At 42.2% G+C, this 71,112-nt stretch overlaps 2 protein-coding genes and 1 pseudogene across 6 annotated transcripts in view; all 3 read left to right on the top strand.

Annotated features, from left to right (window-relative positions):
* CNEP1R1 (CTD nuclear envelope phosphatase 1 regulatory subunit 1) overlaps window positions 1-6,355 on the top strand; it is a 16,867-nt gene extending 10,512 nt beyond the window's left edge. For all 3 annotated transcript variants that reach the window (XR_004921627.2, XM_036106339.2, XM_036106337.2), the window contains one exon: window positions 5,001-6,355. Coding sequence is in view for 1 of the 3 variants with exons in the window: in XM_036106337.2 (XP_035962230.1) it covers window positions 5,001-5,042 (42 nt within the window). In the remaining 2 variants the exon portion in view is untranslated. The remainder of the gene's footprint in view (window positions 1-5,000) is intronic.
* A 17,005-nt stretch (window positions 6,356-23,360) lies between these two features.
* Window positions 23,361-24,596, top strand: LOC144380308 (protein PBDC1 pseudogene; annotated as a pseudogene).
* A 4,401-nt stretch (window positions 24,597-28,997) lies between these two features.
* Window positions 28,998-68,898, top strand: HEATR3 (HEAT repeat containing 3). 3 transcript variants are annotated; one of them, XM_078063230.1, is made up of 15 exons: window positions 29,003-29,422; window positions 29,554-29,726; window positions 31,643-31,730; window positions 33,636-33,748; window positions 35,974-36,083; window positions 39,077-39,217; window positions 41,063-41,340; window positions 45,677-45,767; window positions 45,877-46,112; window positions 46,311-46,393; window positions 47,282-47,418; window positions 54,024-54,112; window positions 60,238-60,381; window positions 64,801-64,977; window positions 68,073-68,898. In XM_078063230.1, exons 1-15 carry the CDS (start codon window positions 29,285-29,287, stop codon window positions 68,193-68,195), a joined length of 2,121 nt encoding a protein of 706 aa, XP_077919356.1. In that variant the 5' UTR covers window positions 29,003-29,284; the 3' UTR covers window positions 68,196-68,898. The 3 variants fall into 3 exon arrangements, with proteins under 3 accessions (XP_077919358.1, XP_077919356.1, XP_077919357.1); XM_078063231.1 differs by having other exon boundaries at window positions 29,007-29,422; window positions 45,877-46,034; XM_078063232.1 differs by lacking the exon at window positions 60,238-60,381 and having other exon boundaries at window positions 28,998-29,422.
* Window positions 68,899-71,112: the final 2,214 nt, after the last annotated feature.

Raw genomic sequence — 71,112 nt, 5'->3', positions numbered from 1 at the left:
CTCAGTTTGTTAAGCATCATCTGCCTTCGGCTCAGGTCATGATCCCAGCATCCTGGGATCAAGCCCCGCATAGGGCTCCCTGCTCACCGGGAAGTCTGCTTTTCCCTCTCCCTCTGTCTGCCTGTCTGCCTACTTGTGATCTCTCGCTCTGTGTCAAATAAATAAATAAAATATTTTTTTTTTTTTTTTTTTTTTTTAAAGATTTTTATTTATTTATTTGAGACAGAGAGAATGAGAGAGAGAGAGCACATGAGAGGGGGGGAGGGTCAGAGGGAGAAGCAGGCTCCCTGCCGAGCAGGGAGCCCGATGCGGGACTCGATCCAGGGACTCCAGGATCATGACCTGAGCCGAAGGCAGTTGCTTAACCAACTGAGCCACCCAGGCGCCCTAAATAAAATATTTTTTAAAAAATCAATAAAAAAAGAAATAGTACATTTGAAATGTGGGAAAAGCTAAGTCGTATCACAGAAGTGGGAATATAAATAGCCTCATTTGTAATTGTGGAAATGCACAGTAAACCTGAGTTTTCTTTTCTTTTTTTTTTTTTTTTTTTAAGATTTTATTTATTTGAGAGAGAGAGAGTGAGAATAAGCATGAGTGGGCGGTCCGGTGTGGGGGAATCAGAGGGAGAGGGAGAAGCAGACTTCCCACTGAACAGGGAGCCCGTCACAGGGCTCGATCCCATGACCCTGAGATCATGACCTGAGCCCAAGGCAGATGCTTAACTGACTGACCCACCCAGGCACCCCTAAAACTGAGTTTTCATTTGTCTTACCTACCTTCACATTGGCAGAAATTAAAAGTCCAGTACTGTGGTGAAGTAGATGAACCCATGCACTGCTTGTTGAGAATATACACTGGGATAGTCATGGTGGAGGGCAGTTTTCATCATTCTTATAAAATGTAAAATTGGCATGTCTCATGACCTAACCGTTCTACTTCTCTCCATCTACCCTCAGTGGGGACCATCACATGCACACAAGGGAGGCAGGTATGAGGTCGTTCATTGCAACATCCTTTGCAGTAGGGAAAAAATGGAAACCAGTTTTATGTTTCCCAACAAGGGGAATGTTTTTTTTTTTTTTTTTATTATTTATTTATTTGACAGAGAGAGACAGCGAGAGCAGGAACACAAGCAGGGGAGTGGGAGAGGGAGAAGCAGACTTCCCGCCGAGCAGAGAGCCCGATGCGGGGCTCGATCCCAGGACCCTGGGATCATGACCTGAGCCGAAGGCAGACGCTTAACGACTGAGCCACCCAGGCGCCCCAAGGGGAATGGTATTTAAAATAGGCTGTGGGGGCGCCTGGGTGGCTCAGTTGGTTAAGCGACTGCCTTCGGCTCAGGTCATGATCCCGGGGTCCTGGGATCGAGTCCCGCATCGGGCTCCCTGCTCAGCGGGGAGCCTGCTTCTCCCTCTGACCCTATCCCCTCTCATGCTGTTTCTCTCTCTCTCTCTCTCTCAAAAAAAAAAAATAAAATAAAATAAAATAGGCTGTGGTATAGCCACATTATGGGAAACCATAGGTAAATCTGTAAATACGGGCATGCAAGGATCTCTAAGACATGTTAGGTGCAGGAAGTAAATTACCAAACGATACACTCAGTTTGCTGTCTTTTTTTTTTTTTAAGTTTTTTTTCCCCCCTGGTACCATTTTCTTTTTAATTCTAGTATAGTTAGTATACAATGTTAAATTAGTTTCAGGTGTACCATGTAGTGATTCAGCACTTCCATACATCACCCTGTGCTCATCATGACAAGTGCACCCCTTAGTCCCCATCACCTGTTTCCCTCATCCCCCCATCCCCTCACCCATCTCCCCTCCTGTAACCATCAGTTCTCTGCAGTTGAGAGTCTGTTTCTTGATTTGTCTTTTTTTCTTTGCTCGTTTTTGTTTGTTTTTTCTTAAATTGCACATATGAGTGAAATTATACAGTATTTGTCTTTCTCTATTTCACTTAGCATTACGTTCTCTAGCTTCATCCATGTAGTTGCAGATAGCAAGATTTCATTTTTTCTATGGCTAAATAATATTCCAGCGTGTGTGTGTGTGTGTCACATTTTCTTTATCCATAAAAAAGTTTTTTTTTTTTAAGATTTTATTTGTTTATTTGACAGAGAGAGACTCAGCGAGAGAGGGAACACAAGCAGGGGGAGTGGGAGAAGGAGAAGCAGGCCTCCCGCCGAGCAGGGAGCCCAATACGGGGCTCGATCCCAGGACTCCGGGATCATGACCTGAGCCGAAGGCAGACGCCTAATGACTGAGCCACCCAGACACCCCAAAAAAGTTTTAATTATGAAAATTTCCAGACCAAAAAAATGAAAAGTATAATGAACTGTGTACCCATTGGTTAGTGTCAACAATAACGAGCTCATGGCCATTCTAATTTCATGTGTACCCCTGCCCACCTTCCTCCCATCAGATTATTTTGAAACAAATCCCAAGTGGTATGTTTTACCTTCAGATATTTTAGCACATTAGAAACACCAGATTTGTTTTTAAGATTTATTTATTTATTTTAGGGAGAGAGTGGGGAGGAGGGGCAGAGAGAGAGGAGAATCTCAAGCAGACTCCCCGCTGAGCACAGAGCTTGACACAGGGCTTGATCTCACGACCCCAAGATCATGACCCGAGCTGAAACTAAGATTTGGATGCTCAACCGACTGAGTCAGGCAGCTCAGAAACATCAGATTTTTATTTTTTATATATGTGAATGTAAACACGTAGAACACAATCTGGAAGAATTCATGCTAAAACTGGCTTCTGTAAGAGGGCTAGAATTTCAGATAGATGGAAGGAAGGATTTTAGCTTACCTATATTTGAAAAATTTTTAAATTGTTTGCTTATTTTTAAGTAATCCTATACCCAACATGGGGCTTAAAGTCACAACCCCAGGATCAAGAGTCATGCTTCACTGACTGAGCCAGCCAGGTGCCCCTGTATTTGATTTTTTAATAATGAGATTACATTAATGTCTTACTCATGTAATTTAAAAGTGTAAAATAGATTTAAACCATGGATAAAACAAATACCGGTCTATTCACACAGTGGAATACTGTATTATATTTTTTATTGTAATAACAATATAAAATGGTACAAACTACTGGAACATAGTAACATGGATGAATCTCAGAAACACATTGAGTGAAAGAAGTAGATGCAAAAGAACACATAGTCTATGATTCCGTTTGTTTAAAGGCCAGAGACAGGTAAAATTTATGGGAAGAGGTTATGTCTATGTAAGGAGTGGGGCTGCCATTGGCCAGAAAGGGGAGTGGAGGAACTTTCTGGGTGGGGGTGATGTTCTGTAGCCTGATCTGGGTGGTGGCTATGTGATGCACGTGTGTGTGTGTGTGTGTGTGTGTGTGTGTGAAGATTTTTATTTAGTTAGCACACGAGCAGGGGGAGGGGCAAAGGGAGAGAGAATCTCAAGCAGACTCTGCACGGAGCCTGATGTGGGGCTTGATCTCGTGACCCTGAGATCATGACCTGAGCCAAAATCAAGAGTTGGACACTTGAGGGATGCCTGGGTGGCTCAGTCGGTTAAGCGTCTGCCTTTGGCTCAGGTCATGATCCCAGGACCCTGGGATTGAGTCCTGCATCGGGCTCCTTGCTCAGCAGGGAGCCTGCTTCTCCCTCTGCCTGCCGTTCCCCCTGCTTGTGTGTTCGCTCTGACAAATAAATAAATAAAATCTTTATTTTTTTAATTTTTTTTTAAGATTTTATTTATTTGACAGAGAGAGACACAGCGAGAGAGGGAACACAAGCGGGGAGTGGGAGAGGGGAAGCAGGCTTCCCGCTGAGCAGGGAGCCCGATGTGGGGCTCGATCCCAGGACCCTGGGATCATGACCTGAGCCAAAGGCAGAACTTTTTTTTTTTTTAAAGATTTTATTTATTCATCTGACAGAGACACAGCGAGAGAGGGAACACAAGCAGGGGGAGTGGGAGAGGGAGAAGCAGGCCTCCCGCCAAGCAGGGAGCCCGACACGGGGCTCGATCCCAGGACCTGGAATCATGACCTGAGCCGAAGGCAGACGCCTAACAACTGAGCCACCCAGGCACCCGCCCCCAAAGGCAGACACTTAACTGACTGAGCCACCCAGGTGCCCCTAGAGCTTAATTTGTTTATTTGTTTATTCATTTTTTTAAAAGATTTTATTTGTCAGAGCACAAGTAGAGGGAGTAACAGGCAGAGGGAGAAGCAGGCTCCCTGCTATGCAAGGAGCCCGATGTGGGGCTCGATCCCAGGGTTCTGGGATCATGACCTGAGCTGAAGGCAGACGCTTAACTGACTGAGCCACCCAGGCATCCCTAGAGCTTACTTTGAAAAAACAAAATAGTTGGCCTTACAAGAGTTGTATCCACTTAACACTGAATATCAGCAGTGTATAAGTATCTAATGCTCAATCATTGATTTACATTTTCACCTGGAAATAAAAATTTAATGTTGGTAAAGGAAAAATGTTTTTGCTCAAATACATTTATTTATGTTTTATAAACTTCCTTTGACAAGGAGCATGAATTTATACATGTTGGGATTTTATTCATAGGATTGATTGGCAGATTTTTAGGTAGCCAGTGGACAGGGAGTTCATCAAATAGACTGTTTTAAAGTAATGAAGATTTTAGGGGCGCCTGGGTGGCTCAGTCGGTTAAGCATCTGCCTTCGGCTCAGGTCATGATCCCAGGGGCCTGGGATCAAGCCCCACATCAGGCTCCTTGCTCAGCGGGGAGCCTGCTTCTCCCTCTGCCTGTCGCTCCCCCTGCTCGCTCCCTCTAATACATAAATAAAATCTTTAAAAAAAAAGTAACAAAGATTTTAGGAAGAAAGCTCCACACAAAACTTTGAAAACATAACTATTAATTGCTTAACCTTTACTTCATATAGAGGGGTGTTCTGGTACCCTTCAGATGCACTTCAAGGTTTATGGATAGGTGGTGATGTTTTTAATGGAACTGTGTATTGAAAAAACTTTTTTTTCCCCCCCATTTTTACAGACAGGAAAACTCATTTTGAAACCTAGGCCTCATGTTCAGTGACAATCTGCACTCATTGTTATGGGACCTAAAACAGCCTTTCTTCAAATAAGTGATACAGCAAAAAGCCATAAAGGATTCCTTTTACAGTCGGATATGTGAAGGTCATAGCAACAGCTGACAAGAAGTGTGCAATATTTACCCAGATGGTCTCGATGATGGTGACTGGCCTCGCCTGTGCTGGTACCTTGATTATCTGTGTTAACAGTATTACTGTCACTTTAGTACTTCAGACCCTGCAGTGACTTTTGCAGATGAAGTATGTCTGTACGTTACTAAGTTAAACTTAGAAACAGAACCTCATCCAGTTTTTATAATGTATTTTTGCAAACTACTGTAAATAGCAAATCAATGCCAATGTCAAAGAGGGAAGCGTCCTGCGGACTTTGTTCTCCTGCACAGTATCGTAGGGGCATGCTTGCCGTCCCCACGGCTCTTTGAACCCGGCTGTCTCACGTAGCTGTGCCTTTCATTCTTCCACCGCTCTGTTTTAATCATAATGCAAGAAAAACATCGGATTGAGTGTGAACTGAGGAAGACTCATCTCCATTATGTTGTGAGAAATCAATAGATGTTCTGAGAAACCATTTTTGTTAAACCAGGTAGTGAACTTCAGCCACTCTCGTGGTAACCATTTCCAGTTTGTTCTTTTCCTTCAATGCTAAATATACTTTATATTTTTTTAATAATTTTAAGAACACTCCAAAAGCTTCTGAATATCCATGTTTAGTTATAAATTATGTACCGTCTGGGAATTTGATAGTCCTCGTTTTAGACCATTGCATCTTAGCCGTGGTGGGCGTGCTGTTAGAGTGGTGTTGCTCGGGTGTGATCGGCCGCGCCATCCCGGGGCTGGCGTGGGAGCGGCGCCCCCAACTCGAGTCTCCGATTCTCATTGTTCCGAGAGCGCTGATGACATACTGTGTATGCATTTTAGCCACCTGTACTCTAATTGCCCTTAATCTTAAACTATTGGGATTGCTGTAAATATTTTAAAGAACTGGAGGTGCCTTTTACCTGTTTATTAGAAGATTTTGAAAAGGTTTAAATTATTTCACGAGCAGTCTTTTAAATTCCACTTAACATAAAGCTGAAAATTCACTCACAGGACAAAAACTTTTTAACAAGGCTACCATTTAACTTAACTGTGTTCATCTTGGTTTTCACCTGTGTAAGATTTTATTCTTGAAACTGCAGCAATAAGACCCTCTGCTCCTACAAAGTCATCAGAGGGTATTCTATATATTCGGCACTGTTTGATTTTCTGTAAATTTTGTAGGTAAATATGTGCATAAAAATAAATACTTTATATATAATTAGTGATCGGGCTTTTTTCCTTGATCCATGTTAAAAACATACCACGTGTCAGATACACGCTAGTTCCAAATGAGATATCTCACTTTAACTCTGCCTATAAGAGCAAGTTTCAAGTAGCAATTGTAGACCTCCAGTTTATTAAGCTGTGATTACCTTTAATATGTCTTACTCATCATTGTGTAATGACATTTGGCTCCTAATCAGGAAATGCAGGTTTCCTCCATTGTGCTTTACAAATTTGGATTGACTGTTTTCTCTAAGAATGTAAAGCAGAAGAAGGATTTTATAGATCCTTAATCCTTTTTGGAATAATCAAGTACTTTGAATATTTAATGAAAGCCTTGAATCTTTTCCCCTAGAAAAATAGACCTGTGTGTGTACATATACTTTGCATGCTTTCAAGGATTTCCTTCTTTTTTTCTTAAGATTTTATTTATTCAGGGCACCTGGGTGGCTCAGTCGTTAAGCGTCTGCCTTCAGCTCAGGTCATGGTCCCAGGGTCCTGGGATCGAGCCCCGCATCAGGCTCCCTGCTCAGTGGGAAGCCTGCTTCTCCCTCTCCCATTCCCCCTGCTTGTGTTCCCACTCTCTTGCTGTCTGTCTCTCTCTGCCAAATAAATAAAAATCTTTAAAAAAAAAAAAAAAGGCTTTATTCATTTTGAGAGAGAGAGCACAAGCCGGGGGTGGGGAGAGCAGAGGGAGAGGGAGAAGCAGACCCCCCACCAAATAGGGAGCCTGATGTGAGACCCAATCCCAGGACCCTGAGATTATGACTTGAGCCGAAGGCAGATGCTTAACCAACTAAGCCACCCAGGCACCCTGCTTTCAAGGATTTCTTGATGTTAGACTGCTTGGAATCTCACTCCAAGAAAGAAACTTTTGTTCCAAAGATTTTTCATCCCTTTACTTCTAGCAGAACATTTTCCAAAAAAGTCCGGTCTAGTTGAAATGGACAAAGTATCACCCTCTCATGCCCCCTTCTGCACTATCTGGAAATTACTGGTTGAGTCCAGCCCCATATTACAGGTGGGGAAGACAGTCTCAGATTTTCAGAGTGCCTTTATTATGGCTCTCCACAACTTATTAAAGACAGAGCTAGCACCAGGATCCAAGTCTCTTGACTCAGATTGAAAAGATGTTTGTGTGTGTGTGTTGAACTTAATTCAGGAGCCATTAGAATGTGATGATTAAGAATGTAGATTCTTGGGGCGCTTGGGTTGCTCAGTCGGTTAAGTGTCAGTCTTTGGCTCAGGTCATGATCTCAGGTTCCTGGGATCAAGCCCCGAGTTGGGCTCCCTGCTCAGCGGGGAGTCTGCTGCTCTCTTCTCCATCTGACCCTCCCCCCACTCGTGCCCTCTCTCAAATTAATAAATAAAATCTTTTTTTAAAAAAGATTTTATTTATTTATTTGACAGAGACACAGCGAGAGAGGGAACACAAGCAGGGGGGTGGGAGAGGGAGAAGCAGGCTTCCCACTGAACAGGGAGCCCGATGCGGGGCTCGATCCCAGGACGCCGGGATCATGACCTGAGCCGAAGGCAGACGCCCAACGACTGAGCCACCCAGGCGCTCCTAATAAATAAAATCTTTTTTTTTTTAAAGATTTTATTCATTGGACAGACAGCAGGAACACAAGCAGGGGGAGTGGGAGAAGCAGGCTTCCTGCTGAGCAGGGAGCCCGATATGGGACTCGATCCCAGGACCCCGGGATCATGACCCGAGCCGAAGGCAGATGCCCAACGACTGAGCCACCCAGGCGCCCTAATAAATAAAATCTTAAAAAAAGACTGTTACTCCAGAATTTCTGGATTTGAATCTCAGATGTACTACTTGCTTGTTTTGTGACTTCAGGCAAATTATGTAACCTTAGTTTCCTCATTTATAAAATGGACATAATGCCAACCACCCAGGTTTATATCAAGTACGCTACAGAGTCCGTACTCTGTAAATCTAGTTGAAATCCTAAAAGAAAACAACTCATTGTTGGAACTTTACCCAGTGTCAACATCTCAGTTGAGATAACCATGCGGAAATTCTGCTTATCTTTTGAATTAAGCAAACTCTTGAATAGTGAACTAAATGCAAAGAGAAAGGATTTTTGGCCCCTAATGATTAAGAAACCTAAAACGGTTCTAGGTGTTTTCCATTTAAGCAGCTTCACTGAAAACATCAAGGCTTGTGACTCCCCGATAGTGCTGTTTTTTGAGGAGCTCTTTTCTCCTTTAGAACTGGACTCTTGATTGATGTTTTCTTTAAGTTGTATGGTTTTTTTTTTAAGATTTTATTTATTTGAGAGAGTGAGTGAGCGAGAACACGAGCAGAGGCAGAGGGAGAGGGAGAAGCAGACCCCCCTCCTGAGCAGGGAGCCCGATGTGGAACTTGATCCCAGGACCCTGAGATCATGACCTGAGCCGAAGGCAGATGCTTAACCGACTGAGCCACCCAGGTGCCCCTAAGTTGTTTTTTTGTTTTGTTTTTTTAAGTAATCTCTATACTCCACGTGGAGCTTGAACTAAAGCCCCCAAGATCAAGAGTCATGTGTTCTGGGGCACCTGGGTGGCTCAGTCAAGTGTCTGCTTTTTGGCTTGGGTCATGATCTCAGGGTCCTGGGGTCAAGCCCACATTGGACTCCCTGCTCAGTGGGGAGTCTCCTTCTCCCTCCGCCCTTCCCCCCCGCCGATGCGTACTCGCACTCTCAAACATTAAAAAATAAAGAGTCACGTGTTCTTCCAACTGAGCCAGCCGGGCGACCCTTGATTGACATTTTATGGAGACCGGGCTAAGAATTGTTCTAGCTGAAGATGCTCTGCCCTCATTATCGACAGCTCGCCTGTCATTTCCTCCTGCCAAGACCATAGAAACTCAAGTTTTATTCTTCCTTCAGACTACACTTTCTATATGCTTTTGCACTGAGTAAGTAGAATTTCTTTTATCCTCTAAAAATTGGGAGCGCATCTTGTCTGTATCATGAAACACATTTTAAAAACATGTTTTTAATGTATGATTAATTGCTATGCAAGTCTGATTGTGTGAGAGACAAAAATGAAAGTAAAAGGATGTCTTACCGGAAAGTATCATCTTTGCAGACTGCTCTTTATGTGCGTGGCAAGTGCTTTGCTGGGTATGAAGGTATGAAAAATGTGTGAGGTAGACTCTTTGCCCTCTCAGAACCAGTGGGGAATGCAGACCAATGATCCAGCAGTTACCATGTTTTTTAAATGCTATGACAGGTAAGTGTAGATGCCCAGGGGAAGGGGGTCCAGCCTGCAGTGGGCTCTCTAAAGAAGTTCTTTCCAAATGGATCTGAAGGGTCACTGGGGGCGCACACAGGCAGTTTTTGAATGTGGCTGGCAGCATGGAGTTGGAGAGGGGTTGTGGCGAGAGATGAGACTGGAAGGAAGTAGGAACCAGGGGTCGGGACTGCTGCAAGGGCAGTGGGAAGCCACCGAGAGTTTTGAGTAGGGCGGTGAAAACTGGGTTTGCATTTGATGACGATGACTACTGTGGACTGAAGGGACATGACCTGGGAGCTGCTGCTACAGTCCAGGGGACACATGTGGGCTCTTGAGCTAGAGTTCGGCGAGGGGGACCAGAGGAGTGAGAGCTTCTGGAAGTCACACGAGTGAGGCCCAGTGGGAGCCAGAGAGGGGTAGCACTTGAGCATGAAGCCCACCACCCTTTCTCGTCCCATGTATCCTGTTACAGAAATAAAGGTTCTGTGATCATCCATTTTGGGAACATCCTCCTCTTGGAATTCCCCATGCTCCAAAGTTTATTAGAAGCTCCAAGAAGCCCTGCAGTAGAGAAACGGCTTCTGCCTGTTTCCCTGCCATTTTATGACATAACTTAGCACTCACTGTGGATGCTTGGTTTCTATTTACCAAGCTCCTGTTGAGTACTCTTGCTGGGTTCAGGGAATAGCAGCCAAATCAGTCCAGCTTCTCCCACACAACCTAGAACACACCCTTGACTCCTTTGCATCTGGGAAGTGGCCATGCGGGGAGGCTGGAAAGCTGCGTTTCTTTTTCAGGGTGCTCAGTGGTGCTTGCTGGTGGTGGCCCCAGTTTCATCAGGCCAGTTGGATGGCATGAGTTTGGGCATTTTTTTTTTTCTAAGTTTAGTCTTAGACTGGTCTCTGTAGACCTCCCCAGAATTCTCTGAGTTACCCAATGTCCTTTCAGTGATACGTTTTCTGTTTAACCAAAGTTGGCTTCTCCTACTTGCGACTAAGCCCCTGACCCACACAGAAGCAGTGTTCCAAGGAGCACACTTTGAGGAGAGTTGATCTGTATAGAGGACTCAGGCGCTGCTTCAAACCAAGCATGATGTCGTCTGCCAGGTTAGGGGACTTCAGGCCATGTGTAGTGGAAGAGCCCCAGCGGCGGGTTGAGTGGTTTATAGTCCTGGTTCATCCACTAGCCACTTAGGGGCCAGTGACTCATTCTCTCTGAACCTTACTGTCCTCATTTGGGCCTATTCGTAGCTGTCTTGCAGAACTGTTGTAAGGACTAAATGAAATAATGTATGTAAGATGTATAACTTCCTGGGTGTTTTTATTACAAACAGATTTTTATTTTAAGTCCCTATTCTGTCATATGTAGATCTTCAGTACCCAAGAGCCCCTGGCAAGATGCTCAGTGACTATCCATTGAATGAATGAATCTTGACTTTGGTATTGAAATTGGGTTTGTGCATAATTACACTAAAAAATCACTTTTCTTACATAATTTGCTTATCTAGTTTTGGGAGAGGTTACTTTTTTTTAAAATGCTCTTTCTTTATTTTAATTTTTCTTAAAGATTTTATTTATTTGTCAGAGAGAGAGAGAGAGCACAAGCAGGGGGTGTGGCAGAGGGAGAAGCAGGCTCCTTGCTGAGCGGGGAGCCGGATGTGGGGCTCGATCCCAAGACCCTGGGATCATGACCTGAGCTGAAAGCAGCTGCTTAACCAACTGAGCCACCCAGGCGCTCTGGAGGTTACTTTTTTAAAAAATATTTTTAACTATTTTAACAACATGGGGCTTAAACTCAACCCCAAGATCAGGAGTTGCACACTCCACTGACTGAGCCAGCCAGGGACCCCTGGTTTTGGGAAAGGTTCTTAAGATAGAAGAGTAAAGGGACGCCTGGGTGGCTCACTTGGTTAAGCATCTGCCTTCTGCTCAGGGCATGATCCTGGGTTCCTGGGATCGAGTCTCACATTGGGCTCCCTGCTCAGTGGAGTCTGCTTCTCCCTTTCTCCCTCTGCTTTTCCCCCTGCTCGCGCTTGCACGAGCTCTCTCTCTCTCTCTTTCTCTCTCAAGTGGGTAAATAAAATCTTTTTTTTAAGTTTTTTTTTTTTTTAATTTTTATTTATTTGACAGAGAGTGAGAGCAGGAACACAAGCAGGGGGAGCGGGAGAGGGAGAAGCAGGCTTCCCGCAGAGCAGGGAGCCTGATGTGGGGCTCGATACCAGGACCGTGGGATCATGACCTGAGCCAAAGGCAGACGCTTAACGACTGAGCCACCCAGGCGTCCCGTAAATAAAATCTAAAAAAAAAAGACTGGGGCGCCTGGGTGGCTCAGATGGTTAGGTGTCGGGTCATGATCTCCAGGTCCTGGGATCGAGCCCCGTGTCGGGCTCCCAGCTTGGTGGGGAGTCTGCTTCTCCCTCTCTCTGCCTCTCCCCCTGCTTGTGCTCTCTCTGTCTCTCTCTCTCAAAAGAATAAATAAAAAAATCTTAAAGAAAAATAAAAAAAAAGACTAAATGCTGAGATTTTCCTTTTTATTTTTTTTCCTAGAGAGGGAGTTGGAGAGGGGGAGAGAATCTTAAGCAAGATCTCACAACCCTGAGATCATGACCTGAGCCAAAATTAAGAGTGGAACACTTAACCGATGAGCCACCCAGTTGCCCCACCTTTTTTTTTTTAAAGTAATCTCTACACCCAACATGGATTCGAACTCATGATCCCAATATCAAGACTTGCATGTTCCACTGACTGAACCAACCAGAAGCCCCTAAGATTTGTCATTTAAATAACAGTAGGAGAACTAAAATAACTTAGTTTACTATAACTTCACTAACTCAAATGAGAAATATATCCTTGTTAGAAGTTGCTTTTTAAATTTTAAGTTATCAGGGCGCCTGGGTGGCTCAGTTGGTTAAGCTTCTGCCTTCGGCTCAGGTCATGATCTCAGGGTTCTGGGATCGAGTCCTGCATAGGGCTCCCTGCTCAGTGGGGAGTCTGCTGCTCTCTCTACCCTTCTCCCCTGCTCGTGATCTCTCACTCTCTCTCTCCCTCTCTCAAATAAATAAAATCTTTTTAAAAAATAAAGAAATTTTAAGTTATCTAAAATTATGTATCAGTATCATTAGACTTATTTTTTTCCCCTGCTCTACCCTGAAAACCATCTTTTAAAAAACCAACAAATTGTTATTACGGAAAATTTTAAACACATGTAAGAGTAAAGAGAGCAGTATAATGAACACCCAGGTACCCATCACCTCACTTCAACAATTAGCATATACGTACCCAATCTCATCTACGCCCTATTTCTACTTCCTTTCTCACCCCCCACAAAAGATTATTTTAAAGTTAATCCCATGTATTTTATTTTCCACCTGTGAATCCAGTAAATTTCTCCAGAAGAGAAGGACATAACCACAATGCTGTATCATACCTAAAAACTTAACAGTATTTCCATACCATAAAATATTCAGCTCATACCTCCTCGATTGTCTCATAAATACCTCTTTTACAGTTGGTTTGTTTGAATCAAGATTCAGATAAAGTGAACTTGAATAGCAACAGTTTGGAAAAACACAACGCAGGAGCTGGGGCTGGGTTTCTGAAATCACTATTTTTAAAATTTTTTTGTTTTTTAATTCCAGTATGGTTAAGATATAATGTTATATTAGTTTCAGGTGTACAATATTAGTGATTCAACAATCCCATACATTACTCAGTGCTCATCACAATAAGTGTACTCTTAATCCCCTTTATTTCACCCATCCCCCCACTCATCCCCCCCACCCATCTCTCCTCTGGCAACCACCAGTTTGTTCTCCATAGTTAAGTCTGTTCCCTGTTTTTTTTTTTTCTTTGTTTCGTTTCTTAAATTACACATGTGAGTGGAGTCATATGGTATTTGTCTTTCTCTGACTGACTTATTTTGCTCAGCATTATATTCTCTAGCTGCATCTATGTTGTTGCAAATAGCAAGATTTCATTCTTTTTATGGCTGAGTAATATTCCATTGTATATATATACTATTATCTTCTTTATCCGTTCATCAATTGATGGATACTTGGGCTGGCTGCTTCTGTAATTTGGCTATTGTGTTTATTATGCTACAGTAAACATAAGGGTGCATGTATTTCTTTGAATTAGTGTTTTTGTATTCTTTGGGTAAATACCCAGTAGGGTGATTGCTGTATTATAGGGTAGTTCTATTTTTAACTTTTTGAGTAACCTCCATACTGTTTTCCAGAGTGGCTGCACCAGTTTGCATTCCCAACAACCGTGCATGAGTGTTCCTTTTTCTCCACATCCTCACCAACACCTGTTGTTTCTTCTGTTTTTGATTTTAGCCATTCTGAGAGGTGTGAGGTGATGTCTCAATTGTAGGTTTGATTTGTATTTTCCTGGTGATGAGTGATGTTGAGCATCTTTTCATGTGTCTGTTGGCCACCTGAATGTCTTGTTTGGAAAATGCCTGTTCATGTTTCCTGCCAATTTTTTAATTGGATTATTTGTTTTTTGGGTGTTTGTTTTTGTTTTTAAATATTTATTTATTTGAGAGAGAGAGCGCCAACCTGAGGTGGGGGCAGAGGGAGAGAGAATCCTCAAACATACTCCCCACTGAGCACAGAGCCTGACGTGGAGCTCAGTCCTAGGACCAGAAAATCATGACCTGAGCCGAAATCAAGAGTTGACTGCTTAACAAACTGAGCTACCCAGGTTTTTTGTTTTTTGTTTTTAATTTTTATTTAAATTCTAGTTAACATACTGTGCAATATTGGTTTCAGGAGTAGAATTCAGTGATTCATCACTTACTTACAACACCCAGTACTCATCATAACAAGTGCCCTCCTTTTTTTTTTTTTTTTAAAGATTTTATTCATTTATTTGACAGAGAGAGAGACAGCGAGAGAGGGAACACAAGCAGGGGGAGTGGGAGAGGGAGAAGCAGGCCTCCCGCCGAGCAGAGAGCCCGATGTGGGGCTCGATCCCTGGACCCTGGGATCATGACCTGAGCCGAAGGCAGACGCCCAACGACTGAGCCACGCAGGCGCACCAACAAGTGCCCTCCTTAATGCCCATCACCCATCTCCCATGCCCCTCCCACCTCCCTCCATCAACCCTGTTTGTTCTCTGTCATGAAGAGTCTCTTATGGTTTGTTTCCTTCTCTCTCTCTCTCTTTTTTCCTCCTCCCATATGTTCATCTATTTTGTTTCTTAAATTCCATATATGAGTGAAATCATATGGTTTTTGTCTTTCTCTGACTGACTTATTTTGCTGAGCATAATACTGTCTAGCTCCATCCATGTCACTGCAAATGGTAAGATTTCATTCTTTTTGATGGCTGAATAATATTCCAATATATATATATATATATGCCACATCTTTATCCATTCATCATTCTATGAATATGTGGTCTCTTTCCATGGTTTGGCTATTTTTGATACTGCTGCTATAAACATTAGGGTGCACTTACCCCTTGAATCTATATTTTTGTGTCCTTTGGGTAAATAAAAGTACATTTGCTGGATCATAAGGTAGTTCTATTTTTAACTTTTTGAGGAACCTCCATACTGTTTTCCAGAGTAGCTGCACCAGCTTGCATTCCCACCAGAGTGTAAGAGGGTTCCCCTTTCTCCACATCCTCGCCAACATCTGTTGTTTCTTGTGTTGTTAATTTTAGCCATTCTGACTGGTGTGAGGTGCTATCTCATCCTGGTTTTGATTTGTATTTCCCTGATGATGAGAGATGTTGAGCATCTTTTCATGTGTCTGTTAGCCATCTGGATGTCTTCTTTGGAAAAGTGTCTGTTCATGTCTTCTGCCCATTTCTTAACTGGATTATTTGTTTTTGGGGTGAGTTTGGTAAGTTATTTATAGATTTTGGATACTAACTCTTTATGAGATATGTCATTTGCAAATATCTTCTCCCATTCCATAGTCTGCCTTTTAGTTTTATTGTTTGTTTCCTTCACTGTGCCGAAGCTTTTTGTCTTGATGAAGACCCAATAGTTCATTTCTGCTTTTGTTTCCCTTGCCTCTGGTGATGTGTCTAGCAAGAAGTTGCTACAGCCCAGGTCAAAGAGGTTGCCGTCTGTGTTCTCCTCTAGGATTTTGATGGTTTCTTGTCTCACATTTAGGTCTTTCATCCCTTTTGAATTTATTTTTGTATATGGGGTAAGAAAGTGGTCCAGTTTCATTTTTACTGTGTGTTCCTGTCCAGTTTTCCCAGCACCATTTATTGAACAGACTGTCCTTTTTTTTCCATTGGATATTCTTTCCTGATTTGTCAAAGATTAGTTGGCCATAGAGTTGAGGGTCCATTTCTGGGCTCTCTATTCTGTTCCATTGATCTATGTGTCTGTTTTTGTGCCAGTACCATGCTGTCTTGATGATGACAGCTTTGTAAGATAGCTTGAAATCTGGAATCATAATGCCTCCAGCTTTGCTTTTCATTTTCAGAATTTCTCTGGCTATTCAGAGAAATTGTGGTTCCATACAAATTTTAGGATTGTTTGTTCTAGCTCTGTGAAAAATGCTGGTGGTATTTTGATAGGGAAGGCATTAAATATGTAGATTGCTTTGGGTAGTATAGACATTTTAACAATGTATATTCTTCTAATCCATGAGCATGGAATGCTTTTCCATTTCTTTGTGTCTTCCTCAATTTCTTTCATAAGTGTTCTATAGTTTTCAGAGTACAGATCTTTTACCTCTTTGGTTAGGTTTATTCATAGGTATCTTATTTTTGGTGCAATTGCAAGTGGAATCAATTCCTTGATTTCTTTTTCTGCTGCTTCATTATTGGTATAAGAAATGCAACAGATTTCCGTATGTTAATTTTATATCCTGCGACTTTGCTGAATTTATGTATTCATTTTAGCAATTTTTTGGTGGAGTCTCTCGGGTTCTACATAGAATATCATGTCATCTGCAAATAGTGAAAGTTTGACTTCTTCCTTGATGATATGGATGCCATTTATTTCTTTTTGTTGTCTGATTGCTGAGGCTAAGATTCCCCGTACTATGTTAAATAGTAATGGGGAGAGTGGGACATCCCTGTCTTGTTCTCAGTTTTTCCCCATTGAGGATCATATTTGCTGCGGGTCTCTCGTATATGGCCTTTATGATGTTTATGTTCATGATGTTCTATCTATCCCTAGGGTATTAATCAAGAAAGGATGCTGTATTTTGGCAAATGCTTTTTCTGCATCTATTGAGAGGATCATATGGTTCTTATCCCTTTTTTTATTAATGTGGTATATCATATTGATTGATTGTGAATATTGAACCACCCTTGCAGCCCAGGAATAATTCCCACTTGATGGTGGTGAATAATTCTTTCCCTGTACTGTTGGGTTCAGTTTGCTAATATCTTGTTGAAAATTTTTGCATTCATCTTCATCGGGGATATTGGCCTGGAGTTCTCCTTTTAGTGGAGTCTTTGTCCGGTTTTGGAATCAAAGTGATGCTGGCCTCGTAGGAAGAGTTTGGAAGTTCTGCTTCCATTTCTATTTTTTGGAACAGTTTGAGAAGAATAGATGTTAACTCTTCTTTAAATGTCTGGTAGAATTCCGCGGGGAAGCCATCTGACCCTTAACTTTGGTTTGTTGGGAGATTTTTGATTACTGATTCAATTTCTTTGCTGGTTATGGGTCTGTTCAAATTTTCTATTTCTTCCTGTTTCATTTTTGGTAGTTTGTATTTTTCTAGGAATTTGTCCATTTCTTCCAGATTGCCCAGTTTGTTGGTATATAATTTTTCATAATATTCTCATATAATTGTTTGTATTTCTGTGGTGTTGGTTGTGATCTCTTCTCTTTCATTCATGATTGTATTTATTTGGGTCCTTTCTCTTTTCTTCTTGATAGGTCTGGCTAGGGGTTTATCAATTTTATTAATTCTTTCAAAGAACCAGTTCCTAGTTTCGTTGATCTATCCTACTGTTTTGTTTCTTTGTTGTTTTTTGTTTGTTTCTATATTGTTTATTTTTGTTCTAATCTTTATTATTTCCCTTCTTCTGCTGGCTTTAGGCTTTATTTGCTAATCCTTTTCTAGCTCTTTTAGGTGTAAGGTTATGTTGTATATTTGAGACTTTTCTTGCTTCTTGAGGTAGGCCTATATTGTAATACACTTAACCTCTTAGGGCTGTCTTTATTGCATCCCAAAGGTTTTGGACTGTCATGTTTTCTTTTCATTTGCTTCTGTGTACTTTTTAATTTCCTGGTTGACCCATTCATTCTTTAGTAGGATATTCTTTAACCTCCATGTATTTGTGATCTTTCCAAATTTTTTTCTTGTGGTTGACTTAGTTTCATAGTGTTGTGGCCTCAAAATATTCCTGGTATGATCTCAATCTTTTTGTACTTGTCAAGGGCTGATTTGTGACCCAGTATGTGATCTATCCTGGAGAATGTTCCATGTGCACTCGAGAAGAATGAGTATTCTGGGGGCGCCTGGGTGGCTCAGATGGTTAAGTGTCTGCCTTCGGCTCAGGTCATGATCCCAGGGTCCTGGGATCGAGTCCCACATCGGGCTCCCTGCTAGGCAGGGAGCCTGCTTCTCCCTCTGCCTCTCTCTCTCTCTCTCTGACTCTCATGAATAAATAAATAAATAAATAAAAAGAATGAGTATTCTGTTGCTTTAGGATGGAATGCTCAGTATATATCTGTGAAGTCCATCTGGTTCAGTGTGTCATTCAAAGCCATTGTTTCCTTGTTGATTTTCCACTTAAATGATCTGTCCGTTGCTGTAAGTGTGGTGTTAAAGTGCCGTACTGTTATTTTATTATTATCAATGAGTTTCTTTATGTTTGTTATTAATTGATTTATATATTTGATTGTGCCCAAGTTTGGGACATAAATATTTTCAATTGTTAGACCTTCTTGATGGATAGACCCCTTAATTATGATGTAATGCCCTTCTTCATCTCTTGTTACAGTCTTTGGTAGAAAATCTGGTTTGTCTGATATAAGTATGGCTACTCCAGCTTTCTTTTGATGTCCACTGGCATGATAAATGGTTCTCCATCCCCTCACTTTCAATCTGCAGGTGTCTTTAGGTCTAAAATGAGTGTCTTGTAGGCAGCATATAGATGGGTCTTGTTTTTATATCCATTCTGATATTGGGTATTTATTTGTGTAAGTTCTTTATATACTTTGGATACTAATCCTTTATTGGAAATGTCATTAGCAGATATCTTCTCCCATTCAGTAGGTTGTCCTTTAATTGTGTTGATTGTTTCCTTCACTGTGCAGAAGCTTTTTATTTTGATAGAGTCTCAGTAGTTTGTTTGTTTTTGCTTTTATTTCCATTGCCGCAAGAGGCATACCTAGAAAAAATGTTTCTATGGCCAGTATCAGAAGAATTATTTCCTGTCCTCTCTTCTAGAATTTTTATGGTTTCAGGTTTCACATTTAGGTCCTTAGTCCATTTTGAGTTATTTTGCATATGGTGTAAGAAAGTGGTCCAGTTTCATTCTTTTGCATGTTGCTATCCAAATTTACCAACAGCATTTGTTGAAGAGACTGTCTTTCCCCCATTGTATATTCTTACCTCTTTTTTTTTTAAGATTTTATTTATTTGGGGGCACCTGGGTGGCTCAGTCAGTTGGGCATCTGCCTTCGGCTCAGATCGTAATTCCGGGGTCCTGGGATCGAGCCCCGCATCAGGCTCCCTGCTCAGCGGGAAGCCTGCTTCTCCCTCTCCCACTCCCCTTGCTTGTGTTCCCTCTCTCACTGTCTATCTCTCTGTCAAATAAATAAATAAAATCTTTAAAAAAAAAGATTTTATTTATTTATTTGACAGAGAGAGAGAGCACAAGCAGGGGGAACCGCAGGCAGAAGGAGAAGTGGGCTCCCTGCTGAGCAAGAAGCCCAATATGGGACTCGATCCCAGAACCCTGGGATCATGACCCAAGCTGAAGGCAGACGCCCAACCGACTGAGCCACCCAGGCGTCCCTATTCTTACTTCTTTCGTTGAAGATTAATTGACCATATAATTGTTGGTTTGTTTCTGGGATTTCTGTCCTGTTCCATTGATCTATGTGTCTATTTTTGTGCCAGTACCATACTGTTTTGATCATTATAGCTCTGTAATATAACTTGAAATCTGGAATTTTGCTACCTCCAGCTGTGTTTTTCAGTGAAATCACTATGTATAAATTATATCTGATTACATTTGTAAACCTAACTTATGCTTATAGGACGCTTTTCCCATTAATTATAAAGAGTGACTCCTGCCACGAGCTTTCATAGTAAACAGCATTATCATAATGACCACCACTACCATCTTTTCATGTACTAGGAACCACATAGGAAAAGGGGAGTCCAACACAAAAGCCTCAGTGAAAGTCCAACTGGACTGCTGTGCAGCATCCTTAGAGAACTCCCAGTCCAGATAAGGGCCGGAGGATAGGGAGGAAGATCCTAGGGAAGAAACTTGACTTGATACATTTGAACATATGGGCAATATTCTTGATAGACAAAGATGTTGGTAATTTGGAAAAAAATAATGACAGACTGATGGGAAACCAGGATGATGGGGGGAAAAAAGGCAATTATTAACTCCACAAAAAATGAAGGATTGTACAAGAAAGAACCTGTGGATTTTTTGTTTTTTGTTTTTTGTTTGTTTGTGTTTTATTTTATTTATTTATTTATTTAATTTTTTAAATTTTATTTTATTATGTTGTGTTAGTCTCCATACAATACATCATTAGTTTTTGATGTAGTGATCCACGATTCACCCAGTGCTCCATGCAGTACATGCGCTCCTTAATACCCATCACCAGGCTAACCCATCCCCTCACCCCCCTCCCCTCTAGAACCCTCAGTTTGTTTCTCAGAGTCCATAGTTTCTCATGGTTCATCTCTCCCTCTGATTTCCCCCCCTTCATTTTTCCCTTCCTTCTCCTAATGTCCTCCATGCTATTCCTTATGTTCCACAAATAAGTGAAACCATATGATAATTGACTTTCTCTGCTTGACTTATTTCACTTAGCATAATCTCCTCCTGTGGTTTTAGTGTACTTCCTAGTTCAGTAGTGTGCAATGTTTGCATTGTCCTAGCACTTTACACAGCGACTGTTGATTTAATCAAGAATTGTGGGAGGAGCGTCTGGGTGGTTCAGTCAGTTGAGTGTCCACTCTTGGCTTCAGCTCAGGTCATGATCTCAGGGTCATGGGAGCCCCGTGTCTGGCTCTGTGCTCAGCCTGGAGTCTGCTTGTCCCTTTCCCTCCCCCTCCCCTCCTTGCACTCTCTCTTTCTCTCTCTCTAAAAGAATAAACAAAGTCTTCAAAAAAAATACATTAAAAAAAGAGTTGTGGGACAGTTTTGTTGGATAAAGGGAGAAATAGGGGAGGGGGTATAGGAGAGCTACGTCCTTACCTATTGGGGCAAGAAGTCAAGAAATAATGTATATACTGACAAATTAGAAAGCATATTAGCTATCATTTGGGAATATGAAGATAATAATAGTAGAAACAGAAAGGTTGAGGGTGTTTGCTTCTTCGAGAGGGCTTGGGGTTGGGAAGAAGTAAAGCAGGGACTGCTGTTCTTTTATGACTTTTCAAATCATGTATGCACATGAAATACTTCCTTTCAGTGAGGTAGCTAAATAAATATGAGTTTCCTAGATGGAGTAGTTCATTTTACAAGTGGAAAAACAGGTATAGGGACCCTTTTGCCTAATTTGGGAACCCTTGTTCTGCTCTTAGTCTTTTTCCATGTTTCTCCTTTACCTGGTGTTTCCCATTAACACTTTGATTTCCTCAATTTACTAGCTCTTCAATAAATACCAGCAATTTCAGTAGGAGACAGGGGCGTCTGGCTGGCTCATTCAGTGGAGCATGTGACTCTTGATTTGGGGTCGTGAGTTCAAGACCCATGTTGGGTGCAGAGATTACTTTCAAGAAAAAAAAAATCAGGAGGAGACAATATACTGCAGTTACTAGGAGCCAACTCAAGTTTGACTGAGGAGGGTCAATCTCCTCTTTGTCATTTAAAATCATGTGCTCTTATGCAAGTAACTTCTCTGTGCCTCAGTTCTCTTGTCTCTAATGTGGGGATATCAACATCCCATGAGCTTGTTGGTGGGTTAAATAGCTTATACACACAAAGCTCTTGGAGCAGTGTCCATAGCAGTGGCTCAATAAATACTGTCAATGAGGGGCGCCTGGGTGGCTCAGTCGGTTAGGCATCTGCCTTCGGCTCAGGTCATGATCCCAGAGTCCTGGGATCGAGCCCCACATCAGGCTCCCTGCTTAGCGGGGAGTCTGCTTCTCCCTCTCCCTCTGCCTGCCACTCCCCCTGCTTGTGCTCTCTTTCTCTCTGACAAATAAATGAAAAAAATCTTAAAAAAGAATCTTTAAAAAAATTTAAATACATACATACATACATACTGTCAATGGGACTCTCACTCTCCAAATAGGGAATGGAACCCGTTATAATCACCAGTGAATCTAGGGAAGTGATCAAAACAGGGATAAATTCTATAGGCTTTTAAAAAAAATAAACTATATTAAGGTTAATTTACAGATAATAATTCTCTTATTATTATAAAATACAGTTTTAGCTACACAGTTTGATAAATTTTGATAAATGTAGCACCCATGTAACAATCACCACGAACAAGATACAGAACATTTCCATCACTCCCAAGGGGTCCCTTGTACCACTTCCCAGTCAATTCCTATCCCCAGCCCCTGGCCCTGGGCAACTATTGTCTGGCTTCTATCACTGTGGTTTCTAGAGTTTTCTCTATAGTTTCACTATAAATGAAATTATAGTATAATCATACAGTACAATATTCTTGTGTCTTCTTTTGCTCAACATGTTTTTGAGATTTTATGTATGTTAGTACGTGTACCTATAATTCGTTCCCTTTTTGTTCCTTTTTTGTTTCTTCATTTAACTTTTTTTTTTTAACTTTTTTTTAAACACTCAGTGAGCAGATAATCTAGGATTTTTTTTTTTTAAGATTTTATTTATTTATTTGTCAGAGAGAGAGAGTACAAGTAGAAGGAACGGCAGGCAGAGGGAGAAGCAGGCTCCCCGCCGAGCAAGCAGCCCGATGCAGGACTCGATCCCAGGACCCCGGCATCACAACCCGAGCCGAAGGCAGACACCCAACTGAGCCACCCAGGCGTCCCTTAACTGGTTTTTTTTAAAAGATTTTATTTATTTATTTGAGAGAGAGTGCAAACGGGCAGGTGGTGAGCAGAGGGGAAAAAGAGGGGGAGGTAGAGAGGGGAAAGAATCTCAAGCCGACTCTTCACTGAGCACAGAGTGTCACACGGGGCTCAATCCCACAACCCTGAGAGCATGACCTGAGCTGAAACCAAGAGTTGGATGCTTAACCAACTGAGCCACCCAGGCGCCCCTCTTCATTTACCTGTGATGGGCATTTTAGTTGTTTCCAGTTTGGGACTATTATGAATATTCATGTGCAAGCTGCTATGAATATTCATGTGTTAAGTCTTTGTAGGTATATTAACTTTTCTTGGGACTACCTTGGGGTGGAATGGCTGGATTATGAACTGGTGCTTGACAAGAACCTGCCAAACTCTTTTTCTAAAGTGGCTGCCATGGTGTTTTTTTGTTTTGTTTTTTAAGATTTTATTTTTAAGTAATCTATACACCCAACATGGGGCTCTAACTCACAACCCTGAGATCAAGAGTGGCATGCTCCTCCCCCTGAGCCAGCCAGGCACCCCTGTGGCTGCCCCGTTTTACATTCCCCCCAGCACTGTTTGAGAGTTCCAGTTGCTATACACCTACTGAAATGGCTAAAATGAGAAATACTGAAAATACTGGTTTGGGCAAAGATATAGAACAACTGGTTTTGTTGACTTTTTGGGTAAATAATATGCCCTTAAGATGTTTCTCAGCATTCTGGGACAGGATTGCCTGTTTTGATCATAGCCATTTAAGGTTTATCCCTTTCCAGAGGTTGGGTGGGTTAGATGGGATTTAGGGCAATCTGTATTAGGATTAAATCTCACCAAGTAGAAGTGACTTGTTTTAACCTAGGTATTTTTCACAGTGTTTTTATTTGTTTTGTCTTGTTTTGTTTTGAGCCAAACAGCCAACAAGGCAGGCAATAGATTTCAGGGACAAAGATGTAAATATCCTACAACACAAAATTGATTTGGCTCATTTCAGGCAATGACTACTAGATATTAGCATTCTTTAAAAAAAAAAAAATCCCATACTTAAAAAAAAGAAAAAAATGTTTTTTAAGATTTTGTTTATTTATTAGACAGAGAGAGAGAGCGAGAGCGCACAAGCATCCGGCTCCCTGCTTGGCTGGAAGCCTGCTTCTCCCTCTCCCACTCCCTCTGCTTGTGTTCCCTCTCTCGTTGTCTCTTTCTCTCTCTGTGTCAAAATAAATAAATAAAATCTTAAAAAAAAAAAAAAGAAGAAGAAAAGAAATGTGTGATCATTGATGGTTGTTTTTTTTAAAAACCAAAGTGATATTAGGTTAAAATAAATAAACCGAACCCTCCCTTTCCAACCAGCTACAGAAAGAGCACACAAATAGTCATTTCCGGGAAATGGGCACTCGCTTTGTGGGGTGCAGCATGGAGGTGATTGGTGGGGCTGCTGAGCCAATTTCCGGGGACCTGGTGTCGGTGGCACATGCTCATTCTCTCCCAGCCGTGTCTTACGGCAACGATCCTGATACGGAGATGGATTGGGCCAGGGAAGCAATGAAGCCTGCGGAGACAGCTACAAGCTGGTTTCGTCAGTTGACCCACAGTTCCTGAAACTCACCAAAGCAGATGACCAAATCTATTCTGAGTTTCGGGAAAATTTTGAGAAACTCAGGCCTGATGTGTTGGACTCAGAAGAGCTCAAATCCGAATCAGCTAAAAAGAAGTGGAGGTCATTCTGCTTCAAGTTTGACCGGATTGTAGCATACTTCAGCTACGGTCCTTTGCTGCGACTGGATTGGTCGCAGGGCTGCACTGAGGAAAACACCATCTTTGCCCCCGGGATAAAATTTTTTTACCATTGAAATTGCTTGGAGGGGCACCTGGGTGGCTCAGTCGGTTAAGCGTCTGCCTTTGGCTCAGGTCATGATCCAGGGTCCTGGGATCGAGCCCCACACGAGCCCCGAATTGGGCTCCCTGCTCAGCGGGGAGTCTGCTTCTCCCTCTCCCGCTCCTCCTGCTTATGTTCCCTCTCTCTGTCAAATAAATAAATAAAATCTTTAAAAAAAAAAAAAGCTTTAAAAAAAGAAATTGCTTGGAACCAGGAAGGCTATCACAAAGCAGTTTACACCAGTGTTTATGATATTTTATTTTTATTTTTATTTTTAAAGATTTTATTTATTTATTTGAGAGAGAGAATGAGAGACAGAGAGCACGAGAGGGAGGAGGGTCAGAGGGAGAAGCAGACTCCCTGCCGAACAGGGAGCCCGACACGGGACTCGATCCCGGGACTCCAGGATCATGACCTGAGCCGAAGGCAGTCGCTTAACCAACTGAGCCACCCAGGCGCCCACACCAGTGTTTATGATAAAGAAGAAGAGGAAGAAGGCAACCATGGCAGAAAGAAAGGAGCTGACAATAGAAGAGCAGAAAGAAAAGGAGACACAGAGAAAAAGTCGAAAACCTGGGGCGCCTGGGTGTCTCAGTCGGTTAAGTGTTAAGTGTCTGCCTTCCGCTCAGGTCATGATCCCAGGGTCCTGGGATAGAGCCCCGCATCAGGCTCCCTGCTCAGTGGAGAGCCTGCTTCTCACTCTCTCTTTGCCTGCAGCTCCCTGTGCTTGTGCTCTCTCTCTCTCTGTCAAATAAATAAAGAAAATCTTTTAAAAAAAAGAAGTCGAAAACCAACCAAGGAAAAGAAAAAGAAAGAAGCCAACAAAGAAATGAACAAAAGTAGTGAAACAGCTATGTAAGGTAGACAAGAAATAGCACTCTAGAAGCAGTGGCTCAGCTGAGTCTACGGATACCATGATGCTTGGCTAAGTCTACGGATACCATGATGCTACTTGCACAGACCCCTGTGGTTAAGTATATGTCCTTATGCAATGAAAGACCTGCAGAAGGGACATCTTTCTAGCCTCCTCATCAAGAGCTACTGTGCTTGTTCCCTTGTACACACTGGCTTAAAGACTATTAGTGGGGTTGACTCTTTCTTGGCATAGGGTTTCTTGGTTCTCACCACTGGTCAAGTGAGAAATTTTTTTTTTTTTTAAAGACTTTATTTATTTATTTGACAGAGAGAGACACAGTGAGAGAGGGAACACAAGCAGGGGGAGTGGGAGAAGGAGAAGCAGGCTTCCCGCTGAGCAGGGAGCCCGATGCGGGGCTCGATCCCAGGACCCCGGGATCATGACCTGAGCTGAAGGCGGACGCTTAACTGACTGAGCCACCCAGGCGCCCTGATCAGAGTGTTTTCTTCAGGAAGATTACCTTACAAAATATGAAGGGAGAGAAACAGGAATCTGTGAGAACAGCTAGCTCCTATTTAAAATATATGTGACCAATAATTGATTATAAGCATTTTTATTGTCTCAAGGAAAGAGGTTCTACGCAGTCTAATTCAAAAACTCCCTCTCAACAAAGATAATTTGTAGGAAAAAGGGATGGTTGGATAATCATTGCTTGACTGGATTTTTTTTTTTTTAAAGATTTTATTTATTTACTTGACAGCGAGAGAGGGAACACAAGCAGAGGAAGCGGGAGCAGGAGAAGCAGGCTTCCCGCCAAACTGGGAGCCCAATGCGGGGCTCCATCCGAGGACCCCGGGATCATGACCTGAGCCGAAGGCAGACGCTTAACGACTGAGCCACCCAGGCACCCTTGCTTGACTGGATTTTTAAAAAGTGACCAGTTACAGATTATTAGACTAGTTAAAGGTCACCGGGCTCCTCCTAAAACTGCTATCTTTCTGGTTCCCAGAAGGGATCTTAAGTTCATTGAGTAAAGTTTATCATTCATTTTAACAGAAATGCTCATTTCTCCCAGGAAAGAGTAACTAATGAAAACAGATCACAGAGTTCTCCCCTAGCTAAGGTTTTGGACCATTTTTTCTTGCTCATCTCCACAATGAGAGAAACAGCAGGAATCTTTTATTTTTTTACTCTCCTCCTGTTCTGTCTGGGTGGCATGCTCTACTCTTTCCTGACTATGTGGTCTCTATTCATTCAAGAAATTGCATATGCCTGGGCGCCTCAGCTGGTTGGGCGACTGCCTTCGGCTCAGGTCATGATCCTGGAGTCCTGGGATCGAGCCCTGCATTGGGCTCCCCACTTGGCGGGGAGTCTGCTTCTCCCTCTGACCCTCCCCCCTCTCATGCTCTCTCTGTCTCATTCTTTCTCTCTCAAGTGAATAAATAAAATCTAAAAAAAAAAAAAAAAAGAAATTGCATATGCCTATTCTGTGCCAGATAGGCCTTGTTGGGCCAGTGTTGGGAGTACGGTGATCCATGTAGATAGGCAGTCTTGTCCTCACAGGGTTTAGTGTGCAGTTGGAGAGACTGTGTGGATGTCTGAGTATTATACACAAAGTTAAGGGGCACCTGGATGGCGCACGCAGTCAGCTGAGCATCAGACTCTTGGTTTCAGCTCAGGTCAAGATCTCAGGGTCAGGGAGCCTGCTTCTCCCTCTGCCTCTGCCCCTCCCCCTGCTCATACTCTCTCTCTGTCTCTCTCAAATAAATAAATAAAATCTTTAAAAAAAAGACTCTCTCTACCTCTCCCTCTGCCCCCCGCCCCACGCACTCTCTCTCTCTCAACTGAATCAATCTTAAAAAAAATTAAATTGTTAACTGTAATTTGGAGCTGTGCTTTGAAGCAAAGGAACAAGATAAGTGCAGTCTCAAGGGAGATCTGTCTCAGACTTTGAAATCAGAGGAGCTACCTATGAAAAAGTGACACTTGCATTCACCAGGACAGGGATGGGGACTGAGCCTTTTCAAGGTCCTTAGGCAGAAGAGATCTCAGCCCTATGGAGGGTGGCTAAGGGCCAGAGTGTAGGAGGTAATGTGAGATGAAGGTGGAATCTGGCCTTGCTACTTCCTATCTGCTACCTGGTAAGATTTTGTTCTTCATTCTAAGAGAAAGGGGAACCACTGAAAGGTTTTAATCGAGGGAGTAAATATGAGAAGGATGGAAAAAAATCACTCTAGCTACTCTTATGGATAGGCAGGGTAGAAAAAGGAAGACCAGAAGCCCCTGTGGTCAAGGCAAGAGAAGACAGTAGCTCGGACTGGGGAGGTGGCAGGACAAAATTGACCAAATAGACAGAAGTAGGAAGTAAAATCTACCAATATACATTTGGAGCTCCAAGTTTTCCTTGTACTTACAGTGGTCTTTGATAGGCCAGAAATTTTGTACAAGCTTAGCTACACCTCTGTGACTATTTTCCAAAATATGCTATAGTAATTAACGTTATTTACCTTACTAGACAGTCCACTCTTTGAGGAGGGGGTAGCCACGGGGTAGATCTTTTCTCCCATACAATATTGACCTGAAAGCTATGCATTTTGGGGGTGCTCAATATGTACATGTTTAATTGTAAAGACTACAGAAGATCTTCCTGTATAATTCCTTCTTTCTTAGTGCTATACTATAATTATTCAACTATAATTAATTATTCATATAATTTTATGTTTAAGACATCTCTCTCTAAACTGTAAATCCCCTAAGGACAAAGACAAAGGACAGGGACCAAATCTGTTTTGGTTATTGCTTTATTCCATTGCTCAGCACTGTGTCTGGTGCTCAATAAATACTTGTCAAAGAATCATTTTGCTGTTAAAAGTTTCAACCAAACATGTATGCAATATTTATTGTGTGCCAGTGAATGTTCTTAGCACCTTAAACACACTTAACACATTAATCCTTATTGGTGTTCCCATTTTTACAAATGAGGAAACCAAGGCAGGAAGATTAACTTAGGGAGTCCATCTTTTCAAACATTGATGTACATTTGGGCACTGGGGTGGCTCAGTCGGTTGGCCACTGACTCTTGGTTTGGGTTGGGTCCTGATCTCCAGTAGTGAGATCCAGCCCCCTGTGGTTAGAGCAGAGTCTGCTTGAGACTCTCTCTCCCTCTGCCCCTTCCCTCCAAATAAATAAATCTTAAAAAAAAAAAAAATAGATGTACATTCATTCTAAAACATTAACTGGGTTTTTGACTATGACAGGAGCTGTGCTAGGCCCTAGGGACACAAAAAAATCGTGATTAATAATTTTGAGCACCTACAAATTAAATATGTTAGGTTTGGTGTTAGGCGCTTTACACAATTTTAGGTAAGCCTCACAATAACCTTGCAAGTTAGGTATCCTTAATCGCATTTGATTATTGTGGAAATAAAGGTTTGGCAAGGCTCAGTAACAATAAACGTCACTAGCTGGTGGGAAGCGCGCTCGGTGCAGCCGGTGGGAGTCAGCAGTCCCATCAAAGTGCTGCCTCCGACTTCCCGGGAAAAAACACAGGACTCCGCCCCTCGTCCAGGTCTGGCCCCGCCCACTCTCATTACGCCTGCGCACTCCCCGCGCCAGCCCTCTCTTCCCCGCCGACACGCGGCACGCCTGCGCACTTCTTTCCCATGTGGGCTCGGGCCGTCAGCAGGCCCGCCTGAGCAGTGACAGCGAGACCCCCTCGGTAACAGGACCTTGCCCCTAGCTCAGCAGCCTCCACCGTCCTGCTGTTGCCCTCCTCTCTCGGTCTTTCCCCCGCAGCGCACATCGCCATGGGCAAGAGCCGGACCAAGCGCTTCAAGCGACCTCAGTTCTCCCCTACGGGCGACTGTCAGGCCGAAGCGGTAGGGGCGGCGAACGGGATTGAGGGAGAGGAGGATGACGGGCCGGCGGCGGAGCTGCTAGAAAAGGTGAGGCGGGGGCTCGCAGGGGCCGCGAGGGGCGGGGCTCGCGGGGAGCCCCGTGGCAGCGCGGTGCGCCCCTGCCGCGGCCCCCGCGCCTGCGCTCTGCGCCGCCTCTGACACTTGGTCCCCTCCCGCAGCTCCAGCACCCGAGCGCCGAGGTCCGCGAGTGCGCCTGCGCGGGGCTGGCCCGGCTGGTGCAGCAGCGGCCGGCGCTGCCCGGCCTGGCGCGCCGGGACGCCGTGCGCCGCCTCGGGCCGCTGCTGCTGGACCCCAGCCTGGCGGTGAGGGAGACGGCGGCCGGCGCGCTGAGGTGAGCCGGGAAGGGGGGGTCGCGGCGGCCAGCCGGCGCGCCCGTGCGTGCCATGCCCCGTCGCCTGGCACGGTGCACTTGGCTGCGGCAGCTCGGGAGACCCAGAACTGCCCAGGGTCTCCCATTTGCAGAGGGGGGATTTGAACTCAGCCTGCAGACTGCAGAGGAACCCACGCCGCCCGGGCCACACGCATTCCGTCTGTGCAGCTGGCTGCTTCAGCTGCAGCAGCCGTCAGGGATCCTCCCCGCAAGGCCTAACATCCTTTACGGTCTCTCCAAGAACCCTCCAGAGTCCCGAGGTCCTGTGGGCTCTTCCAGTGTGTGTGGCAGGCGTTCTGGGTGCAGGGGGTTTGAACAGGCAGAACGCTGAGCAAGAGCGCCGAGGTGCCTGCCTTCACAGAACCCATGTTGAGGAGACAGGAGCCCAGGAAACTGGTAAAACAGGTAATAGGAGATAGTGAGAAGGGCGATGGAGAATACCAAGAGGATGATGAGCCGGAGGTGGGAAGTTACTTTAAATTCCGATCTGTAGATGACACTTGGCCTGATGCCTCAGAGTCAGACATGAAAATCCAGGGGAAAAGCATTCCCGGCAGAGGGAACAGCAAAGAAGTGAGGCAGCAAAGGGCTTGACATGGTTAAAGAACAGAAAGTTTGGGACACCTGCGTGGCTCAGTTGTTTGAGCGTCTGCCTTCAGCTCGGGTAATGATCTCAGGGTCCTGGGATCGAGTCCGGCATCGGGCTCCTTGCTCAGCGGGGATCCTGCTTCTCCCTTTGCTTACTGCTCCCCCTCCTTGTGCTCGCTCGCTCTCCCTCTCTCTCTCTGACAAATATATAAGCTCTTAAAAAAAAAAAAAGAAAGAAACATAAAGGTTAGTGTGGCTGAACATAGTAGAGGGTGGGTATCATAGGAGATGAGGTTGGAGTGATGTCCTCAATAGTGTAGGGCTGAAGGGCCTATTGTGAGCAGGAGTGGCCTGATGTAATTTACCTTTTGAAAAGGCTCCTCTGATGGCTGTACAGAGAATGGACGGTAGAGGGGGCAAGAGTAGAAGTTAATGGTTGCAGTTCTTGCAGCTCTGTTACATTACGCTTGATTCATTGATTTAGCAAGTGTATTTTGTGTGCCTTCTGTGCACTAGGCAATGGGCTGGATAGGCTGTGGGCACGTGTTAGTGAACAAGACAGACATAATTTCTGTCCTTCATGGATCTTACAGTATTGAGGGAGACGGGCATTAACCAAATTAATCACACAATTGTATAGTTACAACCAGTGATAATTACAGAGGGTGCTATGAGAGGATATAACTGGGGGCTCAGGGAAGAAAACCCTAAGGGAGGGATGGGGATTAGCCACATGCTGGAGGAAATTGCATGTAGGAAGGCCTACCCTTTCCCTGAGGCTTACATATCCTGGGAGCTCCTGGAAGGTTGTGGGGACATCTTCCAATTCATCTCCATATACTCAGTGCCTGGCACAGTGCTGTGCACTCAGAAGGCAAGCAAGCAGTGTCTTCCCAATTAAAATTCAGTTTCGCCAGCGTTCCTTCGGCCTCGCTGTCATTCAGCCTCACCTTTGCTGCCCTTGAAGTCTTGATCCCAAGAAAATGTCCCTTCATATCAGACCATGCTGTGATTTGTTTGCATTAAGTAGGAAAAGTCTTCTCCCCTCTCCCTTCCCTGTTGCCATATACCTGTGTATTGTCTCAGACTTCAAAATTAAGTTGTTACGTGGAACCAGGATCAGAACAGATCTGATGGAAATCTGTGGATTGGTTCTGTAGCATCTTGCAGAAATCATAAGCAGTTTCATCTGGAAAACTGAAGTATGGGGAGAGATTAAATTTGAGAGCTTAAAAGTGTTTTGTGACATGTGCTCTGAGAAAGTAAAACATTTTAAACTTTTTGTGTAGAAACCTCAGTGCTTGTGGAGGTTTTGAAGTTTGTGATGACATGGTGACTAAGGATATCATGACCCCTCTGGTTGCACTGCTGAAAGAGGTATGTGGTTTTTAAAGTAGCTTCATGGTACTTTTTAACTGTAGCTTTTTGTATGCACCCTTAGTTTTTTTTTTTTTTTTAGCTCTTTGGTATTATTTTGTCTTCCCTCAAAACATTCTATGGGAATTTTGTTTTTTTTCCTAGAAACATTGATTTCTCATCATTAATACCAATCTCTGTTATCTTGTCCCTACTATCTTTACTTATATGCTAGTTGGAAAAGACCTTCCTAAAACTATAGACTGATTCCTTTAGACCTTAAATTTTGTAAATAAAAATAATTAGTCTTTATGGATTGCTTGTTTTTGTGTCAGTGGTGTTTTATGTATTATTTAATCCTTGCGTCAGTCCTATTTGGAAGGTGGTATTCCTGTTTTGCAGATGAGAAAGCTGAGGCATAATTTGCCATGAAGATTACATTACGTTTTCAAATTTAGTATCATGCCAACCTTACTGCATGATGGCGCATATGCATCAGGGTGCCTGGGTGACTCAGTCAGTTAAGTGACCGATTCTTTTTTTTTTTTTTTTTTTTAGATTTTATTTATTTGACAGAGAGAGACACGGCGAGAGAGGGAGCACAAGCAGGGGGAGTGGGAGAGGGAGAAGCAGGCCTCCTGCTGAGCAGGGAGCCCAATGCAGGGCTCGATCCCAGGGCCCTGGGATCATGACCTGAGCCGAAGGCAGACGCTTAACGACTGAGCCACCCAGGCGCCCCTAAGTGACCGATTCTTGATCTCAGCTCAGGTCTTGATCTCAGGGTCGTAAGTTCAAGCCCCACGTTGGGCTCCACGCTGGGCTGTGCGCCTGGTGTGGAGCCTACTTTAAAAAAAAAAAAAAAGCAGCAGCAGCTAAGGTGCTGTTAGTCCACTATTCTGTATTGATGGGTAATTTTTTTTTTAAGATTTTATTTATTTATTTGACAGCGGAGAGCATAAGGAGGGGGAGCAGCAGAGGGAGAGGGAGAAGCAGGCTCCCCGCTGATCAGGGAACCCAATGTGGGGCTCTGATCCCAGCTCATGGGATCATGACCTGAGCCAAAGGCAGACACCCAGCCGAGCCTCCCAGGCGTCCCTTGATGGATAATTTTTACTTAAGTCTTTATAAAGAATATCCAATTTTGATGAGAGGCATCAGTCTTACTCTGTTTAGAGTCTCGTTCTGAACTGGTGGTGATTTGCCCCACAGGGCATGTTTGGCAATGTCTGGAGACGTTTTTGATTTGAGGGTAGCTGTTGCTACTGGCATATGCAGTGGGTAGAAGGCCAGGATGCTGCTACACATCTTCCAATGCGCACGTCAGCCCCCACAGCAAAGAATCATTCAGTCCAAAGTGTTGGTGGTGCTGAGATTGAGAAGCCCCGCTTCAGAGGGTGCCGTGGATTATGCTAGAGGGGCAGGACCACAGTGGTACCGGGCACCAGCTTTACAGCCGGAATACCTGGGTCTGAATCCTAGCTCTGCCGTGTACTAAGCTACACCTTCAGCAGTCTCCCTGTACCTCAGTTTCCTATTTGTAGTGGATGACTGGGAAGAATAGTTCATCTGCTTCACAGGTGTGTGGGTCAGGATTAAATGACTTAATGGAAAGTGCTTAGAGTGGTGCCTTTCTGTGCCCGATTTACTATCTTTATTGTATTAGATGAAATACTTTGTATTGATTTTACATTTTAAAATGTTAAATGCTTTGTATCCAGTTTGTACAATGACTTGTGAACTTTTTTTGCCTATATTTCTTGCCAGAAGGGAGCAGGATTGTCGGAAGGGTACTGCTTGTGAGAATTGGATGAGCTCGTTAACCACTATAATTTCTGATGTTTAGTTTTTGTGATTCTTCACTATCATTAGCCTTTTTGTTTAATTATTCTTTTGAACCAGGGTACTAATCATGATATTTGGTTACAGTGTAGTGCTGGCCTGGATTCAAATGAGATGTCTCCACAGGAAAAAAAAGATCAGAACAGAAATTCTGTTGAGAACATAGCCAATGAGGCCATGAATGTGCTGTGGAATATATGGTAAGAATCTTTCCAGACAGCCTCCTGCTACGGCACCGCTCAGGCTTTTTCTGTTAGACTGTGGTGTCTGTTCTCCTTGGTGGGGCTGTAAATCCCTGATGTTAATGCTTGGTAGGAGGTAGTCTCCAGTGACCTAAGATCAGCCTTCCTTCCTAAGCCCTTTTCCTCATAGCATCACTACAGCTTTGTTTGCTTTATAACTCTTCTCTCCAATCATTGCTGCTGACAGAAATAAGAGGAATCGTGGCCATTACCACCTGCTACACCCCAGTTCTCCCCCAGGGCCCGCGCAACCTTAAGCAGTCACTGTGTTAAAGCTGGTCAGGCCTCCGAGCAGTAGCTGCTTTGGTCTGGCACCTGGAATGAGATGGGGGCCACAGCCCTCGGCTGGTGCTTTACTCCTCTACCCTGGCACTTGCCATTTGACAGGGAAGTGGATGCCTAAGAAGAGTTCCCGCGGCCCTGGTAGGAAGAAGGCCACACTCTCCATGATTGTGGCGGTGGTAGGCTGGAGTGGACTTGCAGCTAGGAATGGAAATGGCTAGAAACACTACCTGGATTTAGTTTTTCCTACCCTATTGTATGTCCCACCTTTCTAGCAGAATTCTGCCACAGTTCCTTATTTTCTAGTCAGCAGTAATGATAACTTCTGACCTAAAAGCACAGGTATATCTTAGAACACAGGACCAAGTTGGATCCTGAAAAGCTGCCTACATAGCAGTCTGAACTTGCCTGTGATATCATTTCAAACTAGTGGGTGCATTCCACCAGAAAAAGTGGAGAGATCAGGTCTGAGGAAATGACACTTGAGCAAGCCGGTGGGTACATTTTCCTGTGCACCAGATAACTTTAACTTACTTAATTGTTGGACTTAGAAGTTTTAAAAATTTTTCTTTGAAAAGAGCCTGAAAAAGTACTCTCCACACTCTCTTTCCTGAATGCCTGTGAGCCCTATCTATATCATTTCCAGTTGTCCTAGCTCTTCACGTTTTTGTTTTATACTTCATATTTTAAGTCATATATATTTAAGTTGCATACACATGTATATATTTGCAATTACTTTAACCCATGTATGCCTTATCTTCCTGACTATACCTGACTTTACTGTGGGCATCTTGAGGGTAGGTTCATAGCAGGGTTGTAGTAACTAGTTAGGTAGATAGGCAGGTAGAGAATAGTTTATCTTTAGATAACAGGATTGAATTTCATAATTTAGTCAGCTCTGTTTAATAATCTGGTCAGCTCTATTAGTATGTCGTGTATATGTGATACGTATGGAGGATTACTTTTCTCTGGAAACATGGATCAGATTATTAAAATCAGCTCTGTTTACCCTGTATTTAGTATGTATATTAACATTCTTAACATTAATTCTGACTTTTTTATTAAAAGGTAGTGTAGTTTGTTTTGTTTTGTTTTTTTTAAAGATTTTATTTATTTGACAGAGAGAGAGAGACAGCTAGAGAGGGAACACAAGCAGGGGGAGTAGGAGAGGGAGAAGCAGGCTCCCGGCTGAGCAAGGAGCCCGATGCAGGGCCTCGATCCCAGGACCCCAGGATCATGACCTGAGCCGAAGGCAGATGCTTAACGACTGAACCACCCAGGCACCCCAAGGTAGTGTAGTTTCAAATGTATCTAGTAATTTCTCTTTTGTAGACTGCAAATTCTGCTTGTTGAAATTATAATAGCAGTCTAGAGGGAATAAATAAAATCAGTTTTATTTTCTTTTAAATTAGTGCTTTTTGTGTAAGTGTAGAGGCCTTTTATCCTCACTTTAACTTACTATTATATTAGTGGAAGTAACCATAGGCTGGACCCAAGGAACCACCACTAACGAAATGTGCAATCTTTGGGTAGATCACTTCACCTTTTGGGGCTTGGGTGTCTTTATGTATGAGATGAGGAATAGAAGTTAAATGATTTCTAAGCCCTCTCCCAGCTCCAGCCTCGTATAAGGAAACTGGCATGCAGGTAAAGAGATCGGCTAAAATGTTCTACTGTGATAGAAATAAAAATACAGATAGCCAGTTTTGTCTGTGTACAGTAAATAAGAATGGGCATTGGTTTCTTCATCTATAAAAATGGTGGGTGTTTGACTCCAATTCTTGTTCTTGTTTTTTTTTTTTCTTTTATAAAGCCTAATTTATCTTTTCATGAATTTCTGTGGTTGATTTCTTAATGTTAAAATGTGAATAGTAAAACTTCTTTTTCCCCCTTCAATTTAGTGAATGCAGTGGTAGAGCAGTATCTATATTCAACAAAGAAGGGTGTTTGGAGATTGTATTAAAGTATTTAAGTAGGTTTCCCACCAATGTTGACCTGGCTATTTCAGTAGGTAAGTGAAGAAAAAGTGATGATTTATTAAGTATGTGTGGTCTTATTCAAAAATTTTTATTCCAACATAGCATGTTTATTCTATAGGAGTGATTTTTTTTTTCTCATTTTATATATAAATGTGTAACTGAGTTCTGTTTGTTCTGAATCTTTTAAAATCTATGATTAATACTTTACTTACTCATACAATTTTCCTGCTCTTCACTCTGGGAGGAAGGTAATTATGTGAGCAGTCTATTACCATTCTTAGAACACTTTATTAATTCTTGAAGCTTTCATCTCCCATTTACTGAGAAACAGTAACCCACAACTACCAGGCCTCTGAGCCAAAGTTAATTGGAATCTAGACTTATTTAAATGTCTTGTACCACTATCTCATACTCCCAGCAGAAAACTGATAACTTGTGCTTTTCTTGAGAGAGGAAAATAAGTGATTGAAATTTCATGTAGGCCTGCTTCCCTTCTGTGGGAAAGGGCAAGCAGAGATCAGCAGCTTCAGCTGCCTTGACTCCCTCGTGTTCTCGCTGTGCGGTTAGAGAGCCATAGTGGGGAGCCCTTGTCCATTTGGAGAGACAGACTGGAGGGTGGATGGCCCAGCAGAACTCTGGGAAGAGTGGAGAAATAATTGATGAAAAGCATTTCTTTTCTACCCATTATAATGGCCAGGCATCCAACTGTCCTTTTATTTAATTATGCATTTCTCCTGGCATGGACTGAGTGTGTTCCCCTTACTGATGCTTCTTTTGGCTCTAATGGATACTTTCAAGAGAATAGAAGAAAACAGTGGAATAAATACTACTGGGAAAAATTAAAAAATCAGTTTCTCAAAATGGAATCTTTGGCAGAAGGGTGATTTATGAGTAAATGTGGATTTTAAAAATGGTTGAACTAGGAAATTGGTAGGTGGCTTTTAATCTCAGAGGACAGTTTTTCTCACAATTAGGGAAATTCACAAAAGTTAGTTAATAGCTTTTAAAAGAAAAACTTCACTTCTATTTTTGTGTCTTTAGTCTTGTAGCTTTAGTTGTTTTTAATATTTGTCCTGTAATAAACTGTAAAAAAAATGGGTCTGAGGGCACCTGGGTAGCTCAGTCGTTAAGCGTCTGCCTTCGGCTCAGGTCATGATCCCAGAGTCCTGGGATCGAGTCCTACATTGGGCTCCTTGCTCAGTGGGGAGTCCGGTTCTCCCTCTCCTTCTGCTGCTGCTTGTGTCCCCTCTCTCACTGTGTCTCTCTCTGTAGAATAAATAAATAAAATCTTTTAAAAAAAAAATGGGTCAGAATAAAGTAATTTTGCATTGTATAATAATGTTTTCTTTTTGCATTTAGCTAGATTCGTGATTTTTTAAACAAATGTCCAATTACTTTGGTTTGAAAATCAAGCAAGGTTTACATACAGTAAAGTGAACTTTCTGAGATTCCATCCTATATATTAATATGGCTTTCTTTGCTCTTGTATTGACTTTATGGTAGCAACCTCAGTTTCTCTTGGCTTTTTGCTAAAGTGAATTTAATTAGTCTCTTAATGAAAAAGATTTACATTTGGATATATGCGTATATGTGGATTTGTATACACATGTATTTGGGGAACCAAACTAGATCCCAGCAGTAGCATATATTTTGACTAATTTGGATGGGCATGATCGACTGAAATTTTGAGACCTGGAAAGAAATGGATTTGTTTGGAATACACTAAGAAAAACACATTTGGGCTTGCTTCCTCTTTTGTGCTTCAGAGGTTCTTCTGTCAAACCTGTCAGGCAATCCCAGTTGTTTTGATACTTTCAGTTAATTATTTCTGGTATGCGAGTTGTAATCCATTGTCTTGTTTAACTCAAGGGAGGAGTTAAGCACTAAAGGGATCATATGTCTTTTAATATCATAGCCATCTCTTAACTTACTCATTTTTATGTAAAATACTTTTTTCTTTTTTTAGATTTTTATTTATTTATTTGACAGAGAGAGACACAGCTAGAGAGAGAACACAAGCAGGGGGAGCGGGAGAGGGAGAAGCAGGCTCCTGGCCAAGCAGGGAGCCTGATGCGAGGCTTGATCCTAGGACCCTGGGATCATGACCTGAGCCAAAGGCAGATGCTTAACGACTGAGCCACCCAAGCGCCCCCCCCCCTTTTTTTTCTTAAAGAAATACTGTTTTACCAGAAATAGCCCTAACTTTTAAGGTCATGCTGAATTTAAAGGAAGCCAGAATGTCCCCAAGTCCAGGGCTTGTTCTCGATAACGGAACTGCTAAAAGCGTCTCTCCCATAGGCTGTTTGCCACTGGTCCCCGACGTGTACAGAAATTGAGGAGAAACCTTAATAAATGTTCATAGTAATTTCACATTGTCGCACCATTTAAGAGCCTTTTAAATTGTATTTTGTAAAAGTTTATTTTGTAAAGAATTAGAAATTAAAAAGAAAAAAAAAATCTTTCATTGCACTGACAGTTTGAGAAGCCCCGTTTGCACGTACCATCCTTGAAGTAAAGCATACTTACTTTACAAAAGCTATCTGTGTCTGAAGGAGTTGTAAAGATGCAAATGTTTAGATGGAACTAGAGAGTGTAATGCTAAGTGAAATAAGTCAGAGGAAGACAGATACCATATGATTTCACTCATATGTGGAATTTAAGAAACAAAAAGGATGAATATAGAGGAAGGGAAGGAAAAAATAAGATAAAAACAGAGAGGGTAGCACACCATAAGAGACCGTTTACTATAAGGAACAAACTGAGGGTTGCTGGAGGGGAGGTGGGTGGGAGGATGGGGTGACTGGGTGATGGGCATTAAGGTGAGCACTTAATGGAATAAGCACTGGGTTGCAACTGATGAATCACTAAACTCTACTTCTGAAACTAATAATACAGTATATGTTAACTAAATTGAATTTAAATACAAAATAAAAAAAGATGTAAATGTTTTCTGATGAGTTAAATTGGTATAAATTATCCTAGCAGAATTCATTTGTGTTTTAATACTTAATTTTTATCTTTATAGCATATTGTTTGCAGACAGTGACCGAAGATAACCCAGAGCTGCTGAAATCTTTCAGTGCCCCAGCATTGCATGTACTGGAATCAGCAATGCTTTCTCCTGTCAGTTCCATGGAGTACATTCTATTAAAGACATTGGTGGCAGGTAAAATTTAGCCATAGGCGGCAGTGTGCTTTTTTTTTTTTTTAAATGTTTCATTTATTTATTCATGAGAGTCAGAGAGAGAGAGAGAGAGAGAGGCAGAGGCAGAGGGAGAAGCAGGCTTCCCGCTGAGCAGGGAGCCCGATGCGGGACTCGATCCCAGGACCCTAGGATCATGACTCGAGCCGAAGGCAGACGCTTAACCATCTGAGCCACCCAGGCGCCCCGGCAGTGTGCTTTTTTACTAATTTGTAATGGGTAGAGATGGAGGCCAAAATTCAGTCACTCGTTCATTTTCACCACATAATGACCTTCTGTGCTTATGTCTGTTCTGAAAATTGTAATATAAGTGGAGATCCTTAATTCAAGAGGTTATGCATAGTTGTGGAGCCTTCTAGAATAGGTTTCTTTTCAATTTAACAAGCTACTGTCTTTGTATAAAGAAGTGCTATTGTCAGGATCCTTTCTTGTTTATGAACCAGTGAGTTCAGAAATGGACATGACATGACCACTCTCTTTTCTATAAATTCTTTACCCCCAGCTCCTTTCTCCTTGGGATTTCTAAATGTAGAGATAAGAAATAATCTGGTGATCCGTTGAGTAGTGGGTAATTTATATATTTTCTGTATATATCTTCTTCCTGCTCTTCCAGAGGTAATTTATCATGAGAGGTGTTGTTTTTTAGTAGTGAAATATATGTAACATAGAGTTTACCATCTTGACCATTCTTGAGTGTATAGTTCAGTAACGTTAGGTACATTCACATTGTTGTGCAACCAATCTCCAGGACTCTTCATCTTGCAAAAGTGAAAGTCTGCACACATTGAACAACTCCCCATTTTCCCATCCTCCCACCCCCAGCAGCCACCATCCTACTTTCTGTCTCTGTGAACTTGACTATTTTAGGTGCCTCATCTAAGTGGAATTATACAGTGTTTTTCTTTTTCTGATTGGCTAATTTCATTTATTTTATTATTTTTAAATCTTTCTTTTTTTTTTTTTTTTTTAAGTAAGCTCACACCCAGTGTGGGGCTCAAACTCATGACCCCGAGATCAAGAGTTGCATGCTGTACGAACTATGACTAATTCATTTAGTATAATGTCCTCAGAGTTCATCCGTGTTGTAGGGTGTCAGAATTTCCTCCCTTTTTAAGGCTGAATAATATTCCACTCTGTGTATATATTTGACCACTCATCAGCAGATGGGCACTCGGGTCGGTGGCTGTTGAGTAATGCTGCTGTGAATATGGGTGGACACATATCTGTTTGAGTCCCTGCTTTCAATTCTTTTGGGTCCATATCCAGGATGTATTTTTATTTTAACAGTGACTTGTTTTGTTTTGTTTTTTGTTTTTTTCAATTAGTCTGTCTGCCTACTTAATGGTAGCTCCTGTTCTGTTTTGATAAGCAAAAAACCAAGAACCTGCTGTCTGGTTTGTCCAGAAACCTTGGAATTTTTGTGCATTTCGTTCCTCTCTTGGAATATAAGAAGCTGCCTAGGAGGGCAGCTCAGGTTAAGATGAAAGAGAGCGAGGCAGCTTCATTTGTCGTTTCAAGTGAAACTTGATCAGCGTTCTCTCGGTCTGTTGCTGTGCGGTGTGTCTGAGAGAGGCATTGTGTGCCAAGGAAGAGAGGTGATCATGCAGGACTGTAATAAAGGGAGCCGCCTCTGTGCGAAGCTTTTTTTTTTTTTTTTGACATTTAATAAAAACTGAACACAGGCAAAGGGTTGGAGATTTTTTTTTTTTATATTACACCTGAGCTTAAGAGAACCAATCTTGTGGAAACTGTATTTAATAAAAGCTTTCACAGGCGAGTCCTTTGTCCTTACGTGCGTTTTCCCCCCAGGCACCATTTGGAACCTAAAGGACATTATTCCATCCAAGAGTCAGGCAGAAATCATAAATGCCATACTGAAGATCTTGTCTGACGTTCTGGATGTGGACGCTGGTGAGACGGTAATTCGAATGCATGAAGCCGAAAGGCAGAGGTTAGAAGCTGCTGCAGAGACGGAGGACGCGCTGGAGAGCACCAGCCGTGGCTCTCTGATGGAAGATGATGAAATGGAAGAGATCCCGCACAAAAGGAAAGTCAGAAGGAAAACCTTCATTTCTGATTTGCTTCCAGTAAGTCAGACTGATGCATGCAAGCCTGGATTCATACAGCCACTTTCTTCTAATAGGTATCCTGAGCTTTGTAGAACCCTGTCACAGTGCAGTTATTACAAAGTGCAATTCAGTAACAGTCCGTCATGCTTCCTCATTGGCTCTCATTGCAGCTTTAGAAATCTACTCCCAAAGGGGGAGAAAACATCTCCTGTCTAAAATGAAACTTTTCTATACAGAGGATTTCCAAGAGGGGAGAGACCAGGACTTTTGTAACCCTTGAGAAACATGCAGTCATCTTCCTAACTCCTGTGTCTCCCCTCTTCAGTGACACACTCTGGGCCAGATAGTCTTCATTACTGAAGGAGTTTGTACTTTGCTCCGGTGGTACCTGCATTCTTGTCTCTTGTTTTCATATTTCTCCTTACCAAAATAGCAGGCTCAGCCCGCATTAATGAGCCCCCCATTGCTGAGCAGAGAAGGTTGGGTGCTTGTGAGAACTGGTGGTTGTTCGTGTTCACCGACACACTCGTGTTGGAGTAAAGGTGAGCAAGCTCCGGGGCAGGGAGCATTTCAGTGGAGCCAGTCAGCAGAGATGGAGCCATGCTTTGGGAAGATGTTTCCCCCCAGAGAAGGTCAACGAGTAGCTGGGGAGGCAGGGAGGACAATGACTTGGCTTTATTCGTTCAGGTGCACATTTTCTGTGCTCCTGGTGTGTGTGCCAGGCACTGTGCCGAATGCTGATGCTAGAAAGACAATTAGGACATTTTTATTGTCTTCAGGGACCTTTTCTGTCTTGGGAGGACAGACTCATAATTAGGATACATGACAGTGCTTGTGCTGAGAGCGGGGATAGGGCTGCGCACAGAGTTTTGAGGGAGTAGTTTGTAGAGCGAGGCACGCCACATAGACAGCCCTGATGGGAGAGGAGAGGCTGAGGTTGTCAGAGAAGGCTTTTTGGACAGAACACCTAGCTGTCTTAAAGGATGGGATGGGAGCAGCGTGGTGAAAGCAGGTTAGTGTCGTTAGGGGGCCTGGAGGCTGGGAGATGGGTTAGGCCGCTGACGGCATTCTGAAGAAAGAGGACGGAGGCTGAACTGCAGGAGCCCCAGCCCTGTCCTCGCAGGCTTCCTGCACTTCCAGGTGTGGCCTCTCCTGATCCTGAACTGAAACTAGGAGCTGTCTTCATTCAGAGTCTTAGAGTTTTGAGAAGTTTATGCCCAATATAAGAGTTCTTTAAATGGAATATACCTGAAAAGAAATATAACAGTATCCTCCTTTCCTGGATTCACAAAGTCTTGTAAAGCATGAATTGGTGGTATTTTTTTTTTTTTTTAAAGATTTTATTTATTTGACAGAGAGAGATAGAGCGAGAGAGGGAACACAAGCAGGGGGAGTGGGAGAGGGAGAAGCAGGCCTCCCGCAGAGCAGGGAGCCCGATGCGGGACTCGATCCCAGGGCCCTGGGATCATGACCTGAGCCGAAGGCAGACGCTTAACGACTGAGCCACCCAGGCGCCCCGAATTGGTGGTATTTTAATGAAATCATAATGTTGTCATGAGAACTACTTTCCCAGCCCCCATGGATAGATAGCCCTTAGGTGCACAGCATCCTGTTAAGTCCTGGGGTGAATATAAACATGAGAAGGCTGCCCCACCCTTGAGCTGCTTGCAAGTCATAAAGTTGCTTCAAAATCATAGCACAGCTTTTGGTGTGGGCGGGCACATATTTGAACCCCCAATTTACTGCTTGTTTTATAGTCTGAGTAAAATTTAAAATAAGTAAAACAAGATAGACAAAGGCAGAGCCCTAACAGCATTTTCTCTGCAGTTTGACATTGGAAGGGTGAGTTACAGATCTGGGACAGACGTGCTTCCCCCTCCCCCGCCGGGGGGGAAAGTCAGGATGTGACGGATCAGGGCTTGGAGGCTCTGCAGCTGTGGTCTTGCATGGACTGGCCCGACCGAAAACACGTGTACCGTGACTGACCACGCCGACTTCCCACCAGCAGGAGCGGGGAGTACGGTTTGGTTGTAAGGGAACTCTGAAGTGTCTGAAATCTCTTGCAGGGAGGGGGAGAGCGGCGCACTTGCGTCCTTCCACTGCTCCCCCAGGGACTCCTATAGGGAGAAGGTGGGGACTGAGATCCACATCTACCAAGATTCAGTGCCACCGTGTAAAAAGTACTGAAAATTAACCGTCATTTAGGCATTTACTTTTCTTCGTATTATTTAAAAATAGAACATTGCTGCTCATAAAATGCAGCGTTTTCTCATAAGGAAAGCTTGCTTTTTAAAGTCTCTTAACATAACTGAGTAGACCAGATGATTAACATGATGGTCAGTCAGCCAATGTTTAAGTGCCTGTACGGTGCCTGTATGTGCCTGGAATACAAATGTAATGTCCGACAGCTCTGGTCTTTCCCACTGCCTGGTGGCTGGTGCAGGAGGCCTTCGGAATCAAAACCTTTAATTTGCATAATTTAAAGTAAGAAAGTACAACCACAAATATGTAAAGAGAACCAACCCAAGTTGTCATTTTAACATATGCAGAAGTAGAGGAGTCCCTCGCCCAGCTTCCACTGTTACCCAGTGATCAAATCCTAGTCTGTTTTATTTCATCTATTTCCCCACCTCGCATATTTTGGAGCAAATCTCAGATGTCATAACATTTCATCGAGATTGGTTCTTTATGTTCATTTGATGACAATAAGAAGCAGAGAACGGTTCTGATCAGGAGAGTTATAAAGAAGTAGAACTTAATTTCAGGGTTCTTCTGAGCAAGATTTTCATATATCTCTAGGGGATGAGAGCTCCGCAACATCTCTTATTTAGCTTTGAGTCTCTAATAAACTTTTGTTTACTTGAATATCGTACACACACAAAGCAGGTAGGAATAGTTTTTATATATCTTCTTCCCAGCAGTAAAAGGAATACAAATACATTCCTAAGCTACATCTTTAAATGAGCACTTTGCTTTTAAAATAATTTTTATCAAAAATAATTATCTTTTAATAATAATTTTATTATTTTAAATTTATTTTTATTATTTTGTTGTTATTGTTATAGATTTGATTTTTAAGTAATCCCTACGCCCAGTGTGGGCCTTGAACTCACAACCCCGAGATCAAGAGTCGCATGCTCTCCCGACTGAGCCAGCTAGGTGCCCCTATTTATTATTTTTTAATAATAACTTTGAACATGGTTCAAAATTGCAGTCAAATTGTTGCACAAGAAGTTGCTGGAGGATTATAAATCAGTATGAACATTCTGGAAAGGAAAATAGGAACATGTCACAGGATCTATAGGTAATCCTTTGACCCAGTAAATCTAAGGAAATGAGAAATCCAGGTAATTTGAAATATTCCAAATTAAATGATAGTGTATCCATTTAATGGAATATTGTACAGGCATTAAAAGACAATTAGAAGCTTGTTGAAAGGGGGAAACATTCAGATGATAAAATATGCATTATTTTTAGCCTAGGCACTATTCTGGAATATCAACGTAGCTATTTCACTTTTCATAGGTAACTTGAGAATTAAGGTTATGTAAATTTCTACAACCCATTTTAAGTTCATGTTAATTATTTCCAGAGAAGGAAGTTCTCCCCTTTCTTCAGTCTTAAAGAAATGCCTTTTATTTTTTTTTAAGATTTTACTTACTTGTTAGAGATAGAGAGAGCACAAGCTGGGAGGAGAGGGAGAAGCAGACTCCCTGCTGAGTAGGGAGCCTGATGCAGGACCCTGAGATCATGACCTGAGCCAAAGGCCGACACTTACCCTACTGAGCCACCCAGGCACCCCAAAGAAATGCTTTCTTGCAGGGTTCAGAGAAAGCCAGGAAGCCAAGCCTGTCTGCACCTCAGCCAAGCTCTGTTGGGCACATAAGGGCTCGTTAGTAGTTCTTGTTAATGCATTCTTTTCCAACGAGACGTCTAAGCATCTAAAAGCTGGTTTGTTGTGTATAAGTGGCTGGTCTCTGAAATGAGCTCTTGTGTTAATCTTAGTGTTCTGAGCTACTTCTTAACACATTGGATTAAGTTTCAGGGTGAATTCAGTTCAGAATTCCGGAATATTTATCTTTTCTCTCCAGCTACCTAAAATAACCGTGTAGATAGATGGAAGCCCAGTTAACGGCGGCCTGCTGCCCAGTGCCAGGAGCAATCATAATGCTTGTTTGTGCTTCAGCACGTTATGACTTTTCTTCTGGCTGCCCCATCCCCCATGCATTCTATTCCAAGGGTAAAAATCATCCAGTAGGCTCTAGCTAAGGACATTCACGTGAAAATACTTTCCCAAACATTGCGAGTTAGTTGGTTGTTTATTTATTTATTTATTTATTTATTTATTTTTTAGCCCACTGACAAGGAACTGAGAGAGACCATAGCATTGTTGACGGCTCAGCAGACTGCTCTGGAAATTGTCGTCAACATGTGCTGCAGTGAAGGTTTGTTACCAGTTTATACATTTAGACATTCTCCCCCTGGACTGAAAGGGCAGCTTCCCTGAGGATTTTCTTAAATATTCCACTTACGTGTGGTTTGCACTCTTCCCAGATCCCTCTGATGATGAGTGGGAAGAGCTTTCTAGCAGTGATGAGAGCGATGCATTTATGGAGAATTCCTTCAGTGAGTGCGGTGGGCAGCTGCTGTCTCCCCTTTGCCTCTCCCATGAGGTTCACACCGCGTTCACCAACTACCTCATCCCAAAGAAGGTAGTCTGTTTCAAGTCCAGCCTCATTGTGGAGCATGGGAAGGGCTTGAGAGAGCTATTCACCGTGTATGCAAAAGAGGTTTGCTCGCACTTCCAGACTGTGGGTAATTGGTAAGAAAGAAGCTAGAACTAACAGTAGTGGGAGTACGCTGGAAAGTAGATCCTTCCCAAGCCTAACCATTTCACTTAGAGGCAGTAGGTTGGGGCTTGATAAAGGGATTGTGTGTAAAAGGATGCTAGTCTTTAACCTTTGCTTTACTGCCTTTCTTGAATCTAGATTTTTGAGAAAACTGCCTTTCCAAACAGCACTGCAGTTGACATATGTTTTAGGAGTCCCACTTGGAAATCTTTGGTCAGAAAGTAAGAACTTTTCTGTTTTCAAAACTCTTTGTCATTGTTATTACATGAAAGGATGGACCACTAACTAGAAGAAGCTGACTCCCCCCAGATTCAAGAGTTCTGTTCCTGTGCATATTCTCTAGGAAAATGTGTGCATATGTGCACTAAGCCATGAGAACGTGAATAGCAATGTGGTTCCAGTTGCCCCAACCAGGAAGCAACCTCAGTGTCCATCGGTGGCAGAGTGGAGAAATAAATTTTGACATAATCACACAGTAGAATATATACAGCAGTTAAAAAAAAAAAATCTGAGCTAGAACATTGAGCAAGAAAGCAAAGCACAAAAGAATATACACTGATTCTGTTTTTCAAAGTTCAGTAAATGGCAACGCTTAACTATTTTGTTTTAGGGTACATAGGTAGTAAACCTATAAAGAAGAGCAGGGAACTGTTTACCATAAAAGTCCAGATAGTGGTGACTTTTAGGGGTCGGAAAGGTGGGGCAAGATAGGGAAGGGATAGATGCGCTGTGAGGGTGTTAGCCGTGTTTCTTATCTTGGGGCACGGTGTTCGCTTTATAAACTATGAAACTCTGTATGTGCGTTGAGCACTTTATGTATAATGTCCTGTTTCACAATTCAGAATTGTTTTGCCAATGTCACCATGCATAAAAATTCTTCTAAATAAATTCCTTATGACTCATAAGTGAGCTGTGCCTCAGGCCCTGAGTGCTCAAGCATTTTGATGAGGTAGGTAATCAGGTCACCTTAAGATTCTTTGTTAATAGCCATACATCTTCTGCGTTCAGATATCCCCAGTCAGAGCCCGAAGCTTAGGTTAAAAGTGAATACTGAATTCTGTTGGGTAACTGTTAGAGAAACAGACCGCATTCTTTGCCTTCCTATCCAGAATGAACACTATTCAGTGCAGAGCCCTCGTGTGTCTCCAGAGTCTTGTATCCCTCCTGGATGTGGACCATCTCGGGGGACCTGCAGCCCTGCAGACACTTGCACAACATCTGTCCCAGCTGCTTTTTTCTCAGCCAGGTAAACATTTAGGCCTCATTGTGAAAGATTATTTGGATCGAGCAGAGTTTTGAAGGGTGAGGAACTTGGACTTCGGCATTGTGTCATGCTTGTCATCCAGCCTGCAGAAACCTTTCCCAAGCACTAAGAATCAGATTTATAGTTGCCAGTGGCATTGAGTCCAAACAACATATGTAAGCTGGTCTGTGGGTTATACTGTTATTTTTTATTAAAATTGCATCCAGTTATGTCAGGCCAATAAGGCTGAATCACAAATATCATAAGTATTAGGCCCCATGAAGATACTTGCTTAATTCTCTAGTCTTTATTTTTCTTCTTAAACATAAAACCATTTGATTTACATTTGATTGGGTAATCCGTACATGTATTACAGAATTCACAAGTTATTAGAGGGTGTAAAGCGGAAGGCCTCTCTCCTTTTCCTCATACCATCCAGTTCCTCTCCCTGAGTCAGTCGCTGTTACGGTTTCTTGTGTGTTCTTCCAGAGAGATTCTCAGTATAAAAAGTATGCATGTGTGTTCTTAAGGCAGATGGTAGACTACCAGACATAGAGTACCGTACCCTGCTTTTTTCTAACATTTCTTTCTTCAAGCACCTTTGCATGGTAAGAGATGTTACTAAGGTCTCTAATATGGATTAATTTCATTTGTACACAGAAACTTAGAGAGATAGTATATGTAGTTAACTATTCTTTCTAAATGGCCTAGCTGTACAAGGGTTATTGCGTGCTCCTCTACCAGGTTTTCATAGTTTGTGGTAGTAGAATCTCATTTGACTTGGCCACATCGAATTATAGCAGCTCAAACCAAACGAAAGAGACTGAGAGGGAGGGAAAAATAGTATTTTATGTAGTAAAGGAAAATTCTCCACATTACCTACCCAGCATGCATGTCTGCAGTGAGGGTAATTGAGAGATAAGAATCTGCTGCTCTCAGCTCCTCAATTTCAGAGTGTCTTCAGGGAGTTTTTGAAGGTAAGCTTGAAGATATGTAATACTTGCTTTCTGCACTAACTTTAAAATTTCATCACCAAATAAGCTATAACTCCACTGTGTAACATTCAGCGTAGTATTCATATATCTCATTGTAAACTATTTAACTTTTCTTCTAAGACGCCACATTAAGGCAAGAGTTGTAACTCTTAGGGGACACATGACTGGCTCAGACAGAGAGGCATGTGACTCTTGATCTCAGGGTCCTGAGTTCGAGCCCCATGTTGGAGGTAGAGATTACTTACATAAATAAAACTAAATATAAATATTTATAAAAATAAAAGAGTTGAAACTCTTAAAAGATCAAAATATGGTCGCTTTTGACTAAATACAAGCTTTTATATAAACATTCATTCAGGAGTTGTTCCCCAGTTCTTTTTTTTTTAAGTGTTTTTTTTTGTTTTGTTTTTAAGTAATCGCTACACCCAGTGTGGGCCTCGAGCTCAATGACCCTGAGATCAAGGGTCGCACGCTGTAACGACTGAGCCAGCCAGGTGCCCCACTCCCCAGTTCTTCTAGACATCTATTTTTTTTTTTTTTCTTAAGATTTTATTTATTTGGGCGCCTGGGTGGCTCAGTTGGTTAAGCAACTGCCTTCGGCTCAGGTCATGATCCTGGAGTCCCGGGATCGAGTCCCGCATCGGGCTCCCTGCTCGGCAGGGTGTCTGCTTCTCCCTCTGACCCTCCTCCCTCTCATGCTCTCTGTCTCTCACTCTCTCTCTCTCAAATAAATAAATAAAATCTTTAAAAAAAAAAAAAAAAGATTTTATTTATTTATTTGACAGAGACAGCGAGAGAGGGAGCACAAGCAGGGGAAGTGGGAGAGGGAGAAGCAGGCTTCCCGCGGAACAGGGAGCCTGATGCAGGGCTCAATCCCAGGACCCTAGGATCATGACCTGGGCCGAAGGCAGGTGCTTAATGACTGAGCCACCCAGGCGCCCTATTTTTTTTTAAGAGTTTATTTGAGAGAGAGAGAGAGAGAGCGAGCAGGGGGGAGGGGCAGACGGAGACGGAGAAGCAGGCTCCCTGCTGAGCAGGGAGCCCAACATGAGGCTCCATCCCAGGACCCTGGGATCATGACCTGAGCTGAAGGCAGACGCTTAACCGACTGAGCCACCCAGGCATCCCTATTTTGCACTCTTACCAAGTTAATACAAGGTACTGTGCACTTAATAGTGCATGTTGCAGAAGTTCTAGGTCAGTTTTTAAAAATGAAGTAAATGTTCAGAAACCCATATATAGTTATTGTTCTGTCTCTGCCGACCTTCCAGCATTTGTCAGTCAGCAGATATAGTTTTCCAGTGATCTCAGACTGTGCATTCTTTAGCTGGTGTGATCATGTGAAAACCGTGCCCAGCCACACCTAAGACAGGATATAGACAAGACTGGGCAGCTCTGGCTGCAGAGGTGGCTTGTTGCTGTGAGCCGGCCCGATAACTATAGCTTTATGCATTTGTCTCCCAGCTTTATAAACCAGGCAGAGATCTGGATGGCATGGGGGGATGGGGCGGTTACTGGAGAGGGGATGTTTTATCTGACTTTTGGTAACATTCTGGCTCCCACCAACCCAGCCGAACGTCCATGGTGGAGGAGGGGGAGGCCTGCTATTGCTCAGGCTCACTCCCTCCACCCCTTCACGTGGGCTCCCTGTAGGTTGCTGGGCCAAACGGGGTTGTGCACAGCCAGGCCCCTAGGTGAGCAGGCCTAGCCTATCCCTGCTTCCAGGACGTGCCTACCCTGCGGGAATCCTGTCTGCCTGAGTGGCAGAACAAATCACCATTTTTCGGTGGGAGTGCCAGGCAAGGTACCAGAAGCTCCCATCTCCAACCAGTATAGCGTTTGTTGCACTTGCAGGAAAGCGCACACGTTCTGTGCCTCTGCTGTACAGGAAACACGTGGTGTGTTCCTCCCGGTTCAGCTGGCTCTTTGTGGTCACTGATGCTTGCACATTTATCACCTGGATGATCACAGGAAAATGATACCACGCTCGGCCTTGGAGAAATAATGGAAAGTTTCTCAGTTGTGGGAACATATAATTAAACACTTTACGTAAATTCCAAGTTCATGGGTATTGTTGACAGAACCTTTTCTTATCAGAATGAAATTTTCGATAAAGGAGAATTGCTTATATTTAGAGATGGTATTCTAAAATTCCTTTGGAACATTGAGATTTATTAAATAACGTAATCTTGTGGGGTCTATGTGGATAGTGTGAACTGTTATTGGAGAACTTTCTGGGGAGGATGGGCCAACTTTTTCTAGCTCTTTGTGTTACCATGTTTGAACGTTAAATGTATGAGGATCGTACAACTCTGCCTAACTTGCTTTACTTTTAATGCTAATGTATTTTAATGCTAAAATTAAAAAGTATAAATTAAATAAATTAAATTAAAAGTATAAATAAATCTCTTTCTGAATAGTTATAAAATTTGTGATACATTTTGTTTGTGGCTGCCATCAGAGATAAAAGGAGAAAGTTGTCAGTAGATTCTGGTCCTTGCATTCTCAGTACATTAATATCTTTGTTCCCTTCATTAAAAACTATGGATCTTCAAACCATCAAGAAAATTTTAGCAATGTTGTGTTTCAGATTGGGTCAGTCTATCATTTGCTCCATTGCATGGGTTCTATAATCACTTAGGGTTCCCTGTTTTCCCACATTTGGGAAAGCAGAAAGCTGTTTTTTCACTATAATTAGGATGATAGTAGCACCCATTCTGGGATATGTTTCCTATTCTATATCAGAACATTGGAAATCAGTCTGAAAAAGTCACCTAAGTAAAAATTTGCCGCTTGGCTACTTGTGGGTTGACTATTTACCTACATTTAGGTGTGCTACAGATTCTTACATGCTGTACAAAGTTGTTGAGGGGAAAGATGTTTTCAGTCACCTCTTTTGCTTAACTTCTGTTGACATTTACTTAATTTTAACAGTACCACATGTGTTGACCTTTTACTGAGAATTTGTCAGAAAGGCAGGGTAGATTGAAGCTTCTTTCCCAAATTTGGATAAATGACCAGAAATGTGAACTCAATAAAAATCACTCGAATGTTTTCCTTAATTTAGGGAGAGTATGAATTACACATAATGTAAACCAGTAACGTGATTTAGATTAGGGTTTTGAATCTAAGGTAATGGTTATTTTTCTAAGAATGCAAGACCAAAAAAATGCTTCTGAGTGTGTTCTATTTCGTATTGAATGATTTCTTCATGATATAGTTCCATTGTTTTATGTGCACTTCATGAATTTCTAGGGCTACACTTCATAGCTGTAATCAAATATAAATATAACCTACTTTTTGAATTTTAGTAGTAACAACTTCACACCAATTTTTGAGTGCCTTTTGGGTACTAGGCTTTATGAGTGAGGCATTATTACTCCACCTTCCTGGTAAGGAAGCTGGGATTTAGAGAGGTTGAGGAACTCCTTCAGGGGCACTCATTCCTTTCGCACATACTTTTTTTTTTAAGATTTTATTTATTTATTTGACAGAGAGCACAAGCATGGGGAATGGAAGGCAGAGGGAGAGAAGGAAGCAGGCTATCCGCTGAGCAGGGAGCCCGATGCGGGCCTCGATCCAGGACCCTGGTATCGTGACCTGAACCGAAGGCAGATGCTTGACACTTAACCGACTGAGACACCCAGGCACCCCTAGCCCATACTTATTGACCACTCTATGCCATGCACCCCTCTAGGTCCAAGGGATACAGGTGCGAATGAGATAGGCAAGACCAGAATGCTCAGGAGCTTACAATCTCAGATGAATAAAGATGTAAATGTAATTTCGTCTAGGAAGAAAAAAATAAAAGAATTGGTTGACATGGTGGCTGGTTCCAAGGGCCTATTAGATGGGTTCATGTGGAAAGGGCTGTCTGAAGAGGTGACATTTGACCAGAGGCCAAAAGGAGAGGTCACATAATGTCAGAGGCAGGATTCCATCCCAGGTCTGTCTGATCCTAAAGCTATCCTAGTGTCCATTCTGTGAAATTTACAGGAATTCCCTACTTCAGTACATAATGTATATCTGGTCATGAGAGGCAAAAAATATAATAAGCTTTGATTTAGATTTGTGTGGAAGCTGCCTCATTCTCATGCAGGCAGCCCCAAAAGGGGCGTTGGAATCTTCATAGGGCCCCAGGCACCAAGGGGGCAGAAAGCCAAGGCTTAAAACAACAATAATCATGTGTTTTCTCATGGTTTCTATAGGTCAGGAATTCAGTGCGCAGTGGAGATGGTTTGTCTCTACTCCACAATGTTTAGGCCAGGGGTTCTCAACTAGGGGCAACCCCCCCTCCGACACTGCACCCCCCCCCCCATCCCCGGGGCCATTTAGAAATGTCTAGAGGCATTTTTTGTTGTTACAGTTTCGGGGTTGCTGCTGTTACTTAGAGGGTGGAAGCCAGGGATGCTGCTAAATATCCTATAGTGTACAGGGGATCCCAAAGAATTACCTGTCCAAAATGCCCATAGTGGTAGGGTTGAGAAAACTCTACCCTAGGGCTTCTGCTGGAAAACAAGGAGCCAGAATCATCTGAAGTCTTGTTCATGTTGATGGTTGGCTCACAGGGGCTGTCAGCCAGAACAAGATGACCTTGCCATGTGACCTAGGCTTCCTTATAACATGGTGGCTAGGTTCCAAGGGCAAGAGTTGAGAGAAGAGAGCAAACACATGTGAGTCAGGTGCGAATCATGTTGCCTTTCATGACTTAGCATGTCATATTCATGTGTCCTGTTGGTTGATGTCACAAAGTACCCCCAGATTCAAGGGGTGGGGAAATAGACTGCTGTGGTTATTTTTGGACAATATAATCTACCACGGCAAGTCCATCGCTTTCCCTTCCCACCAAAGGGGTAAGAAAGAAAAGAGTAAAAATGAGCAGGAATGGGAAGGGGAAGTTGGGTCAGTAAATACAACCATAGAAGCCACTGAAACCACGGAGGTATAGTGGCCCAGCCCTGCGCAAGCAACAGTTCTTGGCTAGGCAGTGGGTTTGGGTTGGCCAGGAAGAACTCTGATTTTGGAGACATCGCCATGTGAGGTCTGCCCAACACCGTGATGGCAATCTGTGAAAAGCTGAATTCTGTCTACGAAAGCTAGCTCAGGTGTATCATGTGCTAAAGAGCGAGGTAAAGGGTGCCTGGGTGGCTCAGTCGTTAAGCGTCTGCCTTCGGCTCAGGTCATGATCTCAGGGTCCTGGGATCGAGCCCTGTATCGGGCTCCCTGCTCAGCGGGAAGCCTGCTTCTCCCTCTCCCACTCCCCTGCCTGTGTTCCTGCTCTCGCTATCTCTCTCTCTGTCAAATAAAATTAAAAAAAAAAAAAAAAAAAAAAAAAAGAGCGAGGTAAATGAAAATCCAGTGCCTAGAAGGCAAGGACTGTCTGCAGAATGCTCCCTTGTTACGGTTATTTCAATTGTGGACATCTTTTCAAAGTCAAGTATTCAGTTCACAGGGGGCTGTTAACCAGAAGTCTTGGCTTAACATCAAAAATGTTTTAATTATAATAGCATATATTAACATTTAACATGCGGTGTTTTGATTTTTTTTTTTTTTTTTTTACAAAATAACTTGTCTTAGAGAAAGACAAATTTATATTTCACTTTTGTGTTTTAGATTTTGCTAAGGATGTTGACTTTCTAGAAGCCATAAGTAGTGCCTTGAGGGCCCTTTTGCAAACAATGGCCTCCAAGAACATTTCTCAGGTAAGATTTTTAAAAAATTTTATATGAAACCCGCAAAGATTCCGTATTATGGAAGCAAAATTCATTACTTAACTGTTTTTTTTTTAAAGTATTTATTTCTATTATAAGAGTAATGTATGATCCTTGTAAAAAGAAAGCAAAAATGCTTAAAATAAAAAGTAAAATATTTTGCTTCTTCCCACCACTGCCACTAACACAGATTTTTTTATCTTGACATACCTGTCATAAATATTTTCTCTGAATGTCATTTGTCTTCTTCTGTAACATTTTACAGAAATTATCAAGCATGCCCACTGACCCTCCACAGTGATCCATCGGCATCTCTGTGATAGGTGCTTTCCCACTTGTATTCTTTACTTTTTATTAAGGAAGTTTTCAGACGTCTCTAAAAGCACAGATGATAGTATCGTGAACCACAAGGGTCACAGAGTTGGCAACATCCTGGCATTCTTGTTCTCTTCATCTCCCTTACACTTTTGTTTTTATTTCCTGGACTGCTTTAAAGCAAATCATGTTCCTTCACCCATAAGTATTTTATTACATGCTTCATTATGTATCTGTGACAGAAAATGGACTTATAAAAAACTTAACTACGGTACCATTACCCCCAAATTAACAGACATTGCTTAATTATCATTTGATATACAGCCTAAGCTCAGTTTTTTCTGATTGCCACAAAAATGTCTTTTTCAGTTGTTTTATTCAAATCAGAATCCAAATGCTTTTGGTTGATACTTTGGTTAAAAAAAATTTTTTTTTTTAAAGATTTTATTTATTTATTTATTTATTTGAGAGTGAGCGAGAGAGAAACAGCATGAGAGGGGAGAGGGTCAGAGGGAGAAGCAGGCTCCCCGCTGAGCCGGGAGCCCGATGTGGGACTCGATCCCAGGACCCTGGGATCATGACCTGAGCTGAAGGCAGTCGCTTAACCAACTGAGCCACCCAGGCGCCCAAAAAAATTTTTTAACGGCTTTAGTGAGATTTAATTCACACACCAACCATACAATTCACCCATTTAAAGTGCACAATTCAGGGGCGCCTGGGTGGCTCAGTTGGTTAAGCTTCTGCCTTTTGCTTGGGTCGTGATCCCAGGGTCCTGGGATCGAGTCCCACATCAGGCTCCCTGACCAGTGGGGAGTCTGCTTCTCCCTCTGCCCCTCACCCCACTTGTGCTCTTTCTCACTCTCTCTCTCTCAAATAAATAAAATCTTTAAAAAAAAATAAAGTGCACAACTCAGTGGTTTTTAGTATATTCACAGATTCTTAAATCTCTTAATTTAAACTATTCCCCCCACCAACCCCCCTTTCCCTATATTATTTATTCATTGAAGAAGCTGTCATTTGTCCTGTAGAAGTTTTCCCATTATGAGATTTGGCTAGTTTCTCACAATGGTATTGTTGACATGTCCCTCTCTTGTCCATATATCCTATAAACTGGGAACTAGGTCTAGAGTCTTAATTCGAGTCAGGATCAGATTTTTTGTCAAGAATAATTCACAGTGCTGTATATATTTTTTACTTTTATATCACAAATTATATATTCTCATAAATTAGTGATGTTAAGATTAATCAGTGGATTCAGGGCACCTGGGTGGCTCAGTTGGTAAAGCGGCTGCCTTCGGCTCAGGTCATGATCTTGGGGTCCTGGAATTGAGCCCCTCATCAGGCTCTGTGCTCAGAAGAGTCTGCTTCTCCCTCTTCCTCTGCCCCTCCCCTGACTCATGTGCTCTCTCCCTCTCTCAAGTAAATAAATAAAATCTTTTTTTATTTTTTAAAAGATTTTATTTATTTATTTGACAGAGAGACACAGTGAGAGAGGGAACACAAGCAGGGGGAGTGGGAGAAGCAGGCTTCCCACAGAGCAGGGAGCCTGATGTGGGGCTCGATCCCAGGACCCTGTGATCATGACCTGAGACGAAGGCAGATGCTTAACAACTGAGCCACCCAGGCACCCCTAAAATCTTTTTTTAAAAAAAGTATTAATCAGTGGATTCACCATTTTATCAGTGGTGCAAAATGGAGACATCTTAATTTTGTCATTTCTTTTACGTTTATTAGCTGTGATTCTTCTATAAGTAAGAACTTCTGTCTCATCAGTTATTTGGTAACTTTGAAATAAAGTTCATACCAAAAAGATAGGATTTTTCCAGAATAATAAATTAGTGCCCTTAGCAATCTCTAAAAGTGATCAGTGAGGTTTTTTTAAAATATCATTATGAACTTGTGGGGTTATTTTGTTTGTTTTGTTTTTAAGATTGATTGATTGATTGAGAGAGAGAGCACAAGTGGGAGGGGGAGAGGGAGAGAGAATCCCAAGCAGATTCCCCACTGAGCACGGAGCCCGACTTGGGGCTCGATCTCACAACCCCTCTACGACTGTATAGGCAGATTGCTGTGTTTTAACGTTACTTGACAAAGTTCTCTTTGTGACTTGTTATAAAGGTAGCTTCAGTTGTTTTAGCTTTCATTTTTTTTTTTTAGCTTTCCTTTTTTTAAGAAACTTTTTTTTTTTTGCTTTAATTTCTATTTTTTAATTATATAAAATATTTACACAGTTTCAGAGTTAAAATGGAAACGATATATTCAGGGAACTATATGGTAGATACATACAATGGAATATTATTCAGCTTTAAAAAGGAAATTCTTATACATACTACAACATGGATGAATTCTTGAAGACATGACATTAAGTGAAATAAACCGAGCACAAAAGGACACATACAGTACGATTCCATATACAAGGGACCTAGAATAGTTAAATTCGTAAGGACAGAATGTGGAACAGTGGCTGCCAGGAGTTGGGGGAAGGGAGGAGTAGGGACGTACTGTTGAACGGGACAGTTTCAGTATGGGATGATGAAGAACCTCTGGACATGGATGGTGGTGATGGCTGGTGGTACAACAGTCTGAAGGTACTTACTGCCACTGAACTGGACACTTAGAAATGTTTTCAGCTGCAGGCAAGAGATCGTGGCTAAGAACGGCTTAATAATAAAGGTATTTCAGGGGCACCTGGGTGGCTCAGTCAGTTAGGCATCTGCCTTCGGCTCAGGTCATGATCCCGGGCTCCTGGGCTCTCTGCTCAGAGGGGAGTCTGCTCCTCCCCCTGCCCACACACCCCTACATCCCCACCCTGGCTCATGTTTGCTTTCTCTCTCTCTCAAATAAATAAATCTCTTTTAAAAAGGTTAAAATGGCAAGTTTTACATTATGTATGTTTTACCAAAAACAATTTTATTTATTTATATTTAGTCTAACTTCTGTCCCTTTGCCCCTATTCTTTCGGGTAACCGTCCTTTTTTGTGTTTTGATTTATCATTCCATTGTTCTTATTTTGAAAACATAAGCAAATACGTAGGCATGTGTATTTCACCCCTTTTGTTAAAAGTAGTGCTTCTGCACCTTGCTTTCTTTTTCTCCCTTATTAATCATCGTAGTATACAGGTATCTTCCTCATTTCTTTTTTACAGCTTCACATTCTATTGCTCCGTCGTGTAGGTGTTCCTTATTCATTCAGCCCTGTTGATGGGTGTTCTCATTTCCAGTCCTTTGCTATTACAAATAGAACTGCAGTGAATAGCCTTTTTACAGATGCTTTTTGTGTTTTTGCCATTGTGTCTTCGAGAGAGAGTCCTAGAAGTGGGCTTGCTGAGTTGGAGAATAGATGGATTGGTGATTTTTGCTAATTGCTGTAGTCCCCTCCTTAGAATTTGAGGCATTTTGAATTTCCTACAGCAGTGCTTGAGAGTGCATGTTTTGTTATAGCTTCAGAAGCAGAGTTGTCAGAATGTTAGATTTTTACCAGTTTGATAGTTGAGACATATCTCAATTTTAATTTGCATTTGTCTTACAATATGAGATTGGGTGTCTGTCTCTTTATGTGCTTTAAGGGCCTTTGCATTTTTTTTCTGTAACTGTTCCTATCTTTTGCCAGTTTTGCTATTGGGTTGGTGGTCTTTTTCTTTGTATATAAGAGCAAATCCTAGGGCCTTGCCCCCAATCCACTGAGGCAGAAACTTTGAGGAGGGGCCCAGTGATCTATATTTTAACAAGTTCTCTGGGTGATTGGCATGCACACTAAGTTTAGGGACCCGTGTGCTAAACCATCCTTGCTCCTTCCTTTCTAAAATCTTCCAGTTTTGATTAACATGTCATTAGACCGTACCACCCACTTCTCTTGGTTATAGCCATCTACCATGCCCTGGGGCACTCTTTGTTCCTTGAAGATTCCTGCTGTTGGGCATTATTACTCTTCACCAGTCCTGTCATGATTCTAGGTGACTTCAAGATCCACATAGATGCTCCCCCCAGTCCCTTGGCTTTGAAGTTCTTGGACCTCCCTTTCTCCAACGGTCTGGTCTTCCTTCTCTACCTTAGTCATTCCATGGCCACACCCTGGAGCAGTGCTTCCCAAACTTTATCTTGGTCCACAGTTTAACGAGAATGCCCCTGGTACTTTACTATCAAATACAGTATGTGCTGTTGGCGTCTAGTCTATACTCTTTCGATTTTTTTTCTTTGTATATTTGAGAATTTTTTTCAAGAACGTAACTTTTGACCCTCAGTTTCTTGGACATGGGAATGGTAATAATGATGAGAGGATTAGAAAACCCTATACTGTAGGGCCTATGGGAATATAAAGTGTTTTTATTGATTTTTCCATGATCTTCAGCAGTAGCTAACTGGATCAGCCTGACGTTTAAAGAGAATTATTCCCAGCTCATGCTCAGTTAATGTCTGGGCATTCATATATATTAAGACCATGAATTCTCAGGTTGGCTGTGTATTGGGCATGAGCATGGAATTTGAGGATTAGAAGGACCCTGGCTTTCTCATACTTTACAAGGAGAGGGAACCAGGGACCAGAGATGCTGAGTAACAGCACCAACAGTGGAGTACAGCTGTCCTGCTCCCCTGTCCAGTTCTCTGCCTTGTCGGTGTGTGCACCTTGGGCAGCTTGCATTTGTGACTCATACTGGTAGTAAAGCAGCACGCCTCCAGCATTCCTGGCAGCCTTGTTCCGGCTGGGAGGAATGCCAGGGTTGGTGGGATTGTTTCCATTAGAGTATTTCCTAAGAAACCTGCACATATTAGCTGTTACCTTTAGATTTGGCAGAAGCACTGCAAATGATTCGGAAATGAGTTTGATTTAGAACTGTTCAGTATTTCTATATATAATAATATCTAATATTTACTAAGTTCTTGACATGCATTATTTAATCCTTTAGCAACTCTGCATGGTGACCGTTGTCCCCGTATCACTGATGGGGAAATGGAGAGACCTTTGTCAGGGGGGTGTCTTACGCAGGATTGCTGAAGGGTAAGGAGAGGAGCCAGGATGTGAACCCAGGATGTCAGATCCCAAGCCCTTCGTCACCACACTGTGATAGCCTGGCAACACGATATTCGAATTCTCTGGTGATACCTGCACCCACGTGTGTGTTCAGATTAGCTTAGAATGAAAATTATCACTACGCAGCAGAAGCACTCTATAATTTAATGGTTTCTACAAGCTCTAATAGTTTACTGTAACAGCATAACATCTCAGGGTAAGTTCTTAACTTGTATAGATTCAGCCAATTTTTATTAAAGCCACATATTCTTTGTACATTTTCAAAACATTTTATGATCAGTGTTAAAAAGAAATAAGGATCTCTTTAGTTCGTGTACATCTGACTGAAAGTCGTCTTTTTCTTTTTTAAGATCTTATTTGAGAGAGAGAGAGCACAAGTGGGGTGGGAGAGGAGACAGAGAGAGAGGGAGAAGCAGACTCCCCACTGAGCAAGGAACCCAACATGGGGCTCGATCCCAGGACCCCGGGATCATGACCTGACCTGAAGGCAGACGCTTAGCTGACTGAGTTGCCCAGGTACCTCCCAAAAGTCTTCTTTAAATGAAACTAATAGGAAACGAAGCCCCTCTTCTAGGCTTAACAGCTATGGTAGAGTGAATAATGACAGTGACGTGAACAGGCCTCATCTTCATTCAGGATTACCAGCTAACCTGAGGAGCGATTAGAGTATGTGCTAACTTCTCTGTCGTTGACATTCCTGTCAGTCCTGTTGTGCATGCTCTTGGACTTGGTTGAGTTTAACACTATAAATACTCTTTTTCCTTTTCAACAGTGTATGACTCCCAACCAGCTGATGACACTATGCACAGCCGGCATTCATAGTAGTAATACTGGGGTTAGAGTAAACGTTGTTAGTATTTTAGGAATCACGGGCAGCGTCCTTGCCAAAGAAGATGGAACACTGGAAACTCTTAAGGTAAAACTATATGCTTCCAATGTAAAACATTAAATCATTAGAAACGGGGAAGAGTAACTGTTGGTGTAGGATTTTTAAAAACTTCTATGGACATCACAAGAAGAAATTCTATAGAGAAGTTGCTTACTAAGGTACATTATTAAAATATGCCCTTTGGCTTGATCTGACTATATGAATTAGGTGGGTACTTGAAAAATTGAGTTGCATTTTGCCACTTTATTCCTGAGGTACTTTTTCAGATATAAATTTGTCTTCAGTGAAAGGCCAAGTTCAGAATTGTCCCAGGTTCCTCTGCCTTTGCTGTTGCATAAACTGTGTGCATATTCTCTTCTCCTGCTAATGCAGGAACAGCTCACCAGTTGTCTTAGTACACCAGGCTAAAGTGCATTCTGAACAACACCGCACAGTCCACTCTGCTATCACTCTATAAATTTTAAGCAGCAAACGCCCTAGGAGCTCACTCAGCATATTTGCTTCCAGCACTTTATCTCAGCACAGTTGCTCAGGAACTACACTGCTGGAGACACAGCATCACTAGTAACTACAAGGACCGTGGTAGTAAAATTACCCTTCATTGTGCTAATAATAATTGCTGAAGTATTGATTACTAATTAATGGGTAATAAACCGACTATTGGGCTTGCTGAGAACTTTACAACAATGACTTTTTTTTTTTAAAGATTTTATTTATTTATTTGAGAGAGAGAGAATGAGAGAGAAAGAACACATGAGAGGGGGGAGGGTCAGAGGGCGAAGCAGACTCCCTGCCGAGCAGGGAGCCCGATGCGGGACTCGATCCAGGGACTCCAGGATCATGACCTGAGCCGAAGGCAGTCGCTTAACCAACTGAGCCACCCAGGCGCCCTTTTTTTTTTTTTTTTTTTTAAGTAGGCTCCATGCCCAGTGTGGAGCCCGACGTGGGGCTTGAACTCACGACCCTGAGATTAAGACTAGAGCCGAGATCAAGAATTGAACACTTGGGGCACCTGGGTGGCTCAGTCCATTAAGCAGCCAACTCTTGATTTCAGCTCAGGTCATGATCTCAGGATGATGAGATCAAGCCCTGCGTTGGGCTCAGCGAAGAGTCTGCTTCTCTCTCCCCGTCTCTTTCTACCCCTCCCCTGTTCTCTCTCTCTAAAAAAAAAAAAAAGAATTGGACGCTTAGCCGGACTGGGCCACCCAGGGGCCCCAATGACTGATGTTTTTTAAGAACCTTATTTTAGGGGTGCCTGGGTGGCTCAGTCGTTGAGCGTCTGCCTTCAGCTTGGGTCATGGTCCCAGGGTCCTGGAATCGAGCCCCGCATCGGCCTCCCTGCCCAGCGGGAAGCCTGCTTCTCCCTCTCCCGCTCCCCCTGCTTGTGTTCCCCGTCTCCTGTCTCTCTCTCTGTGTCAAAAAAAAAAAAAAAAAAATCTTAAGAACCTTATTTTAAAAAGATGATACCTGCATGTAACAAAACATTCACAAAAGTAGAAAAGAATGTATAATGAAAGACTCATCTCCATTGCTAACTTTCCAGCCCCCGACTTTGACTCTAGAGAGACAGCCACTGTGACTCCTTTCTTCTCTATTACTCTAGGGATTTTTGATAAAAAGAGACACATAAGTGAGAGAGAATATCGCCGTGTTGCTGTCTGTGTACACATATACAGATGAGCATGTGCATGTTAAATCCCTTCCTGCCCCTTAAGACTATAATTTCCAAGATCCACTTAGGAGCAGCAAGTTTTTCTCGGGCATAACATGTGATTTTTAAAATGTTTTTTTGTTTTGTTTTTTGTAAAGATTTTATTTATTCATTTGAGAGAGAGACAGAAAGAGAGCAGAAGCAGGTTGAGAGGCAGAGGGAGAGGGAGAAGCAGACTCCCCACCGAGCTGGGAGCCCAACGTGGAGCTCAGTCCCAGGACCCTGGGATCATGACCTGAGCCGAAGGCAGACGCTTAACCGACTGAGCCACCCAGGTGCCCCTAAAATGTTTTTATTTAGTCACATTTCCAAGCAAAGTAGAAAGTACAATGAATTTTGTATACTAGTTAAGCATATTTAACAATCATTAATATTCTATCATATGCACTTCACACAGTTTCTTTGCTGGGTATGTTAAAGTATGTTAAAGTTAAAGCTCAGTATTAAAGACATCATGGTATTTTGCCCTGTTGATTCAGTATGCATGTCTTAAAAATAGGGACAGTTTTGGGGTACCTAGGCAGCGCAGTTGGTTAAGTGTCGGATTCTTAATTTCAGCTCAGGTCATGGTCTCAGGGTCCTGCGATTGAGCCCCTTGTCAGTCTCCCTGCTCAGTGGGGAGTCTACTTCTCGCTCTCCCTCTGCCCCTCACCCCCCACTCTGTTTCTCAAATAAATAAATAAATCTTTAAAAAAAACCAAGTACAGTTTCTTACATAACCACTATTATCACCCTTATACAATCAATCATCATTGTTAAATGTCTTTTTTTTTAATTTTAATTTTTAATTTTTTTAAAAAGAATTATTTGTGAGAGAGCGAGAGAGAACGCGAGCACTCAAGCAGGGGGAACAGCAGGCAGAGGGAGAAGCAGACTCCCCACTGAGCAGGGAGCCCGATGCAGGACTCGATCCCAGGACCCTGGGATCGTGACCTGAGCTGAAGGCAGACGCTCAACTGACTGAGCCAGCCAGGCACCCCATGTTTTTTTTTTTTGAAGATTTTATTTATTTATTTGAGAGAGAGCACGAGCCTTGGGTTGGGGGGAGGGGAGGACTGGGTGGAGAGGAGCAGAGGGAGAGAGAGAAGCAGACTCCCCACTGAGCAGGGACCCTGACACGGGGCCCCATCCCAGGACCCTGGGATCAAGACCTGAGCCAAAAGCAGACGCTTAACTGACTGAGCCACCCAGGTGCCCCCTCATTGTTTAATATGTCTTCTGCATGGTCCATCCTCAAGTGTTTCCAGTTGTTCCAAAAACATCTATTTACAGATAGTTTGTTTAAATGAGCATCTAAGTCAAGTCTACATGTTATGTTTGGTTTTGGATCTTCTAAGCTTCTCTCAATCTAGAAACTTCTCTCCCTAGCACTACCTCCCACCACCTGTTTTTTTTTTTCTCACTCCCTCCCTCCCTTCCTTCCTTCCTTCCTAGCTCTATGCCCAGCACCGGGCTTGAACTCATGACTCTGAGATCAGGAGTCACGTGCTCCACCGATTGAGCCAGCTGGGCACCTCTGCTACCACCTGTTTTTTCCTCAACTCCTGGGGGTGGTTGTCTCACAGTATCCAACCCTCTGAATTTGTCTGATTGCTTCCTTGTGGTGTTAAGCTTGTTCCTTTATCCTCTGTATTTTCTGCAAACTGGAAGTTAGATCTAAAGGCTGGATCAGATTCAGATTCAGGTTAATTTTTTTAGTAAGACTACTTCATAGGTGACAGTATGTGCTTCGTATTTTATTATAAGTTATTAACTCTAAATACTATCCTAGATATTATCTAGAGTACTTAAATTCAGATAAGAAAATAGAGGTCCAGAGCGGGTAATGGACTTTCTAAGGGTCAGCCTGTTATTTATGTCACAGCTGGAGTTTGGACTCGCTGTTCTTAGCATTTCCACTCTCCCACCGATAATACCAGATGTGCACATCACCCTTAAGACATAAAGGGTGGAGCAGGACAGCCAAAACAAAGTAAGTTCACTCTTGAACAGTTCCTCACAGACTGGGAATGGCCTGTTCATTAGCTAGCTAATCATCACAGGGTGGATGGGTGTTAAAGATCATCACAGGGAATCAGAAAGAGATTAAGTGTTCTTTGTTTTTTTAATTGTCCTAGAGTGTTTTTCATATAATTTTATTCTTTCATATAATTTTAAAAGCATATTTTTTTTGTTGCAGATCTATATCTGTATTTTGACACCACAGGGAAAGCCTTTTTGAGGGAGATAGAGGGGAAATTTTAATTTCCGAAACCAATCTTTCATATATCATTTATGAATTTTAATTGATTTTATTTAGGAATGTAAACTCTAATATACTTAATTTATCTTGTTGATATTATACTTGGTGTATTTATAAATATATGTGAAGTCTTTAATCTTTAGTTCTTTCAAAGTTTTGTTTTTTTTTTAAGATTTATTTATTTGACAGAGAGACACAGCAAGAGAAAGAGCACAAGCAGGGGGAGTGGGAAAAGGAGAAGCAGGCTTCCCGCTGAGCAGGGAGCCCAATGCGGGGCTCAATCCCAGGACCCTGGGATCACGACCTGAGCCGAAGGCAGACGTTTAACGACAGCCACCCAGGCGCCCCTAGTTCTTTCAGAGTTTTAATTTGTCTCTGGTATTTCTAAATTTTAAAATACCATGTGTGAATTGTTGCCACATTTAAAGTTAGTACTTATTTTGGAAACTGATGTTAGAATATTAGACATAACAGTGTGCCTTGTCGTCTCCAGACCATTGGGTGCTTTCTGCTTGAAGTTGCCACCAAAGATCCCTCCCTTGTGGTGGCAGGAGAAGCCTTGGATGCTCTCTTCGATGTTTTTGCAGATGGTAAAGAAGCTGAAAGGGCCTCAGTTCAGATTAAATTGTTATCGGCTCTGAAGGAATTCCAGCCAGTCTTCAAAATGAAGGTATGTAGCTGTTTCGTGCGTAAATGCTTAGGTCTCACCATCCTCCGAGAAGGGGGGCCTGTAGTTTCCTCCATGCAATCTCTGTGATTCATAGAGCGCTTCATCCCCAGAACTGAAGAATGCTTGTTGGCTGAGTCAGAGCTCAGGCCTTTCTGTTGAATCACTGTGACTTGGGCCAGAATGGTGTGGGCACGGTCCCCTTTCTAGAAGAGTTCAGTAATGCTCACAGTACTTGTGGAGAAGCACCGCAGTCTGTGGCCTACAAAGCACTTTCGTATACGTTGTGAATTTATTTTATGTCGTTACAGCTAATACATTACAGCTTGATTTCAGTGTTGTGAATATTTCCCTTTGGTGCTCTGAAAAAAAGGGCAAACTCCAGGCTGGTCTCTGTCGGAGAATGTAGCTCCCTTCATTTACCCTTTTATTTTTTTATTTATTTTTTTTTTTAAAGATTTTATTTATTTGACAGAGAGACACAGCGAGGGAAGGAACACAAGGCAGGGGGAGTAGAGAGGGAGAAGCAGGCTTCCCGCTGAGCGGAGAGCCCGATGCGGGGCTCGATCCCAGGACCCCGGGATCATGACCTGAGCTGAAGGCAGACGCTCAACGACTGAGCCACCCAGGCGCCCCTACCCTTTTATTTATTTTTTTGTTTCACCAGAATCATCAAAGCTAACTTTGAGTCAAAAAGTAATTTTCAGTAACTTGGTGGCCAGGGGAAGGCACCAGGAATTTTAAAAACAGCCTTGAATCCTATGTCTATAAGTTTAAGTTTACCATTCTCCAATTATCTAAATCTCCATTTCTAGGGGCGCCCAGCTGGCTCAGTCAGTGGAGAATATGACTCTTGATCTCAGGGTCATGAGTTTAAGCCCCATGTTGGGCATAGAGTTTACTTAAAAAACAAACCAACAAACAAAATTTCCATTTCTAAATTATGTCATTTTGAGAAATAAAAATGTTTGTATTTTTTGCTTTTAGATTTCAAATTAAACATTTGTTTTTAAATCTTTGCCAAGAAAATAGAGGTTTGGATGAAAACTTAGCTTACTTCTGTTGTTTTCCAATATGTATATTTTGTTTTTGTTTTTTTTAATTTTAGAGAGAGAGAGAGAGAACCGGGGGAGGAGCAGAGGGGGAGGGACAAGCCGACTCTGCTGAGTGCGGAGCCGGACACGGGCCTCAATCTCAAAACCCTGAGCTGAAACCAAGAGTTGGAAGCTTAGCCGACTGAGCCACCCAGGCACCCCCAATATGTATTTCTTTTATCTAACAAGCTTCTAATGCAGAATTGATTTCTCAAGGAGAGAACTCTGTGATAATTTTTTAGGAGAATATGATTGTATGTCTAGTAACTTAAATTTTCTGAAGTTTTTTTTAAGGACTAAATCATTTTCTTTAGAAAACTAGCAACACACACCATAAACATTCCATGTCGTAGTTAAATCTAAAGTCAGTGTTGGTTTAAGGACATCAGTATTGGTTTGTTTTTAACGTTTTCATGTTTGGGCATCTTATATTTAAAAAATGTAATCATAGTGGCTAATCTTTATTGAGTTAAGATTCACCAATAGGTAACTTAAGTCTAGGGTAAACAATTGAACAGTTTACCCTTAATTACGCTTTGTTCAAGCCTGTAGGTTTTTTTGTTTGGGTTTTTGTTTTTTTTTTTTTTGCTTTTTTTTTTTTTTAATTGAGATACAGTTGACATATTACATTGTATTAGTTTTAGTGGTTCATAGTGATTTGATACATGTACGTATTGGGAAATAATTACTACAGTAGTTTAGTTAAATCCATTACCACACAGAGTTGGAAATTTTTTTTCTTGTGATGAGAACTTTTAAGCTCTACTCTCGTAGTAATTTCCAAATATACAATCAGAGTCACCATGCTGAACATTACATTCGCATGACCTATTTAGCTTATAACTGGAAGTTTGTTCCTTTTGACTCTGTGTTCATCCATGTCTGTCTGTTCTTTAAGAAGTGAGAGGTTTTATTCCCTTTATTTTCTGCCTCCTCGGTAACCAAATTGAGTGACGTTTCTCCACGTAAAGACAGACGTGCATTAGTATTTCCCCCCTTTGTTATCCAAAAGGTAGCCTAATATATTCACAATCCTGTGCTTTGTGTGTTTTCTCTTAACACTATCTCCTAGAGATATTTCCATACCAGTACGTGGTGGGTATCCACAGTGTTCTTAAAGGGTGCAGGCAGGCCCTTGGAACATCTGAAAAAGGAGTCTGCACGGTAAGGAGAAAATATGCCCTATTTCTCTGCAGCTGCAGGGAAAGCAGATATAGTTGAGAATTCAGCCTGCAGAAGCAAATGCTCAGAGAGGAGTTATGTAAACTATGAACCAGCAAAACAACCCCTAACCACTGGGAGGGCTGTTCTGATTGATTTGCCTACTTACTATGCATTGCTATGGTAATGATGTTTCATTAAGTGTTTTTCTTTTCTCAAAGGTATAAAGCCCTAATGAAATTTCTTTGTTAGCCAGAAGGGCAGCTTGTAGTTTTTCATATGTTCTTCTGTGAATGAAGCCACAATTGCATTAGAGACTGTCAGGTATATATTTAGCCCCAAGTTGCATTTCAATATGATACAATGCATTTTACTGAAGAACTTCTCCAGGGCACTGGCTCTCAGGAATGCCCTGTGATCAGCAGCATCAGAATCACCTGGTAACTTGTTACAAATGCAAATGCCCAGGCCCAACTCCAGACCTACTGAAAATCAGAAATGGTGGGTGGGCCCTGTTTTTTAACAAGCTTTCCAGAGATGATACTGTTGCTAAAATCTGAGAACCGCTGCTCTAGACTAGAGGTGAAGTCTAGTTCACATAGCATAAAACTTACTGTTTTAAAGTCTACAATTCAGCCGTTCTTGGAACGATCATTTTTAAAAGGTGCATAATCTTAATTTATCTTTAGGGCTCACACACTGTATTCTTTTACCTTGGAAAGCGAAAATCTTTCACCAAATTCTGGCAGCTCTTTGTTCTGAAAAGAATACACCCCAAATCAAATGCTTTCTTATCTAAAGGAATTAGTAATGTATACCAAATCACGTATGATTTTTTGGCAGATACGAAAAGAAGGGAGAGGTAAATACAGTCCAGATCAGCTGTGTGTTCTCGACAATGTGAAGATGAATTTGAGAAGGTTTGTCGCTTATCAAGAAACTGTTGAGAAAAGACTGACTACTTGAACCATTGAAAGAGAGACCAGTTCTCGCCCCAAGTGTTCAATGCTAAAGAGTACTAAAGTATTTCCTTGGAGTGTATGTGTTTCTAAAAGTCATTTTTTAAATCCCTGTATCCTGTACATTCATTTGAAGTTTATAAAAACTTCAAAACCTCTCAGAAACTCTTTTAAGCCGTGGGATCTCTGTGGCATTTCTAGTATTCTCTAAATTATGTTTCCAGCATGTTTTAATCACTGGAAACATGAAGAGTGGAAGAGTAGAAACAGAAAGGAATCTCAGGTGGTTCTTTGTGAGCAGCAAAGAACCTCCCAAACAATCATGTTTTCCTTGAATTTTGCAGGAAAGGAAAATCCAAAGCATTGCTTGGATGCTCTTTTAAGCAAGTATCATTTTATACGTGCTGCCAAAGCTAGCAAGCATCATTTTATATTAGCTAAATCTCTAAACTGAAATATGAAGACAAGCTTTATTAAAGTTTTTTGGTATGAAGTATACCAATTAAATTTCCCTTTTGTGCAGAAGTGAATGAGTTGAGTTTGTATCCCACTATTTAGTAGAATATACTGAGGAATTCGTGAGGTCATTGTCAGCCTCCGTACAAACGGAGCTGATCACTTACTGCTTTGTAACATCACTCCGTGTTTAATTTGATATGGAATCAGAATTAGAAGGAAATATTTTTTAATAAATAACTTTTTAATTGCAAGCTTTGTGTCTTACAAAGTCTTTTTAAAAATCCCAGATAGCCCTGTTCTGGGTTTTTCACTTGGTAACGGATATAGCTTTGACTATATGTGAGATATTAAAAACAAGACTGACAGCAGGAATCTCCAGCATTACTCTCAATGTCCTTGCATTAATAGGGTGACAGCTGGAGCGAGGGGTGGGGGAGTTTCAGTACCTCATTGTCTGAGAGGCGGGGGGGGGGGGGGGGGAGCCTGGACCAGCTCCATTGTCCATGCATTTGCTTGATCCGAAGAGTTGTCAATGAAGATTTTCAAATCTTCCCACAGTTGATCCCAGTTGTCCTGTTAAAAGGCCCAATACCCAGACCTTTTTCGTCTAGTTAACATCCATCATCTCACACAGTTAAGTGTTTTTTTCTTGTGATGAGAACTTTCAAGATTTACACTCTTAAGTAACTTTCAAATATACAATACAGTATTGCTGTCTTCACCATGCTGTATATTACATCTCTTACTTCTTATAACTGAAAGTTTGTGTCTTTCGTCTCCTTTCCCCCATATTGCCTTCTCCCCCACCCATCCCCCACACGCACCTCAGGCAACCACCAGTATGTTCTTTGTGTCTAAGAGCTTGGGTTTTTTGTTGCTGTTGTTGATTCCCTGTATATGTGAGATCATACACAATTTGATTTTCTCTAACTTATTTCACTTAGCATAATGTCCTCAAGGCCTGTACATATTGTCGCAAATAGCAGGATTTCCTTCTGTCTCTTTGTTGCTGAATAGTGTTCCATTGTGTGTGTGTGCATGTCTGTACGTGTGTGTGTGTGTACAGACACTGTTTACTCTTTATTCATCCATTGATGGGCACTTAGGTGGTTTCTGTGTCTTGGCTATCATAAATGCTGCGATGAACATGAGGGGTGCAGGTATATTTTTGAGGTAGTGTTTTAGTTTCCTTTGGATATATACGCAGAAGCAGAATTGCTGGGTCATATGGTAGTTCTATTTTTAATTTTTGAGGAATGTCCGTATTGTTTTCATCACTGGCTGCACCAACTTACATTCCCACCAACAGTGCTGAAGGGTTTTCTTTTCTCCACATCCTCGCCAACACTTGTTATCTCTTGTCTTTTTGATAATAGTGTTTCTTGCTAGGTGTGAAGTGGTATCTCGTTGTGGTTTTGAGAGAAGGATTCTTCCAATGAAGAAAAGTTTCAGAGTTCTCCCTGCTTCAGATTTTTAGAGAATAGAATTGTTTTCAAGAAGAACAAAATTTCCGGTTTTAGCACAGGGCTAGTAGGCTCTTGATAAATATTTGTTGAATGAATAAATGTGAGTGAGTTTCTGTTTCATTAAGCAGCCTCTAAAGCAGTTGTTGTATTCAGAATTGTCCTATAGAATAGTAGAAGGTGAATTCTTACATTGAAAATGTGCCATCCAGGGGCGCCTGGGTGGCTCAGTTAGTTAAACATCCAATTCTTGATTTTGACTCAGGTCGTGATCTCAAGAGTTGTGGGATCAGGCCCTGCATCGTGATCATGATCTGCACTGGGATGGAGCCTGCTTAAGATTCTCTTTCTCCCTCTACCTCTGCCCCTCCCCCTGCCTACTCCTTTAAAAAAAAAAAAAGAAGAAGAAAATATGCCATCCAGAAATCCAGAAATTTTAGACTTTGAGGCATTGATAGTTTGGCTTATATTGCTACATTTAATTTTGCTATTCGAACAACAGGGAAAGATAGGAAAAGATTAAATATACTTTATGACTCTGTTTACATAATAGCTCAGTAGATCATGCGAATATTATTCATGGCATGTATAATAGAAACTTTTTTTCCTGTAAGAATGTAGGGAAAAAATCTTTAAAATGTATTTATTTGGGGGCACCTGGGTGGCTCAGTCGGTTAAGCATCTGCCTTCCGCTCAGGTTCTGATCCCAGGGTCTTGGGATCGAGCCCCGCATTGGGCTCTCTGCTCTATTTTAAATGTTGAAGTATGAACTCATGTGAGATCCTTTGTTTTAGGAGATATTTTTAAGTATTCAACCTACCATGGCATATTTGCCCAAGGAAATAAAAATCACTGCTTTACTTCTCATTTTTTAAACTTTTTTTTTGGGAGGGGGCTTTAAGATGGAAACTCATTTTAAGATAGAATTGACTTTTTTTTTTTTTTAAGATTTTATTTATTTATTTGACAGAGAGAGACACAGCGAGAGAGGGAACACAAGCA

Source organism: Halichoerus grypus, chromosome 15 (genome assembly GCF_964656455.1).
Source record: "Halichoerus grypus chromosome 15, mHalGry1.hap1.1, whole genome shotgun sequence".
In the NCBI taxonomy this organism is placed as follows: Eukaryota; Metazoa; Chordata; class Mammalia; order Carnivora; family Phocidae; genus Halichoerus; species Halichoerus grypus.
Note: the sequence above shows the minus strand (reverse complement) of the source record. Positions and strands in the feature narration are given on the sequence as shown.

What these genes read in the sequence shown, in the direction of transcription:
- HEATR3 (XM_078063230.1), top strand. Translation starts at nt 29,285, where the DNA reads ATGGGCAAGAGCCGGACCAAGCGCTTCAAGCGACCTCAGTTCTCCCCT. An exon ending in ATTAAAGACATTGGTGGCAG is followed by an intron (nt 39,218 to 41,062) that starts GTAAAATTTAGC and finishes TTTTCCCCCCAG; the next exon opens with GCACCATTTGGAACCTAAAG. An exon ending in TCACCGTGTATGCAAAAGAG is followed by an intron (nt 46,113 to 46,310) that starts GTTTGCTCGCAC and finishes TCTTGAATCTAG; the next exon opens with ATTTTTGAGAAAACTGCCTT.